Below are 72089 nucleotides of genomic sequence, written 5' to 3'. Positions count from 1 at the left end.
GTGTGGAAGGGCCATCCCCGTTGTAACTCGAGAATATACCCCAGATTCCCGCCGTAACTCGAGAAAAACCATGAGACTTCCCCCTCGCCGCGAGATGAGGCCCGATTCCCCTGCACTGCGTGCAGAGCAATTCTGTGTTGCACATCACACATGAAAGGAGCCTTGATTTCCTTCATGGCACTCCAGAGAAACCCCAAGAACACTGTTTCAAGGCTAGAGGGATCCTGAGGTCACTGTAGCAACACGAAAGAGCTCCGTGGACCAAAAATCAACTCGAGATGAGAGGTTAGTCCCTGGCTTCGACTCCAGAGGAATACCACCTTACCACAAGCACCTCAAGAGGAGGCTTCTCTCAGCTCTAGGTATGTGAGAGGGACCCTGAGTTTGCGGACTCAAGTGGAATGGACACCACGATGCCCTGACTCGAAATAAGGCCGGATATCCCTGCAGTGACTGGAATGCAGGCTCGTCTTGCATCTCCCAAGACGAAAGGGTGTCTGAATCCCCTGTGGAGACCACAGAGAAAGACCTAGTTCTCCACCTCATCGCGACAGGAGGCCTCAAATCCTTTGAAAATTCCAGAGGTATGCGGAGATCAGTGCCTCCAAAGGAGACGATGCCTGACTCCTCGTGAAACTTGATAGGAGACCCAGGATTCCTGTGGCACGTGGAAAGGGACCCTTGGTGTCCCGCCTCAGCTGGAGAGGCGTCCCAATTGCCCTGCAAAGCCTCGAGGAGAATCCCGAGTTGTCCCTCGCAACTAGGCAGGAGTCCTGACATGGCTGAACACACACGTGTGTGGAAGGGCCATCCCCGTCGTAACTCGAGAATATACCCCAGGTTCCCGCTGCAACTCGAGAAAAACCATGAGACTTCCCCCTCGCCGCGAGATGAGGCCCGATTCCCCTGCACTGCGTGCAGAGCAATTCCGTGTTGCACATCACACATGAAAGGAGCCTTGATTTCCTTGATGGCACTCCAGAGAAACCCCAAGAACACTGTTTCAAGGCTAGAGGGATCCTGAGGTCACTGTAGCAACACGAAAGAGCTCCGTGGACCAAGAATCAACACGAGATGAGAGGATAGTCCCTGGCTTCGACCCCTGAGGAATACCACCTTACCACAAGCACCTCAAGAGAAGGCTTCTCTCAGCTCTAGGTATGTGAGAGGGATCCTGAGTTTGCGGCCTCAAGTGGAATGGACACCGCAATGCCCTGACTCGAAATAAGGCCGGATATCCCTGCAGTGACTTGAATGCAGGCTCGTCTTGCATCTCCAAGAGGAAAGGATGTCTGAATCCCCTGTGGAGACCACAGAGAAACACCTAGTTCTCCACCTCATCGCGACCGCAGCCCTCATATCCTTTGAAAACTCCAGAGGTACGCGGAGATCAGTGCCTCCAAAGGAGACGATGCCTGACTCCTCGTGAAACTTGATAGGAGTCCCAGGATTCTTGTGGCACGTGGAAAGGGACCCTTGGTCTCCCGCCTCAGCTGGAGAGGCGTTCCAATTTCCCTGCCAAGCCTCGAGGAGAATCCCGAGTTGTCCCTCGCAACTAGGCAGGAGTCCTGACGTGGCTGAACAAACACGTGGGTGGAAGGGCCATCCCCGTCGTAACTCGAGAATATACCCCATGTTCCCGCTGCAACTCGAGAAAAACCATGAGACTTCCCCCTCGATGCGAGATGAGGCCCGATTCCCCTGTACTGCGTGCAGAGCAATTCCGTCTTGCACATCACACATGAAAGGAGCCTTGATTTCCTTGATGGCACTCCAGAGAAACCCCAAGAACACTGTTTCAAGGATAGAGGGATCCTGAGGTCACTGTAGCAACACGAAAGAACTCTGTGGACCAAAAATCAACTCGAAAAGAGAGGTTAGTCCCTGGATTCGTCTCCAGAGGAATACCACCTTACCACAAGCACCTCAAGAGGAGGCTTCTCTCAGCTCTAGGTATGTGAGAGGGACCCTGAGTTTGCGGCCTCAAGTGGAATGGACACCGCGATGCCCTGACTCGAAATAAGGCCGGATATCCCTGCAGTGACTTCAATGCAGGCTCGTCTTGCATCTCCCAGGACGAAAGGATGTCTGAATCCCCTGTGGAAAGCACAGAGAAAGATTTAGTTCCCAACCTCATCGCGACCGATAGCCTCACATCCTTTGAAAACTCCAGAGATACGTGGAGATCAGTGCCTCCAAAGGAGACGATGCCTGACTCCTCGTGAAACTTGATAGGAGTCCCAGGATTCCTGTGGCACGTGGAAAGGGACCCTTGGTCTCCCGCCTCAGCTGGAGAGGCGTTCCAATTGCCCTGCCAAGCCTCGAGGAGAATCCCGAGTTGTCCCTCGCAACTAGGCAGGAGTCCTGACGTGGCTGAACAAACACGTGGGTGGAAGGGCCATCCCCGTCGTAACTCGAGAATATACCCCAGGTTCCCGCCGCAACTCGAGAAAAACCATGAGACTTCCCCCTCGATGCGAGATGAGGCCCGATTCCCCTGTACTGCGTGCAGAGCAATTCCGTCTTGCACATCACACATGAAAGGAGCCTTGATTTCCTTGATGGCACTCCAGAGAAACCCCAAGAACACTGTTTCAAGGATAGAGGGATCCTGAGGTCACTGTAGCAACACGAAAGAACTCTGTGGACCAAAAATCAACTCGAAAAGAGAGGTTAGTCCCTGGATTCGTCTCCAGAGGAATACCACCTTACCACAAGCACCTCAAGAGGAGGCTTCTCTCAGCTCTAGGTATGTGAGAGGGACCCTGAGTTTGCGGCCTCAAGTGGAATGGACACCGCGATGCCCTGACTCGAAATAAGGCCGGATATCCCTGCAGTGACTTCAATGCAGGCTCGTCTTGCATCTCCCAGGACGAAAGGATGTCTGAATCCCCTGTGGAAAGCACAGAGAAAGACTTAGTTCCCCACCTCATCGCGACCGGAGGCCTCACATCCTTTGAAAACTCCAGAGGTACGCGGAGATCAGTGCCTCCAAAGGAGACGACGCCTGACTCCTCGTGAAACTTGATAGGAGTCCCAGGATTCCTGTGGCACTTGGAAAGGGACACTTGGTCTCCCGCCTCAGCTGGAGAGGCGTCCCAATTGCCCTGCCAAGCCTCGAGGAGAATCCCGAGTTGTCCCTCGCAACTAGGCAGGAGTCCTGACGTGGCTGAACAAACACGTGGGTGGAAGGGCCATCCCCGTCGTAACTCGAGAATATACCCCAGGTTCCCGCCGCAACTCGAGAAAAACCATGAGACTTCCCCCTCGATGCGAGATGAGGCCCGATTCCCCTGTACTGCGTGCAGAGCAATTCCGTCTTGCACATCACACATGAAAGGAGCCTTGATTTCCTTGATGGCACTCCAGAGAAACCCCAAGAACACTGTTTCAAGGCTAGAGGGATCCTGAGGTCACTGTAGCAACACGAAAGAACTCTGTGGACCAAAAATCAACTCGAAAAGAGAGGTTAGTCCCTGGATTCTTCTCCAGAGGAATACCACCTTACCACAAGCACCTCCAGAGGAGGCTTCTCTCAGCTCTAGGTATGTGAGAGGGACCCTGAGTTTGCGGCCTCAAGTGGAATGGACACCGCGATGCCCTGATTCGAAGTAAGGCCGGATATCCCTGCAGTGACTTCAATGCAGGCTCGTCTTGCATCTCCCAGGACGAAAGGTTGTCTGAATCCCCTGTGGAAAGCACAGAGAAAGACTTAGTTCCCCACCTCATCGCGACCGATAGCCTCACATCCTTTGAAAACTCCAGAGGTACGCGGAGATCAGTGCCTCCAAAGGAGACGATGCCTGACTCCTCGTGAAATTTGATAGGAGTCCCAGGATTCCTGTGGCACTTGGAAAGGGACCCTTGGTCTACCGCCTCAGCTGGAGAGGCGTCCCAATTGCCCTGCCAAGCCTCGAGGAGAATCCAGAGTTGTCCCTCGCAACTAGGCAGGAGTCCTGACGTCGCTGAAGAAACACGTGGGTGGAAGGGCCATCCCCGTCGTAGCTCGAGAATATACCCCAGGTTCCCGCCGCAACTCGAGAAAAACCATGAGACTTCCCCCTCACCACGAGATGAGGCCCGATTCCCCTGCACTGCGTGCAGAGCAATTCCGTGTTGCATATCACACATGAAAGGAGCCTTGATTTCCTTGATGGCACTCCAGAGAAACCCCAAGAACACTGTTTCAAGGCTAGAAGGATCCTGAGGTCACTGTAGCAACACGAAAGAGCTCCGTGGGCCAAAAATCAACTCGAGATGAGAGGTTAGTCCCTGGCTTCGACTCCAGAGGAATACCACCTTACCACAAGCACCTCAAGAGGAGGCTTCTCTCAGCTCTAGGTATGTGAGAGGGACCCTGAGTTTGCGGCCTCAAGTGGAATGGACACCGCGATGCCCTGACTCGAAATAAGGCTGGATATCCCTGCAGTGACTTGAATGCAGGCTCGTCTTGCATCTCCCAAGATGAAAGGATGTCTGAATCCCCTGTGGAGACCACAGAGAAAGACCTAGTTCCCCACCTCATCGCGACCGGAGGCCTCACATCATTTGAAAACTCCAGAGGTACGCGGAGATCAGTGCCTCCAAAGGAGACGATGCCTGACTCCTCGTGAAACTTGATAGGAGTCCCAGGATTCCTGTGGCACGTGGAAAGGGACCCTTGGTCTCCCGCCTCAGCTGGAGAGGCGTCCCAATTGCCTTGCCAAGCCTCGAGGAGAATCCCGAGTTGTGTCTCGGAACTAGGCAAGTGTCCTGACGTGGCTGAACAAACACGTGTGTGGAAGGGCCATCCCCGTCGTAACTCGAGAATATACCCCAGGTTCCCGCCGCAACTCGAGAAAAACCATGAGACTTCCCCCTCGCAGCGAGATGAGGCCCGATTCCCCTGCACTGCGTGCAGAGCAATTCTGTGTTGCACATCACACATGAAAGGAGCCTTGATTTCCTTCATGGCACTCCAGAGAATCCCCAAGAACACTGTTTCAAAGCTAGTGGCATCCTGAGGTCACTGTAGCAACACGAAAGAGCTCCGTGGACCAAAAATCAACTCGAGATGAGAGGTTAGTCCCTGGCTTCGACTCCAGAGGAATACCACCTTACCACAAGCACCTCAAGAGGAGGCTTCTCTCAGCTCTAGGTATGTGAGAGGGACCCTGAGTTTGCGGCCTCAAGTGGAATGGACACCGCAATGCCCTGACTCGAAATAAGGCTGGATATCCCTGCAGTGACTGGAATGCAGGCTCGTCTTGCATCTCCCAAGACGAAAGGGGGTCTGAATCCCCTGTGGAGACCACAGAGAAAGACCTAGTTCCCCACCTCATCGCGACAGGAGGCCTCAAATCCTTTGAAAACTCCAGAGGTATGCGGAGATCAGTGCCTCCAAAGGAGACGATGCCTGACTCCTCGTGAAACTTGATAGGAGACCCAGGATTCCTGTGGCACGTGGAAAGGGACCCTTGGTCTCCCGTCTCAGCTGGAGAGGCGTCCCAATTGCCCTGCCAAGCCTCGAGGAGAATCCCGAGTTGTCCCTCGCAACTAGGCAGGAGTCCTGACGTGGCTGAACACACACGTGTGTGGAAGGGCCATCCCCGTCGTAACTCGAGAATATACCCCAGGTTCCCGCCGCAACTCGAGAAAAACCATGAGACTTCCCCCTCGCCGCGAGATGAGGCCCGATTCCCCTGCACTGCGTGCAGAGCAATTCCGTGTTGCACATCACACATGAAAGGAGCCTTGATTTCCTTGATAGCACTCCAGAGAAACCCCAAGAACACTGTTTCAAGGCTAGAGGGATCCTGAGGTCACTGTAGCAACACGAAAGTGCTCCGTGGACCAAGAATCAACACGAAATGAGAGGTTAGTACCTGGCTTCGACTCCTGAGGTATACCACCTTACCACAAGCACCTCAAGAGGAGGCTTCTCTCAGCTCTAGGTATGTCAGAGGGATCCTGAGTTTGCGGCCTCAAGTGGAATGGACACCGCAATGCTCTGACTCGAAATAAGGCCGGATATCCCTGCAGTGACTTGAATGCTGGCTCGTCTTGCATCTCCCAAGAAGAAAGGATGTCTGAATCCCCTGTGGAGACCACAGAGAATCACCTAGTTCCCCACCTCATGGCGACCGGAGGCCTCACATCCTTTGAAAACTCCAGAGGTACGCGGAGATCAGTGCCTCCAAAGGAGACGATGCCTGACTCCTCGTGAAACTTGATAGGAGTCTCAGGATTCTTGTGGCACGTGGAAAGGGACCCTTGGTCTCCCGCCTCAGCTGGAGAGGCGTTCCAATTGCCCTGCCAAGCCTCGAGGAGAATCCCGAGTTGTCCCTCGCAACTAGGCAGGAGTCCTGACGTGGCTGAACAAACACGTGGGTGGAAGGGCCATCCCCATCGTAACTCGAGAATATACCCCAGGTTCCCGCCGCAACTCGAGAAAAACCATGAGACTTCCCCCTCGATGCGAGATGAGGCCCGATTCCCCTGTACTCCGTGCAGAGCAATTTCGTCTTGCACATCACAAATGAAAGGAGCCTTGATTTCCTTGATGGCACTCCAGAGAAACCCCAAGAACACTGTTTCAAGGCTAGAGGGATCCTGAGGTCACTGTAGCAACACGAAAGAACTCTGTGGACCAAAAATCAACTCGAAAAGAGAGGTTAGTCCCTGGATTCTTCTCCAGAGGAATACCACCTTACCACAAGCACCTCAAGAGGAGGCTTCTCTCAGCTCTAGGTATGTGAGAGGGACCCTGAGTTTGCGGCCTCAAGTGGAATGGACACCGCGATGCCCTGACTCGAAATAAGGCCGGATATCCCTGCAGTGACTTCAATGCAGGCTCGTCTTGCATCTCCCAGGACGAAAGGATGTCTGAATCCCCTGTGGAAAGCACAGAGAAAGACTTAGTTCCCCACCTCATCGCGACCGATAGCCTCACATCCTTTGAAATCTCCAGAGGTACGCGGAGATCAGTGCCTCCAAAGGAGACGATGCCTGACTCCTCGTGAAACTTGATAGGAGTCCCAGGATTCCTGTGGCACTTGGAAAGGGACACTTGGTCTCCCGCCTCAGCTGGAGAGGCGTCCCAATTGCCCTGCCAAGCATCGAGGAGAATCCAGAGTTGTCCCTCGCAACTAGGCAGGAGTCCTGACGTCGCTGAAGAAACACGTGGGTGGAAGGGCCATCCCCGTCGTAACTCGAGAATATACCCCAGGTTCCCGCTGCAACTCGAGAAAAACCATGAGACTTCCCCCTCGCCGCGAGATGAGGCCCGATTCCCCTGCACTGCGTGCAGAGCAATTCCGTGTTGCACATCACACATGAAAGGAGCCTTGATTTCCTTGATGGCACTCCAGAGAAACCCCAAGAACACTGTTTCAAGGCTAGAGGGATCCTGAGGTCACTGTAGCAACACGAAAGAGCTCCGTGGGCCAAAAATCAACTCGAGATGAGAGGTTAGTCCCAGGCTTCGACTCCAGAGGAATACCACCTTACCACAAGCACCTCAAGAGGAGGCTTCTCTCAGCTCTAGGTATGTGAGAGGGACCCTGAGTTTGCGGCCTCAAGTGGAATGGACACCGCGATGCCCTGACGCGAAATAAGGCTGGATATCCCTGCAGTGACTTGAATGCAGGCTCGTCTTGCATCTCCCAAGATGAAAGGATGTCTGAATCCCCTGTGGAGACCACAGAGAAAGACCTAGTTCCCCACCTCATCGCGACCGGAGGCCTCACATCCTTTGAAAACTCCAGAGGTACGCGGAGATCAGTGCCTCCAAAGGAGACGATGCCTGACTCCTCGTGAAACTTGATAGGAGTCCCAGGATTCCTGTGGCACGTGGAAAGGGACCCTTGGTCTCCCGCCTCAGCTGGAGAGGCGTCCCAATTGCCTTGCCAAGCCTCGAGGAGAATCCCGAGTTGTGTCTCGGAACTAGGCAAGAGTCCTGACGTGGCTGAACAAACACGTGTGTGGAAGGGCCATCCCCGTCGTAACTCGAGAATATACCCCAGGTTCCCGCCGCAACTCGAGAAAAACCATGAGACTTCCCCCTCGCCGCGAGATGAGGCCCGATTCCCCTGCACTGTGTGCAGAGCAATTCTGTGTTGCACATCACACATGAAAGGAGCCTTGATTTCCTTCATGGCACTCCAGAGAAACCCCAAGAACACTGTTTCAAGGCTAGAGGGATCCTGAGGTCACTGTAGCAACACGAAAGAGCTCCGTGGACCAAAAATCAACTCGAGATGAGAGGTTAGTCCCTGGCTTCGACTCCAGAGGAATACCACCTTACCACAAGCACCTCAAGAGGAGGCTTCTCTCAGCTCTAGGTATGTGAGAGGGACCCTGAGTTTGCGGCCTCAAGTGGAATGGACACCGCGATGCCCTGACTCGAAATAAGGCCGGATATCCCTTCAGTGACTGGAATGCAGGCTCGTCTTGCATCTCCCAAGACGAAAGGGTGTCTGAATCCCCTGTGGAGACCACAGAGAAAGACCTAGTTCCCCACCTCATCGCGACAGGAGGCCTCAAATCCTTTGAAAACTCCAGAGGTATGCGGAGATCAGTGCCTCCAAAGGAGACGATGCCTGACTCCTCGTGAAACTTGATAGGAGACCCAGGATTCCTGTGGCACGTGGAAAGGGACCCTTGGTCTCCCGTCTCAGCTGGAGAGGCGTCCCAATTGCCCTGCAAAGCCTCGAGGACAATCCCGAGTTGTCCCTCGCAACTAGGCAAGAGTCCAGACATGGGTGAACACACACGTGTGTGGAAGGGCCATCCCCGTCGTAACTCGAGAATATACCCCAGGTTCCCGCCGCAACTCGAGAAAAACCATGAGACTTCCCCCTCGCCGCGAGATGAGGCCCGATTCCCCTGCACTGCGTGCAGAGCAATTCCGTGTTGCACATCACACATGAAAGGAGCCTTGATTTCCTTGATGGCACTCCAGAGAAACCCCAAGAACACTGTTTCAAGGATAGAGGGATCCTGAGGTCACTGTAGCAACACGAAAGAGCTCCATGGACCAAGAAACAACAAGAGATGAGAGGTTAGTCCCTGGCTTCGACTCCTGAGGAATACCACCTTACCACAAGCACCTCAAGAGGAGGCTTCTCTCAGCTCTAGGTATGTGAGAGGGATCCTGAGTTTGCGTCCTCAAGTGGAATGGACACCGCGATGCCCTGACTCGAAATCAGGCCGGATATCCCTGCAGTGACTTGAATGCAGGCTCGTCTTGCATCTCCCAAGAAGAAAGGATGTCTGAATCCCCTGTGGAGACCACAGAGAAAGACCTAGTTCCCCACCTCATCGCGACAGGAGGCCTCACATCCTTTGAAAACTCCAGAGGTACGCGGAGATCAGTGCCTCCAAAGGAGACGATGCCTGACTCCTCGTGAAACTTGATAGGAGTCCCAGGATTCTTGTGGCACGTGGAAAGGGCCCCTTGGTCTCCCGCCTCAGCTGGAGAGGCGTTCCAATTGCCCTGCCAAGCCTCGAGGAGAATCCCGAGTTGTCCCTCGCAACTAGGCAGGAGTCCTGACGTGGCTGAACAAACACGTGGGTGGAAGGGCCATCCCCGTCGTAACTCGAGAATATACCCCAGGTTCCCGCCGCAACTCGAGAAAAACCATGAGACTTCCCCCTCGATGCGAGATGAGGCCCGATTCCCCTGTACTGCGTGCAGAGCAATTCCGTCTTGCACATCACACATGAAAGGAGCCTTGATTTCCTTCATGACACTCCAGAGAAACCCCAAGAACACTGTTTCAAGGCTAGAGGGATCCTGAGGTCACTGTAGCAACACGAAAGAACTCTGTGGACCAAAAATCAACTCGAAAAGAGAGGTTAGTCCCTGGATTCGTCTCCAGAGGAATACCACCTTACCACAAGCACCTAAAGAGGAGGCTTCTCTCAGCTCTAGGTATGTGAGAGGGACCCTGAGTTTGCGGCCTCAAGTGGAATGGACACCGCGATGCCCTGATTCGAAATAAGGCCGGATATCCCTGCAGTGACTTCAATGCAGGCTCGTCTTGCATCTCCCAGGACGAAAGGATGTCTGAATCCCCTGTGGAAAGCACAGAGAAAGACTTAGTTCCCCACCTCATCGCGACCGATAGCCTCACATCCTTTGAAAACTCCAGAGGTACGCGGAGATCAGTGCCTCCAAAGGAGACGATGCCTGACTCCTCGTGAAACTTGATAGGAGTCCCAGGATTCCTGTGGCACTTGGAAAGGGACACTTGGTCTCCCGCCTCACCTGGAGAGGCGTCCCAATTGCCCTGCCAAGCCTCGAGGAGAATCCAGAGTTGTCCCTCGCAACTAGGCAGGAGTCCTGACGTCGCTGAAGAAACACGTGGGTGGAAGGGCCATCCCCGTCGTAACTCGAGAATATACCCCAGGTTCCCGCCGCAACTCGAGAAAAACCATGAGACTTGCCCCTCGCCGTGAGATGAGGCCCGATTCCCCTACACTGCGTGCAGAGCAATTCCGTGTTGCACATCACACATGAAAGGAGCCTTGATTTCCTTGATGGCACTCCAGAGAAACCCCAAGAACACTGTTTCAAGGCTAGAGGGATCCTGAGGTCACTGTAGCAACACGAAAGAGCTCCGTGGGCCAAAAATCAACTCGAGATGAGAGGTTAGTCCCTGGCTTCGACTCCAGAGGAATACCACCTTATCACAAGCACCTCAAGAAGAGGCTTCTCTCAGCTCTAGGTATGTGAGAGGGACCCTGAGTTTGCGGCCTCAAGTGGAGTGGACACCGCGATGCCCTGACGCGAAATAAGGCTGGATATCCCTGCAGTGACTTGAATGCAGGCTCGTCTTGCATCTCCCAAGATGAAAGGATGTCTGAATCCCCTGTGGAGACCACAGAGAAAGACCTAGTTCCCCACCTCATCGCGACAGGAGGCCTCACATACTTTGAAAACTCCAGAGGTACGCGGAGATCAGTGCCTCCAAAGGAGACGATGCCTGACTCATCGTGAAACTTGATAGGAGTCCCTGGATTCCTGTGGCACGTGGAAAGGGACCCTTGGTCTCCCGCCTCAGCTGGAGAGGCGTCCCAATTGCCTTGCCAAGCCTCGAGGAGAATATCGAGTTGTGTCTCGCAACTAGCCAAGAGTCCTGACGTGGCTTAACACACACGTGTGTGGAAGGGCCATCCCCGTCGTAACTCGAGAATATACCCCAGGTTCCCGCCGCAACTCGAGAAAAACCATGAGACTTCCCCCTCGCCGCGAGATGAGGCCCGATTCCCCTGCACTGCGTTCAGAGCAATTCTGTGTTGCACATCACACATGAAAGGAGCCTTGATTTCCTTCATGGCACTCCAGAGAAACCCCAAGAACACTGTTTCAAGGCTAGAGGGATCCTGAGGTCACTGTAGCAACACGAAAGAGCTCCGTGGACCAAAAATCAACTCGAGATGAGAGGTTAGTCCCTGGCTTCGACTCCAGAGGAATACCACCTTACCACAAGCACCTCAAGAGGAGGCTTCTCTCAGCTCTAGGTATGTGAGAGGGACCCTGAGTTTGCGGCCTCAAGTGGAATGGACACCGCGATGCCCTGACTCGAAATAAGGCCGGATATCCCTTCAGTGACTGGAATGCAGGCTCGTCTTGCATCTCCCAAGACGAAAGGGTGTCTGAATCCCCTGTGGAGACCACAGAGAAAGACCTAGTTCCCCACCTCATCGCGACAGGAGGCCTCAAATCCTTTGAAAACTCCAGAGGTATGCGGAGATCAGTGCCTCCAAAGGAGACGATGCCTGACTCCTCGTGAAACTTGATAGGAGACCCAGGATTCCTGTGGCACGTGGAAAGGGACCCTTGGTCTCCCGTCTCAGCTGGAGAGGCGTCCCAATTGCCCTGCAAAGCCTCGAGGAGAATCCTGAGTTGTCCCTCGCAACTAGGCAGGAGTCCAGACATGGGTGAACACACACGTGTGTGGAAGGGCCATCCTCGTCGTAACTCGAGAATATACCCCAGGTTCCCGCCGCAACTCGAGAAAAACCATGAGACTTCCCCCTCGCCGCGAGATGAGGCCCGATTCCCCTGCACTGCGTGCAGAGCAATTCCGTGTTGCACATCACACATGAAAGGAGCCTTGATTTCCTTGATGGCACTCCAGAGAAACCCCAAGAACACTGTTTCAAGGATAGAGGGATCCTGAGGTCACTGTAGCAACACGAAAGAGCTCCGTGGACCAAGAAACAACACGAGATGAGAGGTTAGTCCCTGGCTTCGACTCCTGAGGAATACCACCTTACCACAAGCACCTCAAGAGGAGGCTTCTCTCAGCTCTAGGTATGTGAGAGGGACCCTGAGTTTGCGGCCTCAAGTGGAATGGACACCGCCATGCCCTGACTCGAAATAAGGCCGGATATCCCTGCAGTGACTTGAATGCAGGCTCGTCTTGCATCTCCCAAGAAGAAAGGATGTCTGAATCCCCTCAGGAGACCACAGAGAAAGACCTAGTTCCCCACCTCATCGCGACCGGAGGCCTCACATCCTTTGAAAACTCCAGAGGTACGCGGAGATCAGTGCCTCCAAAGGAGACGATGCCTGACTCCTCGTGAAACTTGATAGGAGTCCCAGGATTCCTGTGGCACTTGGAAAGGGACACTTGGTCTCCCGCCTCAGCGGGAGAGGCGTCCCAATTGCCCTGCCAAGCCTCGAGGAGAATCCAGAGTTGTCCCTCGCAACTAGGCAGGAGTCCTGACGTCGCTGAAGAAACACGTGGGTGGAAGGGCCATCCCCGTCGTAACTCGAGAATATACCCCAGGTTCCCGCCGCAACTCGAGAAAAACCATGAGACTTCCCCCTCGCCGCGAGATGAGGCCCGATTCCCCTGCACTGCGTGCAGAGAAATTCTGTGTTGCACATCACACATGAAAGGAGCCTTGATTTCCTTCATGGCACTCCAGAGAAACCCCAAGAACACTGTTTCAAGGCTAGAGGGATCCTGAGGTCACTGTAGCAACACGAAAGAGCTCCGTGGGCCAAAAATCAACTCGAGATGAGAGGTTAGTCCCTGGCTTCGACTCCAGAGGAATACCACCTTATCACAAGCACCTCAAGAGGAGGCTTCTCTCAGCTCTAGGTATGTGAGAGGGACCCTGAGTTTGCGGCCTCAAGTGGAGTGGACACCGCGATGCCCTGACGCGAAATAAGGCTGGATATCCCTGCAGTGACTTGAATGCAGGCTCGTCTTGCATCTCCCAAGATGAAAGGGTGTCTGAATCCCCTGTGGAGACCACAGAGAAAGACCTAGTTCCCCACCTCATCGCAACAGAAGGCCTCAAATCCTTTGAAAGCTCCAGAGGTATGCGGAGATCAGTGCCTCCAAAGGAGACGATGCCTGACTCCTCGTGAAACTTGATAGGAGACCCAGGATTCCTGTGGCACGTGGAAAGGGACCCTTGGTCTCCCGTCTCAGCTGGAGAGGCGTCCCAATTGCCCTGCAAAGCCTCGAGGAGAATCCCGAGTTGTCCCTCGCAACTAGGCAGGAGTCCAGACATGGGTGAACACACACGTGTGTGGAAGGGCCATCCCCGACGTAACTCGAGAATATACCCCAGGTTCCCGCCGCAACTCGAGAAAAACCAGGAGACTTCCCCCTTGATGCGAGATGAGGCCCGATTCCCCTGCACTGCGTGCAGAGCAATTCCGTGTTGCACATCACACATGAAAGGAGCCTTGATTTCCTTGATGGCACTCCAGAGAAACCCCAAGAACACTGTTTCAAGGATAGAGGGATCCTGAGGTCACTGTAGCATCACGAAAGAGCTCCGTGGACCGAGAAACAACACGAGAAGAGAGGTTAGTCCCTGGCTTCGACTCCTGAGGAATACCACCTTACCACAAGCACCTCAAGAGGAGGCTTCTCTCAGCTCTAGGTATGTGAGAGGGACCCTGAGTTTGCGGCCTCAAGTGGAATGGACACCGCCATGCCCTGACTCGAAATAAGGCCGGATATCCCTGCAGTGACTTGAATGCAGGCTCGTCTTGCATCTCCCAAGATGAAAGGATGTCTGAATCCCCTCTGGAGACCACAGAGAAAGACCTAGTTCCCCACCTCATCGCGACCGGAGGCCTCACATCCTTTGAAAACTCCAGAGGTACGCGGAGATCAGTGCCTCCAAAGGAGACGATGCCTGACTCCTCGTGAAACTTGATAGGAGTCCCAGGATTCCTGTGGCACTTGGAAAGGGACACTTGGTCTCCCGCCTCAGCTGGAGAGGCGTCCCAATTGCCCTGCCAAGCCTCGAGGAGAATCCAGAGTTGTCCCTCGCAACTAGGCAGGAGTCCTGACGTCGCTGAAGAAACACGTGGGTGGAAGGGCCATCCCCGTCGTAACTCGAGAATATACCCCAGGTTCCCGCCGCAACTCGAGAAAAACCATGAGACTTCCCCCTCGCCGCGAGATGAGGCCCGATTCCCCTGCACTGCGTGCAGAGCAATTCCGTGTTGCACATCACACATGAAAGGAGCCTTGATTTCCTTGATGGCACTCCAGAGAAACCCCAAGAACACTGTTTCAAGGCTAGAGGGATCCTGAGGTCACTGTAGCAACACGAAAGAGCTCCGTGGGCCAAAAATCAACTCGAGATGAGAGGTTAGTCCCTGGCTTCGACTCCAGAGGAATACCACCTTATCACAAACACCTCAAGAGGAGGCTTCTCTCAGCTCTAGGTATGTGAGAGGGACCCTGAGTTTGCGGCCTCAAGTGGAATGGACACCGCGATACCCTGACGCGAAATAAGGCTGGATATCCCTGCAGTGACTTGAATGCAGGCTCGTCTTGCATCTCCCAAGATGAAAGGATGTCTGAATCCCCTGTGGAGACCACAGAGAAAGACCTAGTTCCCCACCTCATCGCGACCGGAGGCCTCACATCCTTTGAAAACTCCAGAGGTACGCGGAGATCAGTGCCTCCAAAGGAGACGATGCCTGACTCCTCGTGAAACTTGATAGGAGTCCCTGGATTCCTGTGGCACGTGGAAAGGGACCCTTGGTCTCCCGCCTCAGCTGGAGAGGCGTCCCAATTGCCCTGCCAAGCCTCGAGGAGAATCCCGAGTTGTCCCTCGCAACTAGGCAGGAGTCCTGACGTCGCTGAAGAAACACGTGGGTGGAAGGGCCATCCCCGTCGTAACTCGAGAATATACCCCAGGTTCCCGCCGCAACTCGAGAAAAACCATGAGACTTCCCCCTCGCCGCGAGATGAGGCCCGATTCCCCTGCACTGCGTGCAGAGCAATTCCGTGTTGCACATCACACATGAAAGGAGCCTTGATTTCCTTGATGGCACTCCAGAGAAACCCCAAGAACACTGTTTCAAGGCTAGAGGGATCCTGAGGTCACTGTAGCAACACGAAAGAGCTCCGTGGGCCAAAAATCAACTCGAGATGAGAGGTTAGTCCCTGGCTTCGACTCCAGAGGAATACCACCTTATCACAAGCACCTCAAGAGGAGGCTTCTCTCAGCTCTAGGTATGTGAGAGGGACCCTGAATTTGCGGCCTCAAGTGGAGTGGACACCGCGATGCCCTGACGCGAAATAAGGCTGGATATCCCTGCAGTGACTTGAATGCAGGCTCGTCTTGCATCTCCCAAGATGAAAGGATGTCTGAATCCCCTGTGGAGACCACAGAGAAAGACCTAGTTCCCCACCTCATCGCGACCGGAGGCCTCACATCCTTTGAAAACTCCAGAGGTACGCGGAGATCAGTGCCTCCAAAGGAGACGATGCCTGACTCCTCGTGAAACTTGATAGGAGTCCCAGGATTCCTGTGGCACGTGGAAAGGGACCCTTGGTCTCCCGCTTCAGCTGGAGAGGCGTCCCAATTGCCTTGCCAAGCCTCGAGGAGAATCCCGAGTTGTGACTCGCAATTAGGCAAGAGTCCTGACGTGGCTGAACAAACACGTGGGTGGAAGGGCCATCCCCGTCGTAACTCGAGAATATACCCCAGGTTCCCGCCGCAACTCGAGAAAAACCATCAGACTTCCCCCTCACCGCGAGATGAGGCCCGATTCCCCTGCACTGCGTGCAGAGCAATTCCGTGTTGCACATCACACATGAAAGGAGCCTTGATTTCCTTGATGGCACTCCAGAGAAACCCCAAGAACACTGTTTCAAGGCTAGAGGGATCCTGAGGTCACTGTAGCAACACGAAAGAGCTCCGTGGACCAAGAATCAACACGAGATGAGAGGTTAGTCCCTGGCTTCGACTCCAGAGGAATACCACCTTACCACAAGCACCTCAAGAGGAGGCTTCTCTCAGCTCTAGGTATGTGAGAGGGATCCTGAGTTTGCGGCCTCAAGTGGAATGGACACCGCGATGCCCTGACTCGAAATAAGGCCGGATATCCCTGCAGTGACTTGAATGCAGGCTCGTCTTGCATCTCCCAAGAAGAAAGGATGTCTGAATCCCCTGTGGAGACCACAGAGAAAGACCTAGTTCCCCACCTCATCGCGACCGGAGGCCTCACATCCTTTGAAAACTCCAGAGGTACGCGGAGATCAGTGCCTCCAAAGGAGAGGATGCCTGACTCCTCGTGAAACTTGATAGGAGTCCCAGGATTCTTGTGGCACGTGGAAAGGGACCCTTGGTCTCCCGCCTCAGCTGGAGTGGCGTTCCAATTGCCCTGCCAAGCCTCGAGGAGAATCCAGAGTTGTCCCTCGCAACTAGGCAGGAGTCCTGACGTGGCTGAACAAACACGTGGGTGGAAGGGCCATCCCCGTCGTAACTCGAGAATATACCCCAGGTTCCCGCCGCAACTCGAGAAAAACCATGAGACTTCCCCCTCGATGCGAGATGAGGCCCGATTCCCCTGTACTGCGTGCAGAGCAATTCCGTCTTGCACATCACACATGAAAGGAGCCTTGATTTCCTTGATGACACTCCAGAGAAACCCCAAGAACACTGTTTCAAGGATAGAGGGATCCTGAGGTCACTGTAGCAACACGAAAGAACTCTGTGGACCAAAAATCAACTCGAAAAGGGAGGTTAGTCCCTGGATTCGTCTCCAGAGGAATACCACCTTACCACAAGCACCTCAAGAGGAGGCTTCTCTCAGCTCTAGGTATGTGAGAGGGACCCTGAGTTTGCGGCCTCAAGTGGAATGGACACCGCGATGCCCTGACTCGAAATAAGGCCGGATATCCCTGCAGTGACTTCAATGCAGGCTCGTCTTGCATCTCCCAGGACGAAAGGATGTTGAATCCCCTGTGGAAAGCACAGAGAAAGACTTAGTTCCCCACCTCAACGCGACCGATAGCCTCACATCCTTTGAAAACTCCAGAGGTACGCGGAGATCAGTGCCTCCAAAGGAGACGATGCCTGACTCCTCGTGAAACTTGATAGGAGACCCAGGATTCCTGTGGCACATGGAAAGGGACACTTGGTCTCCCCCCTCAGCTGGAGAGGCGTCCCAATTGCCCTGCAAAGCCTCTAGGAGAATCCCGAGTTGTCCCTCGCAACTAGGCAGGAGTCCTGACATGGCTGAACACACACGTGTGTGGAAGGGCCATCCCCGTCGTAACTCGAGAATATACCCCAGGTTCCCGCCGCAACTCGCGAAAAACCATGAGACTTCCCCCTCGCCGCGAGATGAGGCCCGATTCCCCTGCACTGCGTGCAGAGCAATTCCGTGTTGCACATCACACATGAAAGGAGCCTTGATTTCCTTCATGGCACTCCAGAGAAACCCCAAGAACACTGTTTCAAGGCTAGAGGGATCCTGAGGTCACTGTAGCAACACGAAAGAGCTCCGTGGGCCAAAAATCAACTCGAGATGAGAGGTTAGTCCCTGGCTTCGACTCCAGAGGAATACCACCTTATCACAAGCACCTCAAGAGGAGGCTTCTCTCAGCTCTAGGTATGTGAGAGGGACCCTGAGTTTGCGGCCTCAAGTGGAATGGACACCGCGATACCCTGACGCGAAATAAGGCTGGATATCCCTGCAGTGACTTGAATGCAGGCTCGTCTTGCATCTCCCAAGATGAAAGGATGTCTGAATCCCCTGTGGAGACCACAGAGAAAGACCTAGTTCCCCACCTCATCGCGACCGGAGGCCTCACATCCTTTGAAAACTCCAGAGGTACGCGGAGATCAGTGCCTCCAAAGGAGACGATGCCTGACTCCTCGTGAAACTTGATAGGAGTCCCTGGATTCCTGTGGCACGTGGAAAGGGACACTTGGTCTCCCGCCTCAGCTGGAGAGGCGTCCCAATTGCCCTGCCAAGCCTCGAGGAGAATCCCGAGTTGTCCCTCGCAACTAGGCAGGAGTCCTGACGTCGCTGAAGAAACACGTGGGTGGAAGGGCCATCCCCGTCGTAACTCGAGAATATACCCCAGGTTCCCGCCGCAACTCGAGAAAAACCATGAGACTTCCCCCTCGCCGCGAGATGAGGCCCGATTCCCCTGCACTGCGTGCAGAGCAATTCCGTGTTGCACATCACACATGAAAGGAGCCTTGATTTCCTTGATGGCACTCCAGAGAAACCCCAAGAACACTGTTTCAAGTCTAGAGGGATCCTGAGGTCACTGTAGCAACACGAAAGAGCTCCGTGGGCCAAAAATCAACTCGAGATGAGAGGTTAGTCCCTGGCTTCGACTCCAGAGGAATACCACCTTATCACAAGCACCTCAAGAGGAGGCTTCTCTCAGCTCTAGGTATGTGAGAGGGACCCTGAATTTGCGGCCTCAAGTGGAGTGGACACCGCGATGCCCTGACGCGAAATAAGGCTGGATATCCCTGCAGTGACTTGAATGCAGGCTCGTCTTGCATCTCCCAAGATGAAAGGATGTCTGAATCCCCTGTGGAGACCACAGAGAAAGACCTAGTTCCCCACCTCATCGCGACCGGAGGCCTCACATCCTTTGAAAACTTCAGAGGTACGCGGAGATCAGTGCCTCCAAAGGAGACGATGCCTGACTCCTCGTGAAACTTGATAGGAGTCCCAGGATTCCTGTGGCACGTGGAAAGGGACCCTTGGTCTCCCGCTTCAGCTGGAGAGGCGTCCCAATTGCCTTGCCAAGCCTCGAGGAGAATCCCGAGTTGTGACTCGCAATTAGGCAAGAGTCCTGACGTGGCTGAACAAACACGTGGGTGGAAGGGCCATCCCCGTCGTAACTCGAGAATATACCCCAGGTTCCCGCCGCAACTCGAGAAAAACCATGAGACTTCCCCCTCGCCGCGAGATGAGGCCCGATTCCCCTGCACTGCGTGCAGAGCAATTCTGTGTTGCACATCACACATGAAAGGAGCCTTGATTTCCTTGATGGCACTCCAGAGAAACCCCAAGAACACTGTTTCAAGGCTAGAGGGATCCTGAGGTCACTGTAGCAACACGAAAGAGCTCCGTGGACCAAAAATCAACTCGAGATGAGAGGTTAGTCCCTGGCTTCGATTCCAGAGGAATACCACCTTACCACAAGCACCTCAAGAGGAGGCTTCTCTCAGCTCTAGGTATGTGAGAGGGACCCTGAGTTTGCGGCCTCAAGTGGAATGGACACCGCGATGCCCTGACCCAAAATAAGGCCGGATATCCCTGCAGTGACTTCAATGCAGGCTCGTCTTGCATCTCCTAAGAAGAAAGGATGTCTGAATCCCCTGTGGAGACCACAGAGAAAGACCTAGTTCCCCACCTCATCGCGACAGGAGGCCTCAAATCCTTTGAAAACTCCAGAGGTATGCGGAGATCAGTGCCTCCAAAGGAGACGATGCCTGACTCCTCGTGAAACGTGATAGGAGACCCAGGATTCCTGTGGCACGTGGAAAGGGACCCTTGGATCCCGCCTCAGCTGGAGAGGCGTCCCAATAGCCCTGCAAAGCCTCGAGGAGAATCCCGAGTTGTCCCTCGCAACTAGGCAGGAGTCCTGACATGGCTGAACACACACGTGTGTGGAAGGGCCATCCCCGTCGTAACTCGAGAATATACCCCAGGTTCCCGCCGCAACTCGAGAAAAACCATGAGACTTCCCCCTCGCCGCGAGATGAGGCCCGATTCCCCTGCACTGCGTGCAGAGCAATTCCGTGTTGCACATCACACATGAAAGGAGCCTTGATTTCCTTCATGGCACTCCAGAGAAACCCCAAGAACACTGTTTCAAGGCTAGAGGAATCCTGAGGTCACTGTAGCAACACGAAAGAGCTCCGTGGACCAAGAATCAACACGAGATGAGAGGTTAGTCCCTGGCTTCGACTCCAGAGGAATACCACCTTACCACAAGCACCTCAAGAGGAGGCTTCTCTCAGCTCTAGGTATGTGAGAGGGATCCTGAGTTTGCGGCCTCAAGTGGAATGGACACCGCGATGCCCTGACTCGAAATAAGGCCGGATATCCCTGCAGTGACTTGAATGCAGGCTCGTCTTGCATCTCCCAAGAAGAAAGGATGTCTGAATCCCCTGTGGAGACCACAGAGAAAGACCTAGTTCCCCACCTCATCGCGACCGGAGGCCTCACATCCTTTGAAAACTCCAGAGGTACGCGGAGATCAGTGCCTCCAAAGGAGAGGATGCCTGACTCCTCGTGAAACTTGATAGGAGTCCCAGGATTCTTGTGGCACGTGGAAAGGGACCCTTGGTCTCCCGCCTCAGCTGGAGTGGCGTTCCAATTGCCCTGCCAAGCCTCGAGGAGAATCCAGAGTTGTCCCTCGCAACTAGGCAGGAGTCCTGACGTGGCTGAACAAACACGTGGGTGGAAGGGCCATCCCCGTCGTAACTCGAGAATATACCCCAGGTTCCCGCCGCAACTCGAGAAAAACCATGAGACTTCCCCCTCGATGCGAGATGAGGCCCGATTCCCCTGTACTGCGTGCAGAGCAATTCCGTCTTGCACATCACACATGAAAGGAGCCTTGATTTCCTTGATGACACTCCAGAGAAACCCCAAGAACACTGTTTCAAGGATAGAGGGATCCTGAGGTCACTGTAGCAACACGAAAGAACTCTGTGGACCAAAAATCAACTCGAAAAGGGAGGTTAGTCCCTGGATTCGTCTCCAGAGGAATACCACCTTACCACAAGCACCTCAAGAGGAGGCTTCTCTCAGCTCTAGGTATGTGAGAGGGACCCTGAGTTTGCGGCCTCAAGTGGAATGGACACCGCGATGCCCTGACTCGAAATAAGGCCGGATATCCCTGCAGTGACTTCAATGCAGGCTCGTCTTGCATCTCCCAGGACGAAAGGAAGTTGAATCCCCTGTGGAAAGCACAGAGAAAGACTTAGTTCCCCACCTCAACGCGACCGATAGCCTCACATCCTTTGAAAACTCCAGAGGTACGCGGAGATCAGTGCCTCCAAAGGAGACGATGCCTGACTCCTCGTGAAACTTGATAGGAGACCCAGGATTCCTGTGGCACATGGAAAGGGACACTTGGTCTCCCCCCTCAGCTGGAGAGGCGTCCCAATTGCCCTGCAAAGCCTCTAGGAGAATCCCGAGTTGTCCCTCGCAACTAGGCAGGAGTCCTGACATGGCTGAACACACACGTGTGTGGAAGGGCCATCCCCGTCGTAACTCGAGAATATACCCCAGGTTCCCGCCGCAACTCGAGAAAAACCATGAGACTTCCCCCTCGCCGCGAGATGAGGCCCGATTCCCCTGCACTGCGTGCAGAGCAATTCCGTGTTGCACATCACACATGAAAGGAGCCTTGATTTCCTTGATGGCACTCCAGAGAAACCCCAAGAACACTGTTTCAAGGCTAGAGGGATCCTGAGGTCACTGTAGCAACACGAAAGAGCTCCGTGGACCAAGAATCAACACAAGATGAGAGGTTAGTCCCTGGCTTCGACTCCTGAGGAATACCACCTTACCACAAGCACCTCAAGAGGAGGCTTCTCTCAGCTCTAGGCATGTGAGAGGGATCCTGAGTTTGCGGCGTCAAGTGGAATGGACACCGCGATGCCCTGACTCGAAATAAGGCCGGATATCCCTGCAGTGACTTGAATGCAGGCTCGTCTTGCATCTCCCAAGAAGAAAGGATGTCTGAATCCCCTGTGGAGACCACAGAGAAAGACCTAGTTCCCCACCTCATCGCGACCGGAGGCCTCACATCCTTTGAAAACTCCAGAGGTACGCGGAGATCAGTGCCTCCAAAGGAGACGATGCCTGACTCCTCGTGAAACTTGATAGGAGTCCCAGGATTCTTGTGGCACGTGGAAAGGGACCCTTGGTCTCCCGCCTCAGCTGGAGAGGCGTTCCAATTGCCCTGCCAAGCCTCGAGGAGAATCCCGAGTTGTCCCTCGCAACTAGGCAGGAGTCCTGACGTGGCTGAACAAACACGTGGGTGGAAGGGCCATCCCCGTCGTAACTCGAGAATATACCCCAGGTTCCCGCCGCAACTCGAGAAAAACCATGAGATTTGCCCCTCGCCGCAAGATGAGGCCCGATTCCAATGCACTGCGTGCAGAGCAATTCTGTGTTGCACATCACACATGAAAGGAGCCTTGATTTCCTTCATGGCACTCCAGAGAAATCCCAAGAACACTGTTTCAAGGCTAGAGGGATCCTGAGGTCACTGTAGCAACACGAAAGAGCTCCGTGGACCCAAAATCAACTCGAGATGAGAGGTTAGTCCCTGGCTTCGACTCCAGAGGAATACGACCTTACCACAAGCACCTCAAGAGAAGGCTTCTCTCAGCTCTAGGTATGTGAGAGGGACCCTGAGTTTGCGGCCTCAAGTGGAATGGACACCGCGATGCCCTGACTCGAAATAAGGCCGGATATCCCTGCAGTGACTGGAATGCAGGCTCGTCTTGCATCTCCCAAGACGAAAGGATGTCTGAATCCCCTGTGGAGACCACAGAGCAAGACCTAGTTCCCGACCTCATCGCGACAGGAGGCCTCAAATCCTTTGAAAACTCCAGAGGTATGCGGAGATCAGTGCCTCCAAAGGAGACGATGCCTGACTCCTCGTGAAACTTGATAGGAGACCCAGGATTCCTGTGGCACATGGAAAGGGACACTTGGTCTCCCCCCTCAGCTGGAGAGGCGTCCCAATTGCCCTGCAAAGCCTCTAGGAGAATCCCGAGTTGTCCCTCGCAACTAGGCAGGAGTCCTGACATGGCTGAACACACACGTGTGTGGAAGGGCCATCCCCGTCGTAACTCGAGAATATACCCCAGGTTCCCGCCGCAACTCGCGAAAAACCATGAGACTTCCCCCTCGCCGCGAGATGAGGCCCGATTCCCCTGCACTGCGTGCAGAGCAATTCCGTGTTGCACATCACACATGAAAGGAGCCTTGATTTCCTTGATGGCACTCCAGAGAAACCCCAAGAACACTGTTTCAAGGCTAGAGGGATCCTGAGGTCACTGTAGCAACACGAAAGAGCTCCGTGGACCAAGAATCAACACGAGATGAGAGGTTAGTCCCTGGCTTCGACTCCTGAGGAATACCACCTTACCACAAGCACCTCAAGAGGAGGCTTCTCTCAGCTCTAGGTATGTGAGAGGGACCCTGAGTTTGCGGCCTCAAGTGGAATGGACACCGCGATGCCCTGACTCGAAATAAGGCCGGATATCCCTGCAGTGACTTCAATGCAGGTTCGTTTTGCATCTCCCAGGACGAAAGGATGTCTGAATCCCCTGTGGAAAGCACAGAGAAAGACTTAGTTCCCCACCTCATCGCGACCGATAGCCTCACATCCTTTGAAAACTAAAGAGGTACGCGGAGATCAGTGCCTCCAAAGGAGACGATGCCTGACTCCTCGTGAAACTTGATAGGAGTCCCAGGATTCCTGTGGCACTTGGAAAGGGACACTTGGTCTCCCGCCTCAGCTGGAGAGGCCTCCCAATTGCCCTGCCAAGCCTCGAGGAGAATCCAGAGTTGTCCCTCGCAACTAGGCAGGAGTCCTGACGTCGCTGAAGAAACACGTGGGTGGAAGTGCCATCCCCGTCGTAACTCGAGAATATACCCCAGGTTCCCGCCGCAACTCGATAAAAACCATGAGACTTCCCCCTCGCCGCGAGATGAGGCCCGATTCCCCTGCACTGCGTGCAGAGCAATTCCGTCTTGCACATCACACATGAAAGGAGCCTTGATTTCCTTGATGGCACTCCAGAGAAACCCCAAGAACACTGTTTCAAGGCTAGAGGGATCCTGAGGTCACTGTAGCAACACGAAAGAGCTCCGTGGGCCAAAAATCAACTCGAGATGAGAGGTTAGTCCCTGGCTTCGACTCCAGAGGAATACCACCTTACCACAAGCACCTCAAGAGAAGTCTTCTCTCAGCTCTAGGTATGTGAGAGGGACCCTGAGTTTGCGGCCTCAAGTGACATGGACACCGCGAAGCCCTGACGCGAAATAAGGCCGGATATCCCTGCAGTGACTGGAATGCAGGCTCGTCTTGCATCTCCCAAGACGAAAGGGTGTCTGAATCCCCTGTGGAGACCACAGAGAAAGACCTAGTTCCCCACCTCATCGCGACAGGAGGCCTCAAAATCTTTGAAAACTCCAGAGGTATGCGGAGATCAGTGCCTCCAAAGGAGACGATGCCTGACTCCTCGTGAAACTTGATAGGAGACCCAGGATTCCTGTGGCACGTGGAAAGGGACACTTGGTCTCCCGCCTCAGCTGGAGAGGCGTCCCAATTGCCCTGCAAAGCCTCAAGGAGAATCCCTAGTTGTCCCTCGCAACTAGGCAGGAGTCCTGACATGGGTGAACACACACGTGTGTGGAAGAGCCATCCCCGTCGTAACTCGAGAATATACCCCAGGTTCCCGCCGCAACTCGAGAAAATCCATGAGACTTCCCCCTCGCCGCGAGATGAGGCCCGATTCCCCTGCACTGCGTGCAGAGCAATTCCGTGTTGCACATCACACATGAAAGGAGCCTTGATTTCCTTGATGGCACTCCAGAGAAACCCCAAGAACACTGTTTCAAGGATAGAGGGATCCTGAGGTCACTGTAGCAACACGAAAGAGCTCCGTGGACCAAGAATCAACACGAGATGAGAGGTTAGTCCCTGGCTTCGACTCCTGAGGAATACCACCTTACCACAAGCACCTCAAGAGGAGGCTTCTCTCAGCTCTAGGTATGTGAGAGCGATCCTGAGTTTGCGGCCTCAAGTGGAATGGACACCGCGATGCCCTGACTCGAAATAAGGCCGGATATCCCTGCAGTGACTTGAATGCAGGCTCGTCTTGCATCTCCCAGGACGAAAGGATGTCTGAATCCCCTGTGGAAAGCACAGAGAAAGACTTAGTTCCCCACCTCATCGCGACCGATAGCCTCACATCCTTTGAAAACTCCAGAAGTATGCGAAGATCAGTGCCTGCAAAGGAGACGATGCCTGACTCCTCGTGAAACCTGATAGGAGACCCAGGATTCCTGTGGCACGTGGAAAGGGACCCTTGGTCTCCCTTCTCAGCTGGAGAGGCGTCCCAATTGCCCTGTAAAGCCTCGAGGAGAATCCCGAGTTGTCCCTTGCAACTAGGCAGGAGTCCTGACATGGCTGAACAAACACGTGGGTGGAAGGGCCATCCCCGTCGTAACTCGAGAATATACCCCAGGTTCCCGCCGCAACACGAGAAAAACCGTGAGACTTCCCCCTCGCCGCGAGATTAGGCCCGATTCCCCTGCACTGCGTGCAGAGCAATTCCGTGTTGCACATCAGACATGAAAGGAGCCTTGATTTCCTTGATGGCACTCCAGAGAAACCCCAAGAACACTGTTTCAAGGCTAGAGGGATCCTGAGGTCACTGTAGCAACACGAAAGAGCTCCGTGGACCAAGAATCAACTCGAGATGAGAGGTTAGTCCCTGGCTTCGACTCCTGAGGAATACCACCTTACCACAAGCACCTCAAGAGGAGGCTTCTCTCAGCTCTAGGTATGTGAGAGGGACCCTGAGTTTGGGGCCTCAAGTGGAATGGACACCGCGATGCCCTGACTCGAAATAAGGCCGGATATCCCTGCAGTGACTTGAATGCAGGCTCGTCTTGCATCTCCCAAGATGAAAGGGTGTCTGAATCCCCTGTGGAGACCACAGAGAAAGACCTAGTTCCCCACCTCATCGCGACCGGAGGCCTCACATCCTTTGAAAACTCCAGAGGTACGCGGAGATCAGTGCCTCCAAAGGAGACGATGCCTGACTCCTCGTGAAACTTGATAGGAGTCCCAGGATTCTTGTGGCACGTGGAAAGGGACCCTTGGTCTCCCGCCTCAGCTGGAGAGGCGTTCCAATTGCCCTGCCAAGCCTCGAGGAGAATCCAGAGTTGTCCCTCGCAACTAGGCAGGAGTCCTGACGTGGCTGAACAAACACGTGGGTGGAAGGGCCATCCCCGTCGTAACTCGAGAATATACCCCAGGTTCCCGCCGCAACTCGAGAAAAACCATGAGACTTCCCCCTCGCCGCGAGATGAGGCCCGATTCCCCTGTACTGCGTGCAGAGCAATTCCGTCTTGCACATCACACATGAAAGGAACCTTGATTTCCTTGATGGCACTCCAGAGAAACCCCAAGAACACTGTTTCAAGGCTAGAGGGATCCTGAGGTCACTGTAGCAACACGAAAGAACTCTGTGGACCAAAAATCAACTCGAAAAGAGAGGTTAGTCCCTGGATTCGTCTCCAGAGGAATACCACCTTACCACAAGCACCTCAAGAGGAGGCTTCTCTCAGCTCTAGGTATGTGAGAGGGACCCTGAGTTTGCGGCCTCAAGTGGAATGGACACCGTGATGCCCTGACTCGAAATAAGGCCGGATATCCGTGCAGTGACTTCAATGCAGGCTCGTCTTGCATCTCCCAGGACGAAAGGATGTCTGAATCCCCTGTGAAAGCACAGAGAAAGACTTAGTTCCCCACCTCATCGCGACCGATAGCCTCACATCCTTTGAAAACTCCAGAGGTACGCGGAGATCAGTGCCTCCAAAGGAGACGATGCCTGACTCCTCGTGAAACTTGATAGGAGTCCCAGGATTCCTGTGGCACTTGGAAAGGGACCCTTGGTCTCCCGCCTCAGCTGGAGAGGCGTCCCAATTGCCCTGCCAAGCCTCGAGGAGAATCCAGAGTTGTCCCTCGCAACTAGGCAGGAGTCCAGACATGGGTGAACACACACGTGTGTGGAAGGGCCATCCCCGTCGTAACTCGAGAATATACCCCAGGTTCCCGCCGCAACTCGAGAAAAACCATGAGACTTCCCCCTCGCCGCGAGATGAGGCCCGATTCCCCTGCACTGCGTGCAGAGCAATTCCGTGTTGCACATCACACATGAAAGGAGCCTTGATTTCCTTGATGGCACTCCAGAGAAACCCCAAGAACACTGTTTCAAGGCTAGAGGGATCCTGAGGTCACTGTAGCAACACGAAAGAGCTCCGTGGACCAAGAAACAACACGAGATGAGAGGTTAGTCCCTGGCTTCGACTCCTGAGGAATACCACCTTACCACAAGCACCTCAAGAGGAGGCTTCTCTCAGCTCTAGGTATGTGAGAGGGACCCTGAGTTTGGGGCTTCAAGTGGAATGGACACCGCGATGCCCTGACTCGAAATAAGGCCGGATATCCCTGCAGTGACTTGAATGCAGGCTCGTCTTGCATCTCCCAAGAAGAAAGGATGTCTGAATCCCCTCTGGAGACCACAGAGAAAGACCTAGTTCCCCACCTCATCGCGACCGGAGGCCTCACATCCTTTGAAAACTCCAGAGGTACGCGGAGATCAGTGCCTCCAAAGGAGACGATGCCTGACTCCTCGTGAAACTTGATAGGAGTCCCAGGATTCCTGTGGCACTTGGAAAGGGACACTTGGTCTCCCGCCTCAGCTGGAGAGGCGTCCCAATTGCCCTGCCAAGCCTCGAGGAGAATCCAGAGTTGTCCCTCGCAACTAGGCAGGAGTCCTGACGTCGCTGAACAAACACGTGGGTGGAAGGGCCATCCCCGTCGTAACTCGAGAATATACCCCAGGTTCCCGCCGCAACTCGAGAAAAACCATGAGACTTCCCCCTCTCCGCGAGATGAGGCCCGATTCCCCTGCACTGCGTGCAGAGCAATTCCGTGTTGCACATCACACATGAAAGGAGCCTTGATTTCCTTGATGGCACTCCAGAGAAACCCCAAGAACACTGTTTCAAGGCTAGAGGGATCCTGAGGTCACTGTAGCAACACGAAAGAGCTCCGTGGGCCAAAAATCAACTCGAGATGAGAGGTTAGTCCCTGGCTTCGACTCCAGAGGAATACCACCTTATCACAAGCACCTCAAGAGGAGGCTTCTCTCAGCTCTAGGTATGTGAGAGGGACCCTGAGTTTGCGGCCTCAAGTGGAGTGGACACCGCGATGCCCTGACGCGAAATAAGGCTGGATATCCCTGCAGTGACTTGAATGCAGGCTCGTCTTGCATCTCCCAAGATGAAAGGATGTCTGAATCCCCTGTGGAGACCACAGAGAAAGACCTAGTTCCCCACTTCATCGTGACCGGAGGCCTCACATCCTTTGAAAACTCCAGAGGTACGCGGAGATCAGTGCCTCCAAAGGAGACGATGCCTGACTCCTCGTGAAACTTGATAGGAGTCCCAGGATTCCTGTGGCACTTGGAAAGGGACACTTGGTCTCCCGCCTCAGCTGGAGAGGCCTCCCAATTGCCCTGCCAAGCCTCGAGGAGAATCCCGAGTTGTCCCTCGCAACTAGGCAGGAGTCCTGACGTGGCTGAACAAACACGTGGGTGGTAGTGCCATCCCCGTCGTAACTCGAGAATATACCCCAGGTTCCCGCCGCAACACGAGAAAAACCATGAGACTTCCCCCTCGATGCGAGATGAGGCCCGATTCCCCTGTACTGCGTGCAGAGCAATTCCGTCTTGCACATCACACATGAAAGGAGCCTTGATTTCCTTCATGGCACTCCAGAGAAACCCCAAGAACACTGTTTCAAGGCTAGAGGGATCCTGAGGTCACTGTAGCAACACGAAAGAACTCTGTGGACCAAAAATCAACTCGAAAAGAGAGGTTAGTCCCTGGATTCGTCTCCATAGGAATACCACCTTACCACAAGCACCTCAAGAGGAGGCTTCTCTCAGCTCTAGGTATGTGAGAGGGACCCTGAGTTTGCGGCCTCAAGTGGAATGGACACCGCGATGCCCTGACTCGAAATAAGGCCGGATATCCCTGCAGTGACTTCAATGCAGGCTCGTCTTGCATCTCCCAGGACGAAAGGATGTCTGAATCCCCTGTGGAAAGCACAGAGAAAGACTTAGTTCCCCACCTCATCGCGACCGATAGCCTCACATCCTTTGAAAACTCCAGAGGTACGCGGAGATCAGTGCCTCCAAAGGAGACGATGCCTGACTCCTCGTGAAACTTGATAGGAGTCCCAGGATTCCTGTGGCACGTGGAAAGGGACCCTTGGTCTCCCGTCTCAGCTGGAGAGGCGTCCCAATTGCCCTGCAAAGCCTCGAGGAGAATCCCGAGTTGTCCCTCGCAACTAGGCAGGAGTCCTGACGTCGCTGAACAAACACGTGGGTGGAAGGGCCATCCCCGTCGTAACTCGAGAATATACCCCAGGTTCCCGCCGCAACTCGAGAAAAACCATGAGACTTCCCCCTCGATGCGAGATGAGGCACGATACCCCTGTACTGCGTGCAGAGCAATTCCGTCTTGCACATCACACATGAAAGGAGCCTTGATTTCCTTGATGGCACTCCAGAGAAACCCCAAGAACACTGTTTCAAGGCTAGAGGGATCCTGAGGTCACTGTAGCAACACGAAAGAACTCTGTGGACCAAAAATCAACTCGAAAAGAGAGGTTAGTCCCTGGATTCATCTCCAGAGGAATACCACCTTACCACAAGCACCTCAAGAGGAGGCTTCTCTCAGCTCTAGGTATGTGAGAGGGACCCTGAATTTGCGGCCTCAAGTGGAATGGACACCGCGATGCCCTGACTCGAAATAAGGCCGGATATCCCTGCAGTGACTTCAATGCAGGCTCGTCTTGCATCTCCCAGGACGAAAGGATGTCTGAATCCCCTGTGGAAAGCACAGAGAAAGACTTAGTTCCCCACCTCATCGCGACCGATAGCCTCACATCCTTTGAAAACTCCAGAGGTACGCGGAGATCAGTGCCACCAAAGGAGACGATGCCTGACTCCTCGTGAAACTTGATAGGAGTCCCAGGATTCCTGTGGCACTTGGAAAGGGACACTTGGTCTCCCGCCTCAGCTGGAGAGGCGTCCCAATTGCCCTGCCAAGCCTCGAGGAGAATCCAGAGTTGTCCCTCGCAACTAGGCAGGAGTCCTGACGTGGCTGAACAAACACGTGGGTGGAAGGGCCATCCCTGTCGTAACTCGAGAATATACCCCAGGTTCCCGCCGCAACTCGAGAAAAACCATGAGACTTCCCCCTCGCCGCGAGATGAGGCCCGATTCCCCTGCACTGCGTGCAGAGCAATTCCGTGTTGCACATCACACATGAAAGGAGCCTTGATTTCCTTGATGGCACTCCAGAGAAACCCCAAGAACACTGTTTCAAGGCTAGAGGGATCCTGAGGTCACTGTAGCAACACGAAAGAGCTCCGTGGGCCAAAAATCAACTCGAGATGAGAGGTTAGTCCCTGGCTTCGACTCCAGAGGAATACCACCTTACCACAAGCACCTCAAGAGGAGTCTTCTCTCAGCTCTAGGTATGTGAGAGGGACCCTGAGTTTGCGGCCTCAAGTGGAATGGACACCGCGATGCCCTGACGCGAAATAAGGCCGGATATCCCTGCAGTGACTTGAATGCAGGCTCGTCTTGCATCTCCCAAGATGAAAGGATGTCTGAATCCCCTGTGGAGACCACAGAGAAAGACCTAGTTCCCCACCTCATCGCGACCGGAGGCCTCACATCCTTTGAAAACTCCAGAGGTACGCGGAGATCAGTGCCTCCAAAGGAGACGATGCCTGACTCCTCGTGAAACTTGATAGGAGTCCCAGGATTCCTGTGGCACGTGGAAAGGGACCCTTGGTCTCCCGCCTCAGCTGGAGAGGCGTCCCAATTGCCTTGCCAAGCCTCGAGGAGAATCTCGAGTTGTGTCTCTCAACTAGGCAAGAGTCCTGACGTGGCTGAACAAACACGTGGGTAGAAGGGCCATCCCCGTCGTAACTCGAGAATATACCCCAGGTTCCCGCCGCAACTCGAGAAAAACCATGAGACTTCCCCCTCGCCGCGAGATGAGGCCCGATTCCCCTGCACTGCGTGCAGAGCAATTCTGTGTTGCACATCACACATGAAAGGAGCCTTGATTTCCTTCATGGCACTCCAGAGAAACCCCAAGAACACTGTTTCAAGGCTAGAGGGATCCTGAGGTCACTGTAGCAACACGAAAGAGCTCTGTGGACCAAAAATCAACTCGAGATGAGAGGTTAGTCCCTGGCTTAGACTCCAGAGGAATACCACCTTACCACAAGCACGTCAAGAGGAGGCTTCTCTCAGCTCTAGGTATGTGAGAGGGACCCTGAGTTTGCGGCCTCAAGTGGAATGGACACCGCGATGCCCTGACTCGAAATAAGGCCGGATATCCCTGCAGTGACTGGAATGCAGGCTCGTCTTGCATCTCCCAAGACGAAAGGGTGTCTGAATCCCCTGTGGAGACCACAGAGAAAGACCTAGTTCCCCACCTCATCGCGACAGGAGGCCTCAAATCCTTTGAAAACTCCAGAGGTATGCGGAGATCAGTTCCTCCAAAGGAGACGATGCCTGACTCCTCGTGAAACTTGATAGGAGACCCAGGATTCCTGTGGCACATGGAAAGGGACACTTGGTCTCCCCCCTCAGCTGGAGAGGCATCCCAATTGCCCTGCAAAGCCTCTAGGAGAATCCCGAGTTCTCCCTCGCAACTAGGCAGGAGTCCTGACATGGCTGAACACACACGTGTGTGGAAGGGCCATCCCCGTCGTAACTCGAGAATATACCCCAGGTTCCCGCCGCAACTCGAGAAAAACCATGAGACTTCCCCCTCGATGCGAGATGAGGCCCGATTCCCCTGTACTGCGTGCAGAGCAATTCCGTCTTGCACATCACACATGAAAGGAGCCTTGATTTCCTTGATGGCACTCCAGAGAAACCCCAAGAACACTGTTTCAAGGCTAGAGGGATCCTGAGGTCACTGTAGCAACACGAAAGAACTCTGTGGACCAAAAATCAACTCGAAAAGGGAGGTTAGTCCCTGGATTCGTCTCCAGAGGTATACCACCTTACCACAAGCACCTCAAGAGGAGGCTTCTCTCAGCTCTAGGTATGTGAGAGGGACCCTGAATTTGCGGCCTCAAGTGGAATGGACACCGCGATGCCCTGACTCGAAATAAGGCCGGATATCCCTGCAGTGACTTCAATGCAGGCTCGTCTTGCATCTCCCAAGAAGAAAGGATGTCTGAATCCCCTGTGGAAAGCACAGAGAAAGACCTAGTTCCCCACCTCATGGCGACCGATAGCCTCACATCCTTTGAAAACTCCAGAGGTACGCGGAGATCAGTGCCTCCAAAGGAGACGACGCCTGACTCCTCGTGAAACTTGATAGGAGTCCCAGGATTCCTGTGGCACTTGGAAAGGGACACTTGGTCTCCCGCCTCAGCTGGAGAGGCGTCCCAATTGCCCTGCCAAGCCTCGAGGAGAATCCAGAGTTGTCCCTCGCAACTAGGCAGGAGTCCTGACGTCGCTGAAGAAACACGTGGGTGGAAGGGCCATCCCCGTCGTAACTCGAGAATATACCCCAGGTTCCCGCCGCAACTCGAGAAAAACCATGAGACATCCCCCTCGCCGCGAGATGAGGCCCGATTCCCCTGCACTGCGTGCAGAGCAATTCCGTGTTGCACATCACACATGGAAGGAGCCTTGATTTCCTTGATGGCACTCCAGAGAAACCCCAAGAACACTGTTTCAAGGCTAGAGGGATCCTGAGGTCACTGTAGCAACACGAAAGAGCTCCGTGGGCCAAAAATCAACTTGAGATGAGAGGTTAGTCCCTGGCTTCGACTCCAGAGGAATACCACCTTACCACAAGCACCTCAAGAGGAGGCTTCTCTCAGCTCTAGGTATGTGAGAGGGACCCTGAGTTTGCGGCCTCAAGTGGAATGGACACCGCGATGCCCTGACTCGAAATAAGGCCGGATATCCCTGCAGTGACTTCAATGCAGGCTCGTCTTGCATCTCCCAAGAAGAAAGGGTGTCTGAATCCCCTGTGGAGACCACAGAGAAAGACCTAGTTCCCCACCTCATAGCGACAGGAGGCCTCAAATCCTTTGAAAACTCCAGAGGTATGCGGAGATCAGTGCCTCCAAAGGAGACGATGCCTGACTCCTCGTGAAACTTGATAGGAGACCCAGGATTCCTGTGGCACGTGGAAAGGGACCCTTGGTCTCCCGTCTCAGCTGGAGAGGCGTCCCAATTGCCCTGCAAAGCCTCGAGGAGAATCCCGAGTTGTCCCTCGCAAGTAGGCAGGAGTCCTGACATGGCTGAAAACACAGGAGTGTGGAAGGGCCATCCCCGTCGTAACTCGAGAATATACCCCAGGTTCCCGCCGCAACTCGAGAAAAACCATGAGACTTCCCCCTCGCCGCGAGATGAGGCCCGATTCCCCTGCACTGCGTGCAGAGCAATTCCGTGTTGCACATCACACATGAAAGGAGCCTTGATTTCCTTGATGGCACTCCAGAGAAACCCCAAGAACACTGTTTCAAGGCTAGAGGGATCCTGAGGTCACTGTAGCAACACGAAAGAGCTCCGTGGACCAAGAATCAACACGAAATGAGAGGTTAGTCCCTGGCTTCGACTCCTGAGGAATACCACCTTACCACAAGCACCTCAAGAGGAGGCTTCTCTCAGCTCTAGGTATGTGAGAGGGATCCTGAGTTTGCCGCCTCAAGTGGAATGGACACCGCGATGCCCTGACTCGAAATAAGGCCGGATATCCCTGCAGTGACTTGAATGCAGGCTCGTCTTGCATCTCCCAAGATGAAAGGATGTCTGAATCCCCTGTGGAGACCACAGAGAAAGACCTAGTTCCCCACCTCATCGCGACCGGAGGCCTCACATCCTTTGAAAACTCCAGAGGTACGCGGAGATCAGTGCCTCCAAAGGAGACGATGCCTGACTCCTCGTGAAACTTGATAGGACTCCCAGGATTCCTGTGGCACGTGGAAAGGGACCCTTGGTCTCCCGCCTCAGCTGGAGAGGCGTCCCAATTGCCTTGCCAAGCCTCGAGGAGAATCCCGAGTTGTGTCTCGCAACTAGGCAGGAGTCCTGACGTGGCTGAACAAACACGTGTGTGGAAGGGCCATCCCCGTCGTAACTCGAGAATATACCCCAGGTTCCCGCCGCAACTCGAGAAAAACCATGAGACTTGCCCCTCGCCGCGAGATGAGGCCCGATTCCCCTGCACTGCATGCAGAGCAATTTTGTGTTGCACATCACACATGAAAGGAGCCTTGATTTCCTTCATGGCACTCCAGAGAAACACCAAGAACACTGTTTCAAGGCTAGAGGGATCCTGAGGTCACTGTAGCAACACGAAAGAGCTCCGTGGACCAAAAATCAACTCGAGATGAGAGGTTAGTCCCTGGCTTCGACTCCAGAGGAATACCACCTTACCACAAGCACCTCAAGAGGAGGCTTCTCTCAGCTCTAGGTATGTGAGAGGGACCCTGAGTTTGCGGCCTCAAGTGGAATGGACACCGCGATGCCCTGACTCGAAATAAGGCCGGATATCCCTGCAGTGACTGGAATGCAGGCTCGTCTTGCATCTCCCAAGACGAAAGGATGTCTGAATCCCCTGTGGAGACCACAGAGAAAGACCTAGTTCCCCACCTCATCGCGACAGGAGGCCTCAAATCCTTTGAAAACTCCAGAGGTATGCGGAGATCAGTGCCTCAAAAGGAGACGATGCCTGACTCCTCGTGAAACTTGATAGGAGACCCAGGATTCCTGTGGCACGTGGAAAGGGACTCTTGGTCTCCCTCCTCAGCTGGAGAGGCGTTCCAATTGCCCTGCCAAGCCTCGAGGAGAATCCCGAGTTGTCCCTCGCAACTAGGCAGGAGTCCTGACGTGGCTGAAGAAACACGTGGGTGGAAGGGCCATCCCCGTCGTAACTCGAGAATATACCCCAGGTTCCCGCCGCAACCCGAGAAAAACCATGAGACTTCCCCCTCGCCGCGAGATGAGGCCCGATTCCCCTGCACTGCGTGCAGAGCAATTCCGTGTTGCACATCACACATGAAAGGAGCCTTGATTTCCTTCATGGCATTCCAGAGAAAACCCAAGAACACTGTTTCAAGGCTAGAGGGATCCTGAGGTCACTGTAGCAACACGAAAGAGCTCCGTGGGCCAAAAATCAACTCGAGATGAGAGGTTAGTCCCTGGCTTCGACTCCAGAGGAATACCACCTTACCACAAGCACCTCAAGAGGAGGCTTCTCTCAGCTTTAGGTATGTGAGAGGGACCCTGAGTTTGCTGCCTCAAGTGGAATGGACACCGCGATGCCCTGACTCGAAATAAGGCTGGATATCCCTGCAGTGACTTGAATGCAGGCTCGTCTTGCATCTCCCAAGACGAAAGGGTGTCTGAATCCCCTGTGGAGACCACAGAGAAAGACCTAGTTCCCCACCTCATCGCGACAGGAGGCCTCACATCCTTTGAAAACTCCAGAGGTACGCGGAGAACAGTGCCTCCAAAGGAGACGATGCCTGACTCCTCGTGAAACTTGATAGGAGTCCCAGGATTCCTGTGGCACGTGGAAAGGGACCCTTGGTCTCCCGCCTCAGCTGGAGAGGCGTTCCAATTGCCCTGCCAAGCCTCGAGGAGAATCCCGAGTTGTCCCTCGCAACTAGGCAGGAGTCCTGACGTGGCTGAACAAACACGTGGGTGGAAGGGCCATCCCCGTCGTAACTCGAGAATGTACCCCAGGTTCCCGCCGCAACTCGAGAAAAACCATGAGACTTCCCCCTCGATGCGAGATGAGGCCCGATTCCCCTGTACTGCGTGCAGAGCAATTCCGTCTTGCACATCACACATGAAAGGAACCTTGATTTCCTTGATGGCACTCCAGAGAAACCCCAAGAACACTGTTTCAAGGATAGAGGGATCCTGAGGTCACTGTAGCAACACGAAAGAACTCTGTGGACCAAAAATCAACTCGAAAAGAGAGGTTAGTCCCTGGATTCGTCTCCAGAGGAATACCACCTTACCACAAGCACCTCAAGAGGAGGCTTCTCTCAGCTCTAGGTATGTGAGAGGGACCCTGAGTTTGTGGCCTCAAGTGGAATGGACACCGCGATGCCCTGACTCGAAATAAGGCCGGATATCCCTGCAGTGACTTCAATGCAGGCTCGTCTTGCATCTCCCAGGACGAAAGGATGTCTGAATCCCCTGTGGAAAGCACAGAGAAAGACTTAGTTCCCCACCTCATCGCGACCGATAGCCTCACATCCTTTGAAAACTCCAGAGGTACGCGGAGATCAGTGCCTCCAAAGGAGACGACGCCTGACTCCTCGTGAAACTTGATAGGAGTCCCAGGATTCCTGTGGCACTTGGAAAGGGACACTTGGTCTCCCGCCTCAGCTGGAGAGGCGTCCCAATTGCCCTGCCAAGCCTCGAGGAGAATCCAGAGTTGTCCCTCGCAACTAGGCAGGAGTCCTGACGTGGCTGAACAAACACGTGGGTGGAAGGGCCATCCCCGTCGTAACTCGAGAATATACCCCAGGTTCCCGCCGCAACTCGAGAAAAACCATGAGACTTCCCCCTCGCCGCGAGATGAGGCCCGATTCCCCTGCACTGCGTGCAGAGTAATTCCGTGTTGCACATCACACATGAAAGGAGCCTTGATTTCCTTGATGGCACTCCAGAGAAACCCCAAGAACACTGTTTCAAGGCTAGAGGGATCCTGAGGTCACTGTAGCAACACGAAAGAGCTCCGTGGGCCAAAAATCAACTCGAGATGAGAGGTTAGTCCCTGGCTTCGACTCCAGAGGAATACCACCTTACCACAAGCACCTCAAGAGGAGGCTTCTCTCAGCTCTAGGTATGTGAGAGGGACCCTGAGTTTGCGGCCTCAAGTGGAATGGACACCGCGATGCCCTGACGCGAAATAAGGCCGGATATCCCTGCAGTGACTTGAATGCAGGCTCGTCTTGCATCTCCCAAGATGAAAGGATGTCTGAATCCCCTGGGGAGACCACAGAGAAAGACCTAGTTCCCCACCTCATCGCGACCGGAGGCCTCACATCCTTTGAAAACTCCAGAGGTACGCGGAGATCAGTGCCTCCAAAGGAGACGATGCCTGACTCCTCGTGAAACTTGATAGGAGACCCAGGATTCCTGTGGCACGTGGAAAGGGACCCTTGGTCTCCCGCCTCAGCTGGAGAGGCGTCCCAATTGCCCTGCAAAGCGTCGAGGAGAATCCCGAGTTGTCCCTCGCAACTAGGCAGGAGTCCTGACATGGCTGAACAAACACGTGTGTGGAAGGGCCATCCCCGTCGTAACTCGAGAATATACCCCAGGTTCCCGCCGCAACTCGAGAAAAACCATGAGACTTCCCCCTCGTCGCGAGATGAGGCCCGATTCCCCTGCACTGCGTGCAGAGCAATTCCGTGTTGCACATCACACATGAAAGGAGCCTTGATTTCCTTGATGGCACTCCAGAGAAACCTCAAGAACACTGTTTCAAGGCTAGAGGGATCCTGAGGTCACTGTAGCAACACGAAAGAGCTCCGTGGACCAAGAATCAACACGAGATGAAAGGTTAGTCCCTGGCTTCGACTCCAGAGGAATACCACCTTACCACAAGAACCTCAAGAGGAGGCTTCTCTCAGCTCTAGGTATGTGAGAGGGACCCTGAGTTTGCGGCCTCAAGTGGAATGGACACCGCGATGCCCTGACTCGAAATAAGGCCGGATATCCCTGCAGTGACTGGAATGCAGGCTCGTCTTGCATCTCCCAAGACGAAAGGGTGTCTGAATCCCCTGTGGAGACCACAGAGAAAGACCTAGTTCCCCACCTTATCGCGACAGGAGGCCTCAAATCCTTTGAAAACTCCAGAGGTTTGCGGAGATCAGTGCCTCCAAAGGAAACGATGCCTGACTCCTCGTGAAACTTGATAGGAGACCCAGGATTCCTGTGGCACGTGGAAAGGGACCCTTGGTCTCCCGTCTCAGCTGGAGAGGCGTCCCAATTGCCCTGCAAAGCCTCGAGGAGAATCCCGAGTTGTCCCTCGCAACTAGGCAGGAGTCCTGACGTCGCTGAAGAAACACGTCTGTGGAAGGGCCATCCCCGTCGTAACTCGAGAATATACCCCACGTTCCCACCGCAACTCGAGAAAAACCATGAGACTTCCCCCTCGCCGCGAGATGAGGCCCGATTCCCCTGCACTGCGTGCAGAGCAATTCCGTGTTGCACATCACACATGAAAGGAGCCTTGATTTCCTTGATGGCACTCCAGAGAAACCCCAAGAACACTGTTTCAAGGCTAGAGGGATCCTGAGGTCACTGTAGCAACACGAAAGAGCTCCGTGGACCAAGAATCAACACGAGATGAAAGGTTAGTCCCTGGCTTTGACTCCTGAGGAATACCACCTTACCACAAGAACCTCAAGAGGAGGCTTCTCTCAGCTCTAGGTATGTGAGAGGGATCCTGAGTTTGCGGCCTCAAGTGGAATGGACACCGCGATGCCCTGACTCGAAATAAGGCCGGATATCCCTGCAGTGACTTGAATGCAGGCTCGTCTTGCATCTCCCAAGAAGAAAGGATGTCTGAATCCCCTCTGGAGACCACAGAGAAAGACCTAGTTCCCCACCTCATCGCGACCGGAGGCCTCACATCCTTTGAAAACTCCAGAGGTACGCGGAGATCAGTGCCTTCAAAGGAGACGATGCCTGACTCCTCGTGAAACTTGAAAGGAGTCCCAGGATTCTTGTGGCACGTGGAAAGGGACCCTTGGTCTCCCGCCTCAGCTGGAGAGGCGTTCCAATTGCCCTGCCAAGCCTCGAGGAGAATCCCGAGTTGTCCCTCGCAACTAGGCAGGAGTCCTGACGTGGCTGAACAAACACGTGTGTGGAAGGGCCATCCCCGTCGTAACTCGAGAATATACCCCAGGTTCCCGCCGCAACTCGAGAAAAACCGTGAAACTTCCCCCTCGCCACGAGATGAGGCCCGATTCCCCTGCACTGCGTGCAGAGCAATTCCGTGTTGCACATCACACATGAAAGGAGCCTTGATTTCCTTGATGGCACTCCAGAGAAACCCCAAGAACACTGTTTCAAGGCTAGAGGGATCCTGAGGTCACTGTAGCAACACGAAAGAGCTCCGTGGGCCAAAAATCAACTCGAGATGAGAGGTTAGTCCCTGGCTTCGACTCCAGAGGAATACCACCTTACCACAAGCACCTCAAGAGGAGGCTTCTCTCACCTCTAGGTATGTGAGAGGGATCCTGAGTTTGCGGTCTCAAGTGGAATGGACACCGCGATGCCCTGACTCGAAATAAGGCTGGATATCCCTGCAGTGACTTGAATGCAGGCTCGTCTTGCATCTCCCAAGATGAAAGGATGTCTGAATCCCCTGTGGAGACCACAGAGAAAGACCTAGTTCCCCACCTCATCGCGACCGGAGGCCTCACATCCTTTGAAAACTCCAGAGGTACGCGGAGAAAAGTGCCTCCAAAGGAGACGATGCCTGACTCCTCGTGAAACTTGATAGGAGTCCCAGGATTCTTGTGGCACGTGGAAAGGGACCCTTGGTCTCCCGCCTCAGCTGGAGACGCGTTCCAGTTGCCCTGCCAAGCCTCGAGGAGAATCCCGAGTTGTGTCTCGCAACTAGGCAGGAGTCCTGACGTGGCTGAACAAACACGTGGGAGGAAGGGCCATCCCCGTCGTAACTCGAGAATATACCCCAGGTTCCCGCCGCAACTCGAGAAAAACCATGAGACTTCCCCCTCGATGCGAGATGAGGCCCGATTCCCCTGTACTGCGTGCAGAGCAATTCCGTCTTGCACATCACACATGAAAGGAGCCTTGATTTCCTTGATGGCACTCCAGAGAAACCCCAAGAACACTGTTTCAAGGATAGAGGGATCCTGAGGTCACTGTAGCAACACGAAAGAACTCTGTGGACCACAAATCAATTCGAAAAGAGAGGTTAGTCCCTGGCTTCGACTCCAGAGGAATACCACCTTACCACAAGCACCTCAAGAGGAGGCTTCTCTCAGCTCTAGGTATGTGAGAGGGATCCTGAGTTTGCGGCCTCAAGTGGAATGGACACCGCGATGCCCTGACTCGAAATAAGGCCGGATATCCCTGCAGTGACTTCATGCAGGCTCGTCTTGCATCTCCCAAGACGAAAGGATGTCTGAATCCCCTGTGGAAAGCACAGAGAAAGACTTAGTTCCCCACCTCATCGCGACCGGAGGCCTCACATCCTTTGAAAACTCCAGAGGTACGCGGAGATCAGTGCCTCCAAAGGAGACGATGCCTGACTCCTCGTGAAACTTGATAGGAGTCCCAGGATTCCTGTGGCACTTCGAAAGGGACACTTGGTCTCCCGCCTCAGCTGGAGAGGCGTCCCAATTGCCCTGCCAAGCCTCGAGGAGAATCCAGAGTTGTCCCTCGCAACTAGGCAGGAGTCCTGACGTGGCTGAACAAACACGTGGGTGGAAGGGCCATCCCCGTCGTAACTCGAGAATATACCCCAGGTTCCCGCCGCAACTCGAGAAAAACCATGAGACTTCCCCCTCGCCGCGAGATGAGGCCCGATTCCCCTGCACTGCGTGCAGAGCAATTCCGTGTTGCACATCACACATGAAAGGAGCCTTGATTTCCTTGATGGCACTCCAGAGAAACCCCAAGAACACTGTTTCAAGGCTAGAGGGATCCTGAGGTCACTGTAGCAACACGAAAGAGCTCCGTGGGCCAAAAATCAACTCGAGATGAGAGGTTAGTCCCTGGCTTCGACTCCAGAGGAATACCACCTTACCACAAGCACCTCAAGAGGAGGCTTCTCTCAGCTCTAGGTATGTGAGAGGGACCCTGAGTTTGCGGCCTCAAGTGGAATGGACACCGCGATGCCCTGACTCGAAATAAGGCCGGATATCCCTGCAGTGACTGGAATGCAGGCTCGTCTTGCATCTCCCAAGACGAAAGGGTGTCTGAATCCCCTGTGGAGACCACAGAGAAAGACCTAGTTCCCCACCTCATAGCGACAGGAGGCCTCAAATCCTTTGAAAACTCCAGAGGTATGCGGAGATCAGCCTCCAAAGGAGACGATGCCTGACTCCTCGTGAAACTTGATCGGAGACCCAGGATTCCTGTGGCACGTGGAAAGGGACCCTTGGTCTCCCGTCTCAGCTGGAGAGGCGTCCCAATTGCCCTGCAAAGCCTCGAGGAGAATCCCGAGTTGTCCCTCGCAAGTAGGCAGGAGTCCTGACATGGCTGAACACACAGGAGTGTGGAAGGGCCATCCCCGTCGTAACTCGAGAATATACCCCAGGTTCCCGCCGCAACTCGAGAAAAACCATGAGACTTCCCCCTCGCCGCGAGATGAGGCCCGATTCCCCTGCACTGCGTGCAGAGCAATTCCGTGTTGCACATCACACATGAAAGGAGCCTTGATTTCCTTGATGGCACTCCAGAGAAACCCCAAGAACACTGTTTCAAGGCTAGAGGGATCCTGAGGTCACTGTAGCAACACGAAAGAGCTCCGTGGACCAAAAATCAACATGAAATGAGAGGTTAGTCCCTGGCTTCGACTCCAGAGGAATACCACTTTACCACAAGCACCTCAAGAGGAGGCTTCTCTCAGCTCTAGGTATGTGAGAGGGACCCTGAGTTTGCCGCCTCAAGTGGAATGGACACAGCGATGCCCTGACGCGAAATAAGGCTGGATATCCCTGCAGTGACTTGAATGCAGGCTCGTCTTGCATCTCCCAAGATGAAAGGATGTCTGAATCCCCTGTGGAGACCACAGAGAAAGACCTAGTTCCCCACCTCATCGCGACCGGAGGCCTCACATCCTTTGAAAACTCCAGAGGTACGCGGAGATCAGTGCCTCCAAAGGAGACGATGCCTGACTCCTCGTGAAACTTGATAGGAGTCCCAGGATTCCTGTGGCACGTGGAAAGGGACCCTTGGTCTCCCGCCTCAGCTGGAGAGGCGTCCCAATTGCCTTGCCAAGCCTCGAGGAGAATCCCGAGTTGTGTCTCGCAACTAGGCAGGAGTCCTGACGTGGCTGAACAAACACGTGTGTGGAAGGGCCATCCCCGTCGTAACTCGAGAATATACCCCAGGTTCCCGCCGCAACTCGAGAAAAACCATGAGACTTGCCCCTCGCCGCGAGATGAGGCCCGATTCCCCTGCACTGCATGCAGAGCAATTCTGTGTTGCACATCACACATGAAAGGAGCCTTGATTTCCTTCATGGCACTCCAGAGAAACACCAAGAACACTGTTTCAAGGCTAGAGGGATCCTGAGGTCACTGTAGCAACACGAAAGAGCTCCGTGGACCAAAAATCAACTCGAGATGAGAGGTTAGTCCCTGGCTTCGACTCCAGAGGAATACCACCTTACCACAAGCACCTCAAGAGGAGGCTTCTCTCAGCTCTAGGTATGTGAGAGGGACCCTGAGTTTGCGGCCTCAAGTGGAATGGACACCGCGATGCCCTGACTCGAAATAAGGCCGGATATCCCTGCAGTGACTGGAATGCAGGCTCGTCTTGCATCTCCCAAGACGAAAGGGTGTCTGAATCCCCTGTGGAGACCACAGAGAAAGACCTAGTTCCCCACCTCATCGCGACAGGAGGCCTCAAATCCTTTGAAAACTCCAGAGGTATGCGGAGATCAGTGCCTCCAAAGGAGACGATGCCTGACTCCTCGTGAAACTTGATAGGAGACCCAGGATTCCTGTGGCACGTGGAAAGGGACTCTTGGTCTCCCTCCTCAGCTGGAGAGGCGTTCCAATTTCCCTGCCAAGCCTCGAGGAGAATCCCGAGTTGTCCCTCGCAACTAGGCAGGAGTCCTGACGTCGCTGAAGAAACACGTGGGTGGAAGGGCCATCCCCGTCGTAACTCGAGAATATACCCCAGGTTCCCGCCGCAACTCGAGAAAAACCATGAGACTTCCTCCTCGCCGCGAGATGAGGCCCGATTCCCCTGCAATGCGTGCAGAGCAATTCCGTGTTGCACATCACACATGAAAGGAGCCTTGATTTCCTTGATGGCACTCCAGAGAAACCCCAAGAACACTGTTTCAAGGCTAGAGGGATCCTGAGGTCACTGTAGCAACACGAAAGAGCTCCGTGGGCCAAAAATCAACTCGAGATGAGAGGTTAGTCCCTGGCTTCGACTCCAGAGGAATACCACCTTACCACAAGCACCTCAAGAGGAGGCTTCTCTCAGCTCTAGGTATGTGAGAGGGACCCTGAGTTTGCGGCCTCAAGTGGAATGGACACCGCGATGCCCTGACGCGAAATAAGGCTGGATATCCCTGCAGTGACTTGAATGCAGGCTCGTCTTGCATCTCCCAAGATGAAAGGATGTCTGAATCCCCTGTGGAGACCACAGAGAAAGACCTAGTTCCCCACCTCATCGCGACCGGAGGCCTCACATCCTTTGAAAACTCCAGAGGTACGCGGAGATCAGTGCCTCCAAAGGAGACGATGCCTGACTCCTCGTGAAACTTGATAGGACTCCCAGGATTCCTGTGGCACGTGGAAAGGGACCCTTGGTCTCCCGCCTCAGCTGGAGAGGCGTCCCAATTGCCTTGCCAAGCCTCGAGGAGAATCCCGAGTTGTGTCTCGCAACTAGGCAGGAGTCCTGACGTGGCTGAACAAACACGTGTGTGAAAGGGCCATCCCCGTCGTAACTCGAGAATATACCCCAGGTTCCCGCCGCAACTCGAGAAAAACCATGAGACTTGCCCCTCGCCGCGAGATGAGGCCCGATTCCCCTGCACTGCATGCAGAGCAATTCTGTGTTGCACATCACACATGAAAGGAGCCTTGATTTCCTTCATGGCACTCCAGAGAAACACCAAGAACACTGTTTCAAGGCTAGAGGGATCCTGAGGTCACTGTAGCAACACGAAAGAGCTCCGTGGACCAAAAATCAACTCGAGATGAGAGGTTAGTCCCTGGCTTCGACTCCAGAGGAATACCACCTTACCACAAGCACCTCAAGAGGAGGCTTCTCTCAGCTCTAGGTATGTGAGAGGGACCCTGAGTTTGCGGCCTCAAGTGGAATGGACACCGCGATGCCCTGACTCGAAATAAGGCCGGATATCCCTGCAGTGACTGGAATGCAGGCTCGTCTTGCATCTCCCAAGACGAAAGGGTGTCTGAATCCCCTGTGGAGACCACAGAGAAAGACCTAGTTCCCCACCTTATCGCGACAGGAGGCCTCAAATCCTTTGAAAACTCCAGAGGTTTGCGGAGATCAGTGCCTCCAAAGGAAACGATGCCTGACTCCTCGTGAAACTTGATAGGAGACCCAGGATTCCTGTGGCACGTGGAAAGGGACCATTGGTCTCCCGTCTCAGCTGGAGAGGCATCCCAATTGCCCTGCAAAGCCTCGAGGAGAATCCCGAGTTGTCCCTCGCAACTAGGAAGGAGTCCTGACGTCGCTGAAGAAACACGTCTGTGGAAGGGCCATCCCCGTCGTAACTCGAGAATATACCCCAGGTTCCCGCCGCAACTCGAGAAAAACCATGAGACTTCCCCCTCGCCGCGAGATGAGGCCCGATTCCCCTGCACTGCGTGCAGAGCAATTCCGTGTTGCACATCACACATGAAAGGAGCCTTGATTTCCTTGATGGCACTCCAGAGAAACCTCAAGAACACTGCTTCAAGGCTAGAGGGATCCTGAGGTCACTGTAGCAACACGAAAGAGCTCCGTGGACCAAGAATCAACACGAGATGAGAGGTTAGTCCCTGGCTTCGACTCCTGAGGAATACCACCTTACCACAAGCACCTCAAGAGGAGGCTTCTCTCAGCTCTAGGTATGTGAGAGGGATCCTGAGTTTGCGGCCTCAAGTGGAATGGACACCGCGATGCCCTGACTCGAAATAAGGCCGGATATCCCTGCAGTGACTTGAATGCAGGCTCGTCTTGCATCTCCCAAGAAGAAAGTATGTCTGAATCCCCTCTGGAGACCACAGAGAAAGACCTAGTTCCCCAGCTCATCGCGACCGGAGGCCTCACATCCTTTGAAAACTCCAGAGGTACGCGGAGATCAGTGCCTTCAAAGGAGACGATGCCTGACTCCTCGTGAAACTTGAAAGGAGTCCCAGGATTCTTGTGGCACGTGGAAAGGGACCCTTGGTCTCCCGCCTCAGCTGGAGAGGCGTTCCAATTGCCCTGCCAAGCCTCGAGGAGAATCCCGAGTTGTCCCTCGCAACTAGGCAGGAGTCCTGACGTGGCTGAACAAACACGTGGGTGGAAGGGCCATCCCCGTCGTAACTCGAGAATATAACCCAGGTTCCCGCCGCAACTCGAGAAAAACCATGAGACTTCCCCCTCGATGCGAGATGAGGCCCGATTCCCCTGTAGTGCGTGCAGAGCAATTCCGTCTTGCACATCACACATGAAAGGAGCCTTGATTTCCTTGATGGCACTCCAGAGAAACCCCAAGAACACTGTTTCAAGGCTAGAGGGATCCTGAGGTCACTGTAGCAACACGAAAGAACTCTGTGAACCACAAATCAACTCGAAAAGAGAGGTTAGTCCCTGGCTTCGACTCCAGAGGAATACCACCTTACCACAAGCACCTCAAGAGGAGGCTTCTCTCAGCTCTAGGTATGTGAGAGGGACCCTGAGTTTGCGGCCTCAAGTGGAATGGACACCGCGATGCCCTGACTCGAAATAAGGCCTGATATCCCTGCAGTGACTTCAATGCAGGCTCGTCTTGCATCTCCCAGGACGAAAGGATGTCTGAATCCACTGTGGAAAGCACAGAGAAAGACTTAGTATCCCACCTCATCGCGACCGATAGCCTCACATCCTTTGAAAACTCCAGAGGTACGCGGAGATCAGTGCCTCCAAAGGAGACGATGCCTGACTCCTCGTGAAACTTGATAGGAGTCCCAGGATTCCTGTGGCACTTCGAAAGGGACACTTGGTCTCCCGCCTCAGCTGGAGAGGCGTCCCAATTGCCCTGCCAAGCCTCGAGGAGAATCCAGAGTTGTCCCTCGCAACTAGGCAGGAGTCCTGACGTCGCTGAAGAAACACGTGGGTGGAATGGCCATCCCCGTCGTAACTCGAGAATATACCCCAGGTTCCCGCCGCAACTCGAGAAAAACCATGAGACTTCCCCCTCGCCGCGAGATGAGGCCCGATTCCCCTGCACTGCGTGCAGAGCAATTCCGTGTTGCACATCACACATGAAAGGAGCCTTGATTTCCTTGATGGCACTCCAGAGAAACCCCAAGAACACTGTTTCAAGGCTAGAGGGATCCTGAGGTCACTGTAGCAACACGAAAGAGCTCCGTGGGCCAAAAATCAACTCGAGATGAGAGGTTAGTCCCTGGCTTCGACTCCAGAGGAATACCACCTTACCACAAGCACCTCAAGAGGAGGCTTCTCTCAGCTCTAGGTATGTGAGAGGGACCCTGAGTTTGCGGCCTCAAGTGGAATGGACACCGCGATGCCCTGACGCGAAATAAGGCTGGATATCCCTGCAGTGACTTGAATGCAGGCTCGTCTTGCATCTCCCAAGATGAAAGGATGTCTGAATCCCCTGTGGAGACCACAGAGAAAGACCTAGTTCCCCACCTCATCGCGACCGGAGGCCTCACATCCTTTGAAAACTCCAGAGGTACGCGGAGATCAGTGCCTCCAAAGGAGACGATGCCTGACTCCTCGTGAAACTTGATAGGAGTCCCAGGATTCCTGTGGCACGTGGAAAGGGACCCTTGGTCTCCCGCCTCAGCTGGAGAGGCGTCCCAATTGCCTTGCCAAGCCTCGAGGAGAATCCCGAGTTGTGTCTCGCAACTAGGCAAGAGTCCTGACGTGGCTGAACAAACACGTGTGTGGAAGGGCCATCCCCGTCGTAACTCGAGAATATACCCCAGGTTCCCGCCGCAACTCGAGAAAAACCATGAGACTTCCCCCTCGCCGCGAGATGAGGCCCGATTCCCCTGCACTGCGTGCAGAGCAATTCTGTGTTGCACATCACACATGAAAGGAGCCTTGATTTCCTTCATGGCACTCCAGAGAAACCCCAAGAACACTGTTTCAAGGCTAGAGGGATCCTGAGGTCACTGTTGCAACACGAAAGAGCTCCGTGGACCAAAAATCAACTCGAGATGAGAGGTTAGTCCCTGGCTTCGACTCCAGAGGAATACCACCTTACCACAAGCACCTCAAGAGGAGGCTTCTCTCAGCTCTAGGTATGTGAGAGGGACCCTGAGTTTGCGGCCTCAAGTGGAATCGACACCGCGATGCCCTGACTCGAAATAAGGCCGGATATCCCTGCAGTGACTGGAATGCAGGCTCGTCTTGCATCTCCCAAGACGAAAGGGTGTCTGAATCCCCTGTGGAGACCACAGAGAAACACCTAGTTCCCCACCTTATCGCGACAGGAGGCCTCAAATCCTTTGAAAACTCCAGAGGTTTGCGGAGATCAGTGCCTCCAAAGGAAACGATGCCTGACTCCTCGTGAAACTTGATAGGAGACCCAGGATTCCTGTGGCACGTGGAAAGGGACCCTTGGTCTCCCGTCTCAGCTGGAGAGGCGTCCCAATTGCCCTGCAAAGCCTCGAGGAGAATCCCGAGTTGTCCCTTGCAACTAGGCAGGAGTCCTGACGTCGCTGAAGAAACACGTGTGTGGAAGGGCCATCCCCGTCGTAACTCGAGAATATACCCCAGGTTCTCGCCGCAACTCGAGAAAAACCATGAGACTTCCCCCTCGCCGCGAGATGAGGCCCGATTCCCCTGCACTGCGTGCAGAGCAATTCCGTGTTGCACATCACACATGAAACGAGCCTTGATTTCCTTGATGGCACTCCAGAGAAACCCCAAGAACACTGTTTCAAGGCTAGAGGGATCCTGAGGTCACTGTAGCAACACGAAAGAGCTCCGTGGACCAAGAATCAACACGAGATGAGAGGTTAGTCCCTGGCTTCGACTCCTGAGGAATACCACCTTACCACAAGCACCTCAAGAGGAGGCTTCTCTCAGCTCTAGGTATGTGAGAGGGATCCTGAGTTTGCGGCCTCAAGTGGAATGGACACCGCGATGCCCGGACTCGAAATAAGGCTGGATATCCCTGCAGTGACTTGAATGCAGGCTCGTCTTGCATCTCCCAAGAAGAAAGGATGTCTGAATCCCCTGTGGAGACCACAGAGAAAGACCTAGTTCCCCACCTCATCGCGACCGGAGGCCTCACATCCTTTGAAAACTCCAGAGGTACGCGGAGATCAGTGCCTCCAAAGGAGACGATGCCTGACTCCTCGTGAAACTTGATAGGCTTCCCAGGATTCCTGTGGCACGTGGAAAGGGACCCTTGGTCTCCCGCCTCAGCTGGAGAGGCGTCCCAATTGCCTTGCCAAGCCTCTAGGAGAATCCAGAGTTGTCCTCGCAACTAGGCAGGAGTCCTGACGTCGCTGAAGAAACACGTGGGTGGAAGGGCCATCCCCGTCGTAACTCGAGAATATACCCCAGGTTCCCGCCGCAACTCGAGAAAAACCATGAGACTTCCCCCTCGCCGCGAGATGAGGCCCGATTCCCCTGCACTGCGTGCAGAGCAATTCCGTGTTGCACATCACACATGAAAGGAGCCTTGATTTCCTTGATGGCACTCCAGAGAAACCCCAAGAACACTGTTTCAAGGCTAGAGGGATCCTGAGGTCACTGTAGCAACACGAAAGAGCTCCGTGGGCCAAAAATCAACTCGAGATGAGAGGTTAGTCCCTGGCTTCGACTCCAGAGGAATACCACCTTACCACAAGCACCTCAAGAGGAGGCTTCTCTCAGCTCTAGGTATGTGAGAGGGACCCTGAGTTTGCGGCCTCAAGTGGAATGGACACCGCGATGCCCTGACGCGAAATAAGGCTGGATATCCCTGCAGTGACTAGAATGCAGGCTCGTCTTGCATCTCCCAAGATGAAAGGATGTCTGAATCCCCTGTGGAGACCACAGAGAAAGACCTAGTTCCCCACCTCATCGCGACCGGAGGCCTCACATCCTTTGAAAACTCCAGAGGTACGCGGAGATCAGTGCCTCCAAAGGAGACGATGCCTGACTCCTCGTGAAACTTGATAGGAGTCCCAGGATTCCTGTGGCACGTGGAAAGGGACCCTTGGTCTCCCGCCTCAGCTGGAGAGGCGTCCCAATTGCCTTGCCAAGCCTCGAGGAGAATCCCGAGTTGTGTCTCGCAACTAGGCAAGAGTCCTGACGTGGCTGAACAAACACGTGTGTGGAAGGGCCATCCCCGTCGTAACTCGAGAATATACCCCAGGTTCCCGCCGCAACTCGAGAAAAACCATGAGACTTCCCCCTCGCCGCGAGATGAGGCCCGATTCCCCTGCACTGCGTGCAGAGCAATTCTGTGTTGCACATCACACATGAAAGGAGCCTTGATTTCCTTCATGGCACTCCAGAGAAACCCCAAGAACACTGTTTCAAGGATAGAGGGATCCTGAGGTCACTGTAGCAACAGGAAAGAGCTCCGTGGACCAAAAATCAACTCGAGATGAGAGGTTAGTCCCTGGCTTCGACTCCAGAGGAATACCACCTTACCACAAGAACCTCAAGAGGAGGCTTCTCTCAGCTCTAGGTATGTGAGAGGGACCCTGAGTTTGCGGCCTCAAGTGGAATGGACACCGCGATGCCCTGACTCGAAATAAGGCCGGATATCCCTGCAGTGACTGGAATGCAGGCTCGTCTTGCATCTCCCAAGACGAAAGGGTGTCTGAATCCCCTGTGGAGACCACAGAGAAAGACCTAGTTCCCCACCTTATCGCGACAGGAGGCCTCAAATCCTTTGAAAACTCCAGAGGTTTGCGGAGATCAGTGCCTCCAAAGGAAACGATGCCTGACTCCTCGTGAAACTTGATAGGAGACCCAGGATTCCTGTGGCACGTGGAAAGGGACCCTTGGTCTCCCGTCTCAGCTGGAGAGGCATCCCAATTGCCCTGCAAAGCCTCGAGGAGAATCCCGAGTTGTCCCTCGCAACTAGGCAGGAGTCCTGACGTCGCTGAAGAAACACGTCTGTGGAAGGGCCATCCCCGTCGTAACTCGAGAATATACCCCAGGTTCCCGCCGCAACTCGAGAAAAACCATGAGACTTCCCCCTCGCCGCGAGATGAGGCCCGATTCCCCTGCACTGCGTGCAGAGCAATTCCGTGTTGCACATCACACATGAAAGGAGCCTTGATTTCCTTGATGGCACTCCAGAGAAACCTCAAGAACACTGCTTCAAGGCTAGAGGGATCCTGAGGTCACTGTAGCAACACGAAAGAGCTCCGTGGACCAAGAATCAACACGAGATGAGAGGTTAGTCCCTGGCTTCGACTCCAGAGGAATACCACCTTACCACAAGCACCTCAAGAGGAGGCTTCTCTCAGCTCTAGGTATGTGAGAGGGATCCTGAGTTTGCGGCCTCAAGTGGAATGGACACCGCGATGCCCTGACTCGAAATAAGGCCGGATATCCCTGCAGTGACTTGAATGCAGGCTCGTCTTGCATCTCCCAAGAAGAAAGGATGTCTGAATCCCCTCTGGAGACCACAGAGAAAGACCTAGTTCCCCACCTCATCGCGACCGGAGGCCTCACATCCTTTGAAAACTCCAGAGGTACGCGGAGATCAGTGCCTTCAAAGGAGACGATGCCTGACTCCTCGTGAAACTTGAAAGGAGTCCCAGGATTCTTGTGGCACGTGGAAAGGGACCCTTGGTCTCCCGCCTCAGCTGGAGAGGCGTTCCAATTGCCCTGCCAAGCCTCGAGGAGAATCCCGAGTTGTCCCTCGCAACTAGGCAGGAGTCCTGACATGGCTGAACAAACACGTGGGTGGAAGGGCCATCCCCGTCGTAACTCGAGAATATAACCCAGGTTCCCGCCGCAACTCGAGAAAAACCATGAGACTTCCCCCTCGATGCGAGATGAGGCCCGATTCCCCTGTACTGCGTGCAGAGCAATTCCGTCTTGCACATCAGACATGAAAGGAGCCTTGATTTCCTTGATGGCACTCCAGAGAAACCCCAAGAACACTGTTTCAAGGCTAGAGGGATCCTGAGGTCACTGTAGCAACACGAAAGAACTCTGTGGACCACAAATCAACTCGAAAAGAGAGGTTAGTCCCTGGCTTCGACTCCAGAGGAATACCACCTTACCACAAGCACCTCAAGAGGAGGCTTCTCTCAGCTCTAGGTATGTGAGAGGGACCCTGAGTTTGCGGCCTTAAGTGGAATGGACACCGCGATGCCCTGACTCGAAATAAGGCCTGATATCCCTGCAGTGACTTCAATGCAGGCTCGTCTTGCATCTCCCAGGACGAAAGGATGTCTGAATCCCCTGTGGAAAGCACAGAGAAAGACTTAGTATCCCACCTCATCGCGACCGATAGCCTCACATCCTTTGAAAACTCCAGAGGTACGCGGAGATCAGTGCCTCCAAAGGAGACGATGCCTGACTCCTCGTGAAACTTGATAGGAGTCCCAGGATTCCTGTGGCACTTCGAAAGGGACACTTGGTCTCCCGCCTCAGCTGGAGAGGCGTCCCAATTGCCCTGCCAAGCCTCGAGGAGAATCCAGATTTGTCCCTCGCAACTAGGCAGGAGTCCTGACGTCGCTGAAGAAACACGTGGGTGGAATGGCCATCCCCGTCGTAACTCGAGAATATACCCCAGGTTCCCGCCGCAACTCGAGAAAAACCATGAGACTTCCCCCTCGCCGCGAGATGAGGCCCGATTCCCCTGCACTGCGTGCAGAGCAATTCCGTGTTGCACATCACACATGAAAGGAGCCTTGATTTCCTTGATGGCACTCCAGAGAAACCCCAAGAACACTGTTTCAAGGCTAGAGGGATCCTGAGGTCACTGTAGCAACACGAAAGAGCTCCGTGGGCCAAAAATCAACTCGAGATGAGAGGTTAGTCCCTGGCTTCGACTCCAGAGGAATACCACCTTACCACAAGCACCTCAAAAGCAGGCTTCTCTCAGCTCTAGGTATGTGAGAGGGACCCTGAGTTTGCGGCCTCAAGTGGAATGGACACCGCGATGCCCTGACGCGAAATAAGGCTGGATATCCCTGCAGTGACTTGAATGCAGGCTCGTCTTGCATCTCCCAAGATGAAAGGATGTCTGAATCCCCTGTGGAGACCACAGAGAAAGACCTAGTTCCCCACCTCATCGCGACCGGAGGCCTCACATCCTTTGAAAACTCCAGAGGTACGCGGAGATCAGTGCCTCCAAAGGAGACGATGCCTGACTCCTCGTGAAACTTGATAGGAGTCCCAGGATTCCTGTGGCACGTGGAAAGGGACCCTTGGTCTCCCGCCTCAGCTGGAGAGGCGTCCCAATTGCCTTGCCAAGCCTCGAGGAGAATCCCGAGTTGTGTCTCGCAACTAGGCAAGAGTCCTGACGTGGCTGAACAAACACGTGTGTGGAAGGGCCATCCCCGTCGTAACTCGAGAATATACCCCAGGTTCCCGCCGCAACTCGAGAAAAACCATGAGACTTCCCCCTCGCTGCGAGATGAGGCCCGATTCCCCTGCACTGCGTGCAGAGCAATTCTGTGTTGCACATCACACATGAAAGGAGCCTTGATTTCCTTCATGGCACTCCAGAGAAACCCCAAGAACACTGTTTCAAGGCTAGAGGGATCCTGAGGTCACTGTAGCAACACGAAAGAGCTCCGTGGACCAAAAATCAACTCGAGATGAGAGGTTAGTCCCTGGCTTCGACTCCAGAGGAATACCACCTTAACACAAGCACCTCAAGAGGAGGCTTCTCTCAGCTCTAGGTATGTGAGAGGGACCCTGAGTTTGCGGCCTCAAGTGGAATGGACACCGCGATGCCCTGACTCGAAATAAGGCCGGATATCCCTGCAGTGACTGGAATGCAGGCTCGTCTTGCATCTCCCAAGACGAAAGGGTGTCTGAATCCCCTGTGGAGACCACAGAGAAACACCTAGTTCCCCACCTTATCGCGACAGGAGGCCTCAAATCCTTTGAAAACTCCAGAGGTTTGCGGAGATCAGTGCCTCCAAAGGAAACGATGCCTGACTCCTCGTGAAACTTGATAGGAGACCCAGGATTCCTGTGGCACGTGGAAAGGGACCCTTGGTCTCCCGTCTCAGCTGGAGAGGCGTCCCAATTGCCCTGCAAAGCCTCGAGGAGAATCCCGAGTTGTCCCTTGCAACTAGGCAGGAGTCCTGACGTCGCTGAAGAAACACGTGTGTGGAAGGGCCATCCCCGTCGTAACTCGAGAATATACCCCAGGTTCTCGCCGCAACTCGAGAAAAACCATGAGACTTCCCCCTCGCCGCGAGATGAGGCCCGATTCCCCTGCACTGCGTGCAGAGCAATTCCGTGTTGCACATCACACATGAAAGGAGCCTTGATTTCCTTGATGGCACTCCAGAGAAACCCCAAGAACACTGTTTCAAGGCTAGAGGGATCCTGAGGTCACTGTAGCAACACGAAAGAGCTCCGTGGACCAAGAATCAACACGAGATGAGAGGTTAGTCCCTGGCTTCGACTCCTGAGGAATACCACCTTACCACAAGCACCTCAAGAGGAGGCTTCTCTCAGCTCTAGGTATGTGAGAGGGACCCTGAGTTTGCGGCCTCAAGTGGAATGGACACCGCGATGCCCTGACTCGAAATAAGGCCGGAAATCCCTGCAGTGACTTGAATGCAGGCTCGTCTTGCATCTCCGAAGAAGAAAGGATGTCTGAATCCCCTCTGGAGACCACAGAGAAAGACCTAGTTCCCCACCTCATCGCGACCGGAGGCCTCACATCCTTTGAAAACTCCAGAGGTACGCGGAGATCAGTGCCTCCAAAGGAGACGATTCCTGACTCCTCGTGAAACTTGATAGGCTTCCCAGGATTCCTGTGGCACGTGGAAAGGGACCCTTGGTCTCCCGCCTCAGCTGGAGAGGCGTCCCAATTGCCTTGCCAAGCCTCGAGGAGAATCCCGAGTTGTGTCTCGCAACTAGGCAAGAGTCCTGACGTGGCTGAACAAACACGTGTGTGGAAGGGCCATCCCCGTCGTAACTCGAGAATATACCCCAGGTTCCCGCCGCAACTCGAGAAAAACCATGAGACTTCCCCCTCGCCGCGAGATGAGGCCCGATTCCCCTGCACTGCGTGCAGAGCAATTCTGTGTTGCACATCACACATGAAAGGAGCCTTGATTTCCTTCATGGCACTCCAGAGAAACCCCAAGAACACTGTTTCAAGGATAGAGGGATCCTGAGGTCACTGTAGCAACATGAAAGAACTCTGTGGACCAAAATTCAACTCGAAAAGAGAGGTTAGTCCCTGGATTCGTCTCCAGAGGAATACCACCTTACCACAAGCACCTCAAGAGGAGGCTTCTCTCAGCTCTAGGTATGTGAGAGGGACCCTGAGTTTGCGGCCTCAAGTGGAATGGACACCGCGATGCCCTGACTCGAAATAAGGCCGGATATCCCTGCAGTGACTTCAATGCAGGCTCGTCTTGCATCTCCCAGGACGAAGGGATGTCTGAATCCCCTGTGGAAAGCACAGAGAACGACTTAGTTCCCCACCTCATTGCGACCGGAGGCCTCACATCCTTTGAAAACTCCAGAGGTACGCGGAGATCAGTGCCTCCAAAGGAGACGATGCCTGACTCCTCGTGAAACTTGATAGGAGTCCCAGGATTCCTTTGGCACTTGGAAAGGTACACTTGGTCTCCCGCCTCAACTGGAGAGGCGTCCCAATTGCCCTGCCAAGCCTCGAGGAGAATCCAGAGTTGTCCCTCGCAACTAGGCAGGACTCCTGACGTCGCTGAAGAAACACGTGTGTGGAAGGGCCATCCCCGTCGTAACTCGAGAATATACCCCAGGTTCCCGCCGCAACTCGAGAAAAACCATGAGACTTCCCCCTCGCCGCGAGATGAGGGCCGATTCCCCTGCACTGCGTGCAGAGCAATTCCGTGTTGCACATCACACATGAAAGGAGCCTTGATTTCCTTGATGGCACTCCAGAGAAACCCCAAGAACACTGTTTCAAGGCTAGAGGGATCCTGAGGTCACTGTAGCAACACGAAAGAGCTCCGTGGACCAAGAATCAACACGAGATGAGAGGTTAGTCCCTGGCTTCGACTCCAGAGGAATACCACCTTACCACAAGCACCTCAAGAGGAGGCTTCTCTCAGCTCTAGGTATGTGAGAGGGACCCTGAGTTTGGGGCCTCAAGTGGAATGGACACCGCGATGCCCTGACTCGAAATAAGGCCGGATATCCCTGCAGTGACTGGAATGCAGGCTCGTCTTGCATCTCCTAAGACGAAAGGGTGTCTGAATCCCCTGTGGAGACCACAGAGAAAGACCTAGTTCCCCACCTCATCGCGACAGGAAGCCTCAAATCCTTTGAAAACTCCAGAGGTATGCGGAGATCAGTGCCTCCAAAGGAGACGATGCCTGACTCCTCGTGAAACTTGATAGGAGAACCAGGATTCCTGTGGCACGTGGAAAGGGACCCTTGGTCTCCCGTCTCAGCTGGAGAGGCGTCCCAATTGCCCTGCAAAGCCTCGAGGAGAATCCCGAGTTGTCCCTCGCAACTAGGCAGGAGTCCTGACATGGCTGAACACACACGTGTGTGGAAGGGCCATCCCCGTCGTAACTCGAGAATATACCCCAGGTTCCCGCCGCAACTCGAGAAAAACAATGAGACTTCCCCCTCGCCGCGAGATGAGGCCCGATTCCCCTGCACTGCGTGCAGAGCAATTCCGTGTTGCACATCACACATGAAAGGAGCCTTGATTTCCTTGACGGCACTCCAGAGAAACCCCAAGAACACTGTTTCAAGGATAGAGGGATCCTGAGGTCACTGTAGCAACACGAAAGAGCTCCGTGGACCAAGAATCAACACGAGATGAGAGGTTAGTCCCTGGCTTCGACTCCAGAGGAATACCACCTTACCACAAGCACCTCAAGAGGAGGCTTCTCTCAGCTTTAGGTATGTGAGAGGGATCCTGAGTTTGCGGCCTCAAGTGGAATGGACACCGCGATGCCCTGACACGAAATAAGGCCGGATATCCCTGCAGTGACTTCAATGCAGGCTCGTCTTGCATCTCCCAAGAAGAAAGGATGTCTGAATCCCATGTGGAGACCACAGAGAAAGACCTAGTTCCCCACCTCATCGCGACCGGAGGCCTCACATCCTTTGAAAACTCCAGAGGTACGCGGAGATCAGTGCCTCCAAAGGAGACGATGCCTGACTCCTCGTGAAACTTGATAGGAGTCCCAGGATTCTTGTGGCACGTGGAAAGGGACCCTTGGTCTCCCGCCTCAGCTGGAGAGGCGTTCCAATTGCCGTGCCAAGCCTCGAGGAGAATCCCGAGTTGTCCCTCGCAACTAGGCAGGAGTCCTGACGTGGCTGAACAAACACGTGGGTGGAAGGGCCATCCCCGTCGTAACTCGAGAATATACCCCAGGTTCCCGCCGCAACTCGAGAAAAACCATGAGACTTCCCCCTCGATGCGAGATGAGGCCCGATTCCCCTGTACTGCGTGCAGAGCAATTCCGTCTTGCACATCACACATGAAAGGAAACTTGATTTCCTTGATGGCACTCCAGAGAAACCCCAAGAACACTGTTTCAAGCATAGAGGGATCCTGAGGTCACTGTAGCAACACGAAAGAACTCTGTGGACCTAAAATCAACTCGAAAAGAGAGGTTAGTCCCTGGATTCGTCTCCAGAGGAATACCACCTTACCACAAGCACCTCAAGAGGAGGCTTCTCTCAGCTCTAGGTATGTGAGAGGGACCCTGAGTTTGCGGGATCAAGTGGAATGGACACCGCGATGCCCTGACTCGAAATAAGGCCGGATATCCCTGCAGTGACTTCAATGCAGGCTCGTCTTGCATGTCCCAGGACGAAAGGATGTCTGAATCCCCTGTGGAAAGCACAGAGAGAGACTTAGTTCCCCACCTCATCGCGACTGATAGCCTCACATCCTTTGAAAACTCCAGAGGTACGCGGAGATCAGTGCCTCCAAAGGAGACGATGCCTGACTCCTCGTGAAACTTGATAGGAGTCCCAGGATTCCTGTGGCACTTGGAAAGGGACACTTGGTCTCCCGCCTCAGCTGGAGAGGCGTCCCAATTGCCCTGCAAAGCCTCGAGGAGAATCCAGAGTTGTCCCTCGCAACTAGGCAGGAGTCCTGACGTCGCTGAAGAAACACGTGGGTGGAAGGGCCATCCCCATCGTAACTCGAGAATATACCCCAGGTTCCCGCCGCAACTCGAGAAAAACCATGAGACTTCCCCCACGCCGCGAGATGAGGCCCGATTCCCCTGCACTGCGTGCAGAGCAATTCCGTGTTGCACATCACACATGAAAGGAGCCTTGATTTCCTTCATGGCACTCCAGAGAAACCCCAAGAACACTGTTTCAAGGCTAGAGGGATCCTGAGGTCACTGTAGCAACACGAAAGAGCTCCGTGGGCCAAAAATCAACTCGAGATGAGAGGTTAGTCCCTGGCTTCGACTCCAGAGGAATACCACCTTACCACAAGCACCTCAAGAGGAGGCTTCTCTCAGCTCTAGGTATGTGAGAGGGACCCTGAGTTTGCGGCCTCAAGTGGAATGGACACCGCGATGCCCTGACTCGAAATAAGGCTGGATATCCCTGCAGTGACTTGAATGCAGGCTCGTCTTGCATCTCCCAAGATGAAAGGATGTCTGAATCCCCTGTGGAGACCACAGAGAAACACCTAGTTCCCCACCTCATCGCGACCGGAGGCCTCACATCCTTTGAAAACTCCAGATGTACACGGAGATCAGTGCCTCCAAAGGAGACGATGCCTGACTCCTCGTGAAACTTGATAGGAGTCCCAGGATACCTGTGGCACGTGGAAAGGGACCCTTGGTCTCCCGCCTCAGCTGGAGAGGCGTCCCAATTGACTTGCCAAGCCTCGAGGAGAATCCCGAGTTGTGTCTCGCAACTAGGCAAGAGTCCTGACGTGGCTGAACAAACACGTGTGTGGAAGGGCCATCCCCGTCGTAACTCGAGAATATACCCCAGGTTCCCGCCGCAACTCGAGAAAAACCATGAGACTTCCCCCTCGCCGCGAGATGAGGCCCGATTCCCCTGCACTGCGTGCAGAGCAATTCTGTGTTGCACATCACACATTAAAGGAGCCTTGATTTACTTCATGGCACTCCAGAGAAACCCCAAGAACACTGTTTCAAGGCTAGAGGGATCCTGAGGTCACTGTAGCAACACGAAAGAGCTCCGTGGACCCAAAATCAACTCGAGATGAGAGGTTAGTCCCTGGCTTCGACTCCAGAGGAATACCACCTTACCACAAGCACCTCAAGAGGAGGCTTCTCTCAGCTCTAGGTATGTGAGAGGGACCCTGATTTTGGGGCCTCAAGTGGAATGGACACCGCGATGCCCTGACTCGAAATAAGGCCGGATATCCCTGCAGTGACTGGAATGCAGGCTCGTCTTGCATCTCCCAAGACGAAAGGGTGTCTGAATCCCCTGTGGAGACCACAGAGAAAGACCTAGTTCCCCACCTCATCGCGACAGGAGGCCTCAAATCCTTTGAAAACTCCAGAGGTATGCGGAGATCAGTGCCTCCAAAGGAGACGATGCCTGACTCCTCGTGAAACTTGATAGGAGACCCAGGATTCCTGTGGCACGTGGAAAGGGACCCTTGGTCTCCCGTCTCAGCTGGAGAGGCGTCCCAATTGCCCTGCAAAGCCTCGAGGAGAATCCCGAGTTGTCCCTCGCAACTAGGCAGGAGTCCTGACATGGCTGAACACACACGTGTGTGGAAGGGCCATCCCCGTCGTAACTCGAGAATATACCCCAGGTTCCCGCCGCAACTCGAGAAAAACCATGAGACTTCCCCCTCGCCGCGAGATGAGGCCCGATTCCCCTGCACTGCGTGCAGAGCAATTCCGTGTTGCACATCACACATGAAAGGAGCCTTGATTTCCTTGATGGCACTCCAGAGAAACCCCAAGAACACTATTTCAAGGCTAGAGGGATCCTGAGGTCACTGTAGCAACACGAAAGAGCTCCGTGGACCAAGAATCAACACGAGATGAGAGGTTAGTCCCTGGCTTCGACTCCTGAGGAATACCACCTTACCACAAGCACCTCAAGAGGAGGCTTCTCTCAGCTCTAGGTATGTGAGAGGGATCCTGAGTTTGCGGCCTCAAGTGGAATGGACACCGCGATGCCCTGACTCGAAATAAGGCCGGATATCCCTGCAGTGACTTGAATGCAGGCTCGTCTTGCATCTCCCAAGAAGAAAGGATGTCTGAATCCCCTGTGGAGACCACAGAGAAACACCTAGTTCCCCACCTCATCGCGACCGGAGGCCTCACATCCTTTGAAAACTCCAGAGGTACGCGGAGATCAGTGCCTCCAAAGGAGACGATGCCTGACTCCTCGTGAAACTTGATAGGAGTCCCAGGATTCTTGTGGCACGTGGAAAGGGACCCTTGGTCTCCCGCCTCAGCTGGAGAGGCGTTCCAATTGCCTTGCCAAGCCTCGAGGAGAATCCCGAGTTGTCCCTCGCAACTAGGCAGGAGTCCTAGACGTGGCTGAACAAACACGTGGGTGGAAGGGCCATCCCCGTCGTAACTCGAGAATATACCCCAGGTTCCCGCCGCAACTCGAGAAAAACCATGAGACTTCCCCCTCGCCGCGAGATGAGGCCCGCTTCCCCTGTACTACGTGCAGAGCACTTCCGTCTTGCACATCACACATGAAAGGAGCCTTGATTTCCTTGATGGCACTCCAGAGAAACCCCAAGAACACTGTTTCAAGGATAGAGGGATCCTGAGGTCACTGTAGCAACACGAAAGAACTCTGTGGACCAAAAATCAACTCGAAAAGAGAGGTTAGTCCCTGGATTCGTCTCCAGAGGAATACCACCTTACCACAAGCACCTCAAGAGGAGGCTTCTCTCAGCTCTAGGTATGTGAGAGGGACCCTGAGTTTGCGGCCTCAAGTGGAATGGACACCGCGATGCCCTGACTCGAAATAAGGCCGGATATCCCTGCAGTGACTTCAATGCAGGCTCGTCTTGCATCTCCCAGGACGAAAGGATGTCTGAATCCCCTGTGGAAAGCACAGAGAAAGACTTAGCTCCCCACCTCATCGCGACCGATAGCCTCACATCCTTTGAAAACTCCAGAGGTACGCGGAGATCAGTGCCTCCAAAGGAGACGATGCCTGACTCCTCGTGAAACTTGATAGGAGTCCCAGGATTCCTGTGGCACTTGGAAAGGGACACTTGGTCTCCCGCCTCAGCTGCAGAGGCGTCCCAATTGCCCTGCAAAGCCTCGAGGAGAATCCAGAGTTGTCCCTCGCAACTAGGCAGGAGTCCTGACGTCGCTGAAGAAACACGTGGGTGGAAGGGCCATCCCCGTCGTAACTCGAGAATATACCCCAGGTTCCCGCCGCAACTCGAGAAAAACCATGAGACTTCCCCCTCGCCGCGAGATGAGGCCCGATTCCCCTGCACTGCGTGCAGAGCAATTCCGTGTTGCACATCACACATGAAAGGAGCCTTGATTTCCTTGATGGCACTCCAGAGAAACCCCAAGAACACTGTTTCAAGGCTAGAGGGATCCTTAGGTCACTGTAGCAACACAAAAGAGCTCCGTGGGCCAAAAATCAACTCGAGATGAGAGGTTAGTCCCTGGCTTCGACTCCAGAGGAATACCACCTTACCACAAGCACCTCAAGAGCAGGCTTCTCTCAGCTCTAGGTATGTGAGAGGGACCCTGAGTTTGCGGCCTCAAGTGGAATGGACACCGCGATGCCCTGACGCGAAATAAGGCTGGATATCCCTGCAGTGACTTGAATGCAGGCTCGTCTTGCATCTCCCAAGATGAAAGGATGTCTGAATCCCCTGTGGAGACCACAGAGAAAGACCTAGTTCCCCACCTCATCGCGACCGGAGGCCTCACATCCTTTGAAAAGTCCAGAGGTACGCGGAGATCAGTGCCTCCAAAGGAGACGATGCCTGACTCCTGGTGAAACTTGATAGGAGTCCCAGGATTCCTGTGGCACGTGGAAAGGGACCCTTAGTCTCCCGCCTCAGCTGGAGAGGCGTCCCAATTGCCTTGCCAAGCCTCGAGGAGAATCCCGAGTTGTGTCTCGCAACTAGGCAAGAGTCCTGACGTGGCTGAACAAACTCATGTGTGGAAGGGCCATCCCCGTCGTAACTCGAGAATATACCCCAGGTTCCCGCCGCAACTCGAGAAAAACCATGAGACTTCCCCCTCGCCGCGAGATGAGGCCCGATTCCCCTGCACTGCGTGCAGAGCAATTCCGTGTTGCACATCACACATGAAAGGAGCCTTGATTTCCTTCATGGCACTCCAGAGAAACCCCAAGAACACTATTTCAAGGCTAGAGGGATCCTGAGGTCACTGTAGCAACACGAAAGAGCTCCGTGGACCAAAAATCAACTCGAGATGAGAGGTTAGTCCCTGGCTTCGACTCCAGAGGAATACCACCTTACCACAAGCACCTCAAGAGAAGGCTTCTCTCAGCTCTAGGTATGTGAGAGGGACCCTGAGTTTGGGGCCTCAAGTGGAATGGACACCGCGATGCCCTGACTCGAAATAAGGCCGGATATCCCTGCAGTGACTGGAATGCAGGCTCGTCTTGCATCTCCCAAGACGAAAGGGTGTCTGAATCCCCTGTGGAGACCACAGAGAAAGACCTAGTTCCCCACCTCATCGCGACAAGAGGCCTCAAATCCTTTGAAAACTCCAGAGGTATGCGGAGATCAGTGCCTCCAAAGGAGACGATGCCTGACTCCTCGTGAAACTTGATAGGAGACCCAGGATTCCTGTGGCACGTGGAAAGGGACCCTTGGTCTCCCGTCTCAGCTGGAGAGGCGTCATAATTGCCCTGCAAAGCCTCGAGGAGAATCCCGAGTTGTCCCTCGCAACTAGGCAGGAGTCCTGACATGGCTGAACACACACGTGTGTGGAAGGGCCATCCCCGTCGTAACTCGAGAATATACCCCAGGTTCCCGCCGCAACTCGAGAAAAACCATGAGACTTCCCCCTCGCCGCGAGATGAGGCCCGATTCCCCTGCACTGCGTGCAGAGCAATTCCGTGTTGCACATCACACATGAAAGGAGCCTTGATTTCCTTGATGGCACTCCAGAGAAACCCCAAGAACACTGTTTCAAGGCTAGAGGGATCCTGAGGTCACTGTAGCAACACGAAAGAGCTCCGTGGACCAAGAATCAACACGAGATGAGAGGTTAGTCCCTGGCTTCGACTCCTGAGGAATACCACCATACCACAAGCACCTCAAGAGGAGGCTTCTCTCAGCTCTAGGTATGTGAGAGGGATCCTGAGTTTGCCGCCTCAGGTGGAATGGACACCGCAATGCCCTGACTCGAAATAAGGCCGGATATCCCTGCAGTGACTTGAATGCAGGCTCGTCTTGCATCTCCCAAGAAGAAAGGATGTCTGAATCCCCTGTGGGGACCACAGAGAAAGACCTAGTTCCCCACCTCATCGCGACCGGAGGCCTCACATCCTTTGAAAACTCCAGAGGTACGCGGAGATCAGTGCCTCCAAAGGAGACGATGCCTGACTCCTCGTGAAACTTGATAGGAGTCCCAGGATTCTTGTGGCACTTGGAAAGGGACCCTTGGTCTCCCGCCTCAGCTGGAGAGGCGTCCCAATTGCCGTGCCAAGCCTCGAGGAGAATCCCGAGTTGTCCCTCGCAACTATGCAGGAGTCATGACGTGGCTGAACAAACACGTGGGTGGAAGGGCCATCCCCGTCGTAACTCGAGAATATACCCCAGGTTCCCGCCGCAACTCGAGAAAAACCATGAGACTTCCCCCTCGCCGCGAGATTAGGCCCGATTCCCCTGTACTGCGTGCAGAGCAATTCCGTGTTGCACATCACACATGAAAGGAGCCTTGATTTCCTTGATGGCACTCCAGAGAAACCCCAATAACACTGTTTCAAGGCTAGAGGGATCCTGAGGTCACTGTAGCAACACGAAAGAGCTCCGTGGGCCAAAAATCAACTCGAAAAGAGAGGTTAGTCCCTGGATTCGTCTCCAGAGGAATACCACCTTACCACAAGCACCTCAAGAGGAGGCTTCTCTCAGCTCTAGGTATGTGAGAGGGACCCTGAGTTTGCAGCCCCAAGTGGAATGGACACCGCGATGCCCTGACTCGAAATAAGGCCGGATATCCCTGCAGTGACTTCAATGCAGGCTCGTCTTGCATCTCCCAGTACGAAAGGATGTCTGAATCCCCTGTGGAAATCAAAGAGAAAGACTTAGTTCCCCACCTCATCGCGACCGATAGCCTCACATCCTTTGAAAACTCCAGAGGTACGCGGAGATCAGTGCCTCCAAAGGAGACGATGCCTGACTCCTCGTGAAACTTGATAGGAGTCCCAGGATTCCTGTGGCACTTGGAAAGGGACACTTGGTCTCTCGCCTCAGCTGGAGAGGCGTCCCAATTGCCCTGCCAATCCTCGAGGAGAATCCCGAGTTGTCCCTCGCAACTAGGCAGGAGTCCTGACGTGGCTGAACAAACACGTGGGTGGAAGGGCCATCCCCGTCGTAACTCGAGAATATACCCCAGGTTCCCGCCGCAACTCGAGAAAAACCATGAGACTTCCCCCTCACCGCGAGATGAGGCCCGATTACCCTGCACTGCGTGCAGAGCAATTCCGTGTTGCACATCACACATGAAAGGAGCCTTGATTTCCTTGATGGCACTCCAGAGAAACCCCAAGAACACTGTTTCAAGGCTAGAGGGATCCTGAGGGCACTGTAGCAACACGAAAGAGCTCCGTGGGCCAAAAATCAACTCGAGATGAGAGGTTAGTCCCTGGCTTCGACTCCAGAGGAATACCACCTTACCACAAGCACCTCAAGAGGAGGCTTCTCTCAGCTCTAGGTATGTGAGAGGGACCCTGAGTTTGCGACCTCAAGTGGAATGGACACCGCGATGCCCTGACGCGAAATAAGGCTGGATATCCCTGCAGTGACTTGAATGCAGGCTCGTCTTGCATCTCCCAAGATGAAAGGATGTCTGAATCCCCTGTGGAGACCACAGAGAAAGACCTAGTTCCCCACCTCATAGCGACCGGAGGCCTCACATCCTTTGAAAACTCCAGAGGTACGCGGAGATCAGTGCCTCCAAAGGAGACGATGCCTGACTCCTCGTGAAACTTGATAGGAGTCCCAGGATTCTTGTGGCACGTGGAAAGGGATCCTTGGTCTCCCGCCTCAGCTGGAGAGGCGTTCCAATTGCCCTGCCAAGCCTCGAGGAGAATCCCGAGTTGTCCCTCACAACTAGGCAGGAGTCCTGACATGGCTGAACACACACGTGGGTGGAAGGGCCATCCCCGTCGTAACTCGAGAATATACCCCAGGTTCCCGCCGCAACTCGAGAAAAACCATGAGACTTCCCCCTCGATGCGAGATGAGGCCCGATTCCCCTGTACTGCGTGCAGAGCAATTCCGTCTTGCACATCACACATGAAAGGAGCCTTGATTTCCTTGATGGCACTCCAGAGAAACCCCAAGAACACTGTTTCAAGGATAGAGGGATCCTGAGGTCACTGTAGCAACACGAAAGAACTCTGTGGACCAAAAATCAACTCGAAAAGAGAGGTTAGTCCCTGGATTCGTCTCCAGAGGAATACCACCTTACCACAAGCACCTCAAGAGGAGGCTTCTCTCAGCTCTAGGTATGTGAGAGGGACCCTGAGTTTGTGGCCTCAAGTGGAATGGACACCGCGATGCCCTGACTCGAAATAAGGCCGGGTATCCCTGCAGTGACTTCAATGCAGGCTCGTCTTGCATGTCCCAGGACGAAAGGATGTCTGAATCCCCTGTGGAAAGCACAGAGAAAGACTTAGTTCCCCACCTCATCGCGACCGATAGCCTCACATCCTTTGAAAACTCCAGAGGTACGCGGAGATCAGTGCCTCCAAAGGAGACGATGCCTGACTCCTCGTGAAACTTGATAGGAGTCCCAGGATTCCTGTGGCACTTGGAAAGGGACACTTGGTCTCCCGCCTCAGCTGGAGAGGCGTCCCAATTGCCCTGCCAAGCCTCGAGGAGAATCCAGAGTTGTCCCTCGCAACTAGGCAGGAGTCCTGACGTCGCTGAAGAAACACGTGGGTGGAAGGGCCATCCCAGTCGTAACTCGAGAATATACCCCAGGTTCCCGCCGCAACTCGAGAAAAACCATGAGACTTCCCCCTCGCCGCCAGAAGAGGTCCGATTCCCCTGCACTGCGTGCAGAGCAATTCCGTGTTGCACATCACACATGAAAGGAGCCTTGATTTCCTTGATGGCACTCCAGAGAAACCCCAAGAACACTGTTTCAAGGCTGGAGGGATCCTGAGGTCACTGTAGCAACACGAAAGAGCTCCGTGGGCCAAAAATCAACTCGAGATGAGAGGTTAGTCCCTGGCTTCGACTCCAGAGGAATACCACCTTACCACAAGCACCTCAAGAGGAGGCTTCTCTCAGCTCTAGGTATGTGAGAGGGACCCTGAGTTTGCGGCCTCAAGTGGAATGGACACCGCGATGCCCTGACTCGAAATAAGGCCGGATATCCCTGCAGTGACTTCAATGCAGGCTCGTCTTGCATCTCCCAGGAAGAAAGGATGTCTGAATCCCCTGTGGAAAGCACAGAGAAAGACTTAGTTCCCCACCTCATCGCGACCCATAGCCTCACATCCTTTGAAAACTCCAGAGGTACGCGGAGATCAGTGCCTCCAAAGGAGACGATGCCTGACTCCTCGTGAAACTTGATAGGAGTCCCAGGATTCCTGTGGCACTTGGAAAGGGACACTTGGTCTCCCGCCTCAGCTGGAGAGGCGTCCCAATTGCCCTGCCAAGCCTCGAGGAGAATCCAGAGTTGTCCCTCGCAACTAGGCAGGAGTCCTGACGTCACTGAAGAAACACGTGAGTGGAAGGGCCATCCCCGTCGTAACTCGAGAATATACCCCAGGTTCCCGCCGCAACTCGAGAAAAACCATGAGATTTCCCCCTCGCCGCGAGATGAGGCCCGATTCCCCTGCACTGCGTGCAGAGCAATTCCGTGTTGCACATCACACATGAAAGGAGCCTTGATTTCCTTCATGGCACTCCAGAGAAACCCCAAGAACACTGTTTCAAGGCTAGAGGGATCCTGAGGTCACTGTAGCAACACGAAAGAGCTCCGTGGGCCAAAAATCAACTCGAGATGAGAGGTTAGTCCCTGGCTTCGACTCCTGAGGAATACCACCTTACCACAAGCACCTCAAGAGTAGGCTTCTCTCAGCTCTAGGTATGTGAGAGGGATCCTGAGTTTGCGGCCTCAAGTGGAATGTATACCGCGATGCCCTGACTCGAAATAAGGCTGGATATCCCTGCAGTGACTGGAATGCAGGCTCGTCTTGCATCTCCCAAGACGAAAGGGTGTCTGAATCCCCTGTGGAGACCACAGAGAAAGACCTAGTTCCCCACCTCATCGCGACAGGAGGCCTCAAAATCTTTGAAAACTCCAGAGGTATGCGGAGATCAGTGCCTTCAAAGGAAACGATGCCTGACTCCTCGTGAAACTTGATAGGAGACCCAGGATTCCTGTGGCACGTGGAAAGGGACCCTTGGTCTCCCGCCTCAGCTGGAGAGGCGTCCCAATTGCCCTGCAAACCTCGAGGAGAATTCCAAGTTGTCCCTTGCAACTAGGCAGGAGTCCTGACGTGGCTGAACACACCCGTGTGTGGAAGGGCCATCCCCGTCGTAACTCGAGAATATACCCCAGGTTCCCGCCGCAACTCGAGAAAAACCATGAGACTTCCCCCTCGCCGCGAGATGAGGCCCGATTCCCCTGCACTGCGTGCAGAGCAATTCCGTGTTGCACATCACACATGAAAGGAGCCTTGATTTCCTTGATGGCACTCCAGAGAAACCCCAAGAACACTGTTTCAAGGCTAGAGGGATCCTGAGGTCACTGTAGCAACACGAAAGAGCTCCGTGGACCAAGAATCAACACGAGATGAGAGGTTAGTCCCTGGCTTCGACTCCTGAGGAATACCACCTTACCACAAGCACCTCAAGAGGAGGCTTCTCTCAGCTCTAGGTATGTGAGAGGGATCCTGAGTTTGCGGCCTCAAGTGGAATGGACACTGCGATGCCCTGACTCGAAATAAGGCCGGATATCCCTGCAGTGACTTGAATGCAGGCTCGTCTTGCATCTCCCAAGAAGAAAGGATGTCTGAATGCCCTATGGAGACCACAGAGAAACTCCTAGTTCCCCACCTCAAAGCGACCGCAGGCCTCACATCCTTTGAAAACTCCAGAGTTATGCGGAGATCAGTGCCTCCAAAGGAGACGATGCCTGACTCCTCGTGAAACTTGATAGGAGTCCCAGGATTCTTGTGGCACGTGGAAAGGGACCCTTGGTCTCCCGCCTCAGCTGGAGAGGCGTTCCAATTGCCCTGCCAAGCCTCGGGGAGAATCCCGAGTTGTCCCTCGCAACTAGGCAGGAGTCCTGACGTGGCTGAACAAACACGTGGGTGGAAGGGCCATCCCCGTCGTAACTCGAGAATATACCCCAGGTTCCCGCCGCAACTCGAGAAAAACCATGAGACTTCCCCCTCGATGCGAGATGAGGCCCGATTCCCCTGTACTGCGTGCAGAGCAATTCCGTCTTGCACATCACACATGAAAGGAGCCTTGATTTCCTTGATGGCACTCCAGAGAAACCCCAAGAACACTGTTTCAAGGCTAGAGGGATCCTGACGTCACTGTAGCAACATGAAAGAACTCTGTGGACCAAAAATCAACTCGAAAAGAGAGGTTAGTCCCTGGATTCGTCTCCAGAGGAATACCACCTTACCACAAGCACCTCAAGAGGAGGCTTCTCTCAGCTCTAGGTATGTGAGAGGGACCCTGAGTTTGCGGCCTCAAGTGGAATGGACACCGCGATGCCCTGACTCGAAATAAGGCCGGATATCCCTGCAGTGACTTCAATGCAGGCTCGTCTTGCATCTCCCAGGACGAAAGGATGTCTGAATCCCCTGTGGAAATCACAGAGAAAGACTTAGTTCCCCCCCTCATTGCGACCGGAGGCCTCACATCCTTTGAAAACTCCAGAGGTACGCGGAGATCAGTGCCTCCAAAGGAGACGATGCCTGACTCCTCGTGAAACTTGATAGGAGACCCAGGATTCCTGTGGCACGTGGAAAGGGACCCTTGGTCTCCCGTCTCAGCTGGAGAGGCGTCCCAATTGTCCTGCAAAGCCTCGAGGAGAATCCCGAGTTGTCCCTCGCAACTAGGCAGGAGTCCTGACATTGCTGAACACACACGTGTGTGGAAGGGCCATCCCCGTCGTAACTCGAGAATATACCCCAGGTTCCCGCCGCAACTCGAGAAAAACCATGAGACTTCCCCCTCGCCGCGAGATGAGGCCCGATTCCCCTGCACTGCGTGCAGAGCAATTCCGTGTTGCACATCACACATGAAAGGAGCCTTGATTTCCTTGATGGCACTCCAGAGAAACCCCAAGAACACTGTTTCAAGGCTAGAGGGATCCTGAGGTCACTGTAGCAACACGAAAGAGCTCCGTGGACCAAGAATCAACACGAGATGAGAGGTTAGTCCCTGGCTTCGACTCCTGAGGAATACCACCTTACCACAAGCACCTCAAGAGGAGGCTTCTCTCAGCTCTAGGTATGTGAGAGGGATCCTGAGTTTGCGGCCTCAAGTGGAATGGACACCGCGATGCCCTGACTCGAAATAAGGCCGGATATCCCTGCAGTGACTTCAATGCAGGCTCGTCTTGCATCTCCCAAGAAGAAAGGATGTCTGAATCCCCTCTGGAGACCACAGAGAAAGACCTAGTTCCCCACCTCATCGCGACCGTAGGCCTCACATCCTTTGAAAACTCCAGAGGTACGCGGAGATCAGTGCCTCCAAAGGAGACGATGCCTGACTCCTCGTGAAACTTGATAGGAGTCCCAAAATTCCTGTGGCACTTGGAAAGGGACACTTGGTCTCCCGCCTCAGCTGGAGAGGCGTCCCAATTGCCCTGCAAAGCCTCGAGGAGAATCCCGAGTTGTCCCTCGCAACTAGGCAGGAGTCCTGACGTCGCTGAAGAAACACGTGGGTGGAAGGGCCATCCCCATCGTAACTCGAGAATATACCCTAGGTTCCCGCCGCAACTCGAGAAAAACCATGAGACTTCCCCCACGCCGCGAGATGAGGCCCGATTCCCCTGCACTGCGTGCAGAGCAATTCCGTGTTGCACATCACACATGAAAGGAGCCTTGATTTACTTCATGGCACTCCAGAGAAACCCCAAGAACACTGTTTCAAGGCTAGAGGGATCCTGAGGTCACTGTAGCAACACGAAAGAGCTCCGTGGGCCAAAAATCAACTCGAGATGAGAGGTTAGTCCCTGGCTTCGACTCCAGAGGAATACCACCTTACCACAAGCACCTCAAGAGGAGGCTTCTCTCAGCTCTAGGTATGTGAGAGGGACCCTGAGTTTGCGGCCTCAAGTGGAATGGACACCGCGATGCCCTGACTCGAAATAAGGCTGGATATCCCTGCAGTGACTTGAATGCAGGCTCGTCTTGCATCTCCCAAGATGAAAGGATGTCTGAAGCCCCTGTGGAGACCACAGAGAAAGACCTAGTTCCCCACCTCATCGCGACCGGAGGCCTCAAATCCTTTGAAAACTCCAGAGGTACACGGAGATCAGTGCCTCCAAAGGAGACGATGCCTGACTCCTCGTGAAATGTGATAGGAGTCCCAGGATACCTGTGGCACGTGGAAAGGGACCCTTGGTCTCCCGCCTCAGCTGGAGAGGCGTCCCAATTGCCTTGCCAAGCCTGGAGGAGAATCCCGAGTTGTGTCTCGCAACTAGGCAGGAGTCCTGACGTGGCTGAACAAACACGTGGGTGGAAGGGCCATCCCCGTCGTAACTCGAGAATATACCCCAGGTTCCCGCCGCAACTCGAGAAAAACCATGAGACTTCCCCCTCGATGCGAGATGAGGCCCGATTCCCCTGTACTGCGTGCAGAGCAATTCCGTCTTGCACATCACACATGAAAGGAGCCTTGATTTCCTTGATTGCACTCCAGAGAAACCCCAAGAACACTGTTTTAAGGATAGAGGGATCCTGAGGTCACTGTAGCAACACGAAAGAACTCTGTGGACCAAAAATCAACTCGAAAAGAGAGGTTAGTCCCTGGATTCGTCTCCAGAGGAATACCACCTTACCACAAGCACCTCAAGAGGAGGCTTCTCTCAGCTCTAGGTATGTGAGAGGGACCCTGAGTTTGCGGCCTCAAGTGGAATGGACACCGCGATGCCCTGACTCGAAATAAGGCCGGATATCCCTGCAGTGACTTCAATGCAGGCTCGTCTTGCATCTCCCAGGACGAAAGGATGTCTGAATCCCCTGTGGAAAGCACAGAGAAAGACTTAGTTCCCCACCTCATCGCGACCGATAGCCTCACATCCTTTGAAAACTCCAGAGGTACGCGGAGATCAGTGCCTCCAAAGGAGACGATGCCTGACTCCTCGTGAAACTTGATAGGAGTCCCAGGATTCCTGTGGCACTTGGAAAGGGACACTTGGTCTCCCTCCTCAGCTGCAGAGGCGTCCCAATTGCCCTGCAAAGCCTCGAGGAGAATCCAGAGTTGTCCCTCGCAACTAGGCAGGAGTCCTGACGTGGCTGAACACACACTTGTGTGGAAGGGCCATCCCCGTCGTAACTCGAGAATATACCCCAGGTTCCCGCCGCAACTCGAGAAAAACCATGAGACTTCCCCCTCGCCGCGAGATGAGGCCCGATTCCCCTGCACTGCGTGCAGAGCAATTCCGTGTTGCACATCACACATGAAAGGAGCCTTGATTTCCTTGACGGCACTCCAGAGAAACCCCAAGAACACTGTTTCAAGGCTAGAGGGATCCTGAGGTCACTGTAGCAACACGAAAGAGCTCCGTGGACCAAGAATCAACACGAGATGAGAGGTTAGTCCCTGGCTTCGACTCCTGAGGAATACCACCTTACCACAAGCACCTCAAGAGGAGGCTTCTCTCAGCTCTAGGTATGTGAGAGGGATCCTGAGTTTGCGGCCTCAAGTGGAATGGACACCGCGATGCCCTGACTCGAAATAAGGCCGGATATCCCTGCAGTGACTTGAATGCAGGCTTGTCTTGCATCTCCCAAGAAGAAAGGATGTCTGAATCCCCTCTGGAGACCACAGAGAAAGACCTAGTTCCCCAGCTCATCGCGACCGGAGGCCTCACATTTTGAAAACTCCAGAGGTACGCGGAGATCAGTGCCTCCAAAGGAGGCGATGCCTGACTCCTCGTGAAACTTGACAGGAGTCCCAGGATTCTTGTGGCACGTGGAAAGGGACCCTTGGTCTCCCGCCTCAGCTGGAGAGGCATTCCAATTGCCCTGCCAAGCCTCGAGGAGAATCCCGAGTTGTCCCTCGCAACTAGGCAGGAGTCCTAGACGTGGCTGAACAAACACGTGGGTGAAAGGGCCATCCCCGTCGTAACTCGAGAATATACCCCGGGTTCCCGCCGCAACTCGAGAAAAACCATGAGACTTCCCCCTCGCCGCGAGATGAGGCCCGCTTCCCCTGTACTACGTGCAGAGCACTTCCGTCTTGCACATCACACATGAAAGGAGCCTTGATTTCCTTGATGGCACTCCAGAGAAACCCCAAGAACACTGTTTCAAGGATAGAGGGATCCTGAGGTCACTGTAGCAACACGAAAGAACTCTGTGGACCAAAAATCAACTCGAAAAGAGAGGTTAGTCCCTGGATTCGTCTCCAGAGGAATACCACCTTACCACAAGCACCTCAAGAGGAGGCTTCTCTCAGCTCTAGGTATGTGAGAGGGACCCTGAGTTTGCGGCCTCAAGTGGAATGGACACCGCGATGCCCTGACTCGAAATAAGGCCGGATATCCCTGCAGTGACTTCAA

Source organism: Cervus elaphus, chromosome X (genome assembly GCF_910594005.1).
Source record: "Cervus elaphus chromosome X, mCerEla1.1, whole genome shotgun sequence".
Classification (NCBI taxonomy): Eukaryota; Metazoa; Chordata; class Mammalia; order Artiodactyla; family Cervidae; genus Cervus; species Cervus elaphus.
This window is presented reverse-complemented; position numbering follows the sequence as displayed.